This window comes from Loxodonta africana, chromosome 18, assembly GCF_030014295.1.
Source record: "Loxodonta africana isolate mLoxAfr1 chromosome 18, mLoxAfr1.hap2, whole genome shotgun sequence".
NCBI classification, from domain to species: Eukaryota; Metazoa; Chordata; class Mammalia; order Proboscidea; family Elephantidae; genus Loxodonta; species Loxodonta africana.
Window position 1 is genome coordinate 32,096,120 of NC_087359.1, and position 71,393 is coordinate 32,167,512.

General features: G+C 41.3%; 2 protein-coding genes across 3 annotated transcripts; one reads left to right on the plus strand and one right to left on the minus strand.

Moving 5' to 3' along the window:
• The first annotated feature begins 1,369 nt into the window (after positions 1–1,369).
• On the plus strand, positions 1,370–18,644 carry CCDC43 (coiled-coil domain containing 43). Of its 2 annotated transcripts, XM_003414289.4 has the most exons (5): positions 1,371–1,603; positions 7,355–7,442; positions 8,621–8,756; positions 9,982–10,040; positions 11,159–18,644. In XM_003414289.4, the coding sequence occupies exons 1-5, from the start codon at positions 1,400–1,402 to the stop codon at positions 11,344–11,346; spliced, it is 675 nt and encodes a 224-aa protein (XP_003414337.1). In that variant the 5' UTR covers positions 1,371–1,399; the 3' UTR covers positions 11,347–18,644. The 2 variants fall into 2 exon arrangements, with proteins under 2 accessions (XP_010592819.1, XP_003414337.1); XM_010594517.3 differs by lacking the exon at positions 9,982–10,040 and having other exon boundaries at positions 1,370–1,603.
• Positions 15,366–27,501, minus strand: MEIOC (meiosis specific with coiled-coil domain). Its single transcript, XM_010594516.3, has 7 exons — positions 27,353–27,501; positions 25,462–25,619; positions 23,498–23,602; positions 20,572–22,438; positions 19,491–19,625; positions 16,264–16,444; positions 15,366–15,595 (listed from the first exon to the last, which is right to left on the minus strand). Exons 1-7 carry the CDS (start codon positions 27,395–27,397, stop codon positions 15,366–15,368), a joined length of 2,721 nt encoding a protein of 906 aa, XP_010592818.2. The 5' UTR covers positions 27,398–27,501.
• Between the last annotated feature and the right edge of the window lie 43,892 nt (positions 27,502–71,393).

Genomic DNA, 71,393 nt, shown 5'->3' on the forward strand with positions numbered 1-71,393 from the left:
GCAGAATGTTTTCTTAATAGATATTATTATGCCAACTGACCTAGATGTCCCCTGAAACCATGGTCCCCAAACCCTCACCTCTGTTATGCTGGTCTTTGGAGCATTCAGTTTATTCAGGAAACTTCTTTGCTTTTCTCTTACCATACTTTTATTCAATCTGTATGCTGAGCAAATAATTCGAGAAGCTGGACTTTAGGAAGCCAAAGCCCCTCAACGAGGTGAGTTGACACAGTGGCTGCAACAATGGGCTCAAACATAGCAATGACTGTGAGGATGGCACTATGAGTCGGAACTGACTCAACAGCACCTAACAGCAACAACAGCAGCAGCGATGACATGCTGTAGGTACTCAACAATATTTGGTGAAGGAGTCAAGCCAGGGACCTCTGCAGTTCCCCCAAACCAAGCAAACTTCTTGGGTAACTCATTTCACCATAGAGCCAAGTGTTTTCAGTCAAGTGAGGCTCTGGGGGGGATTACCACGTCTAGCTGTGTGACTGTTTCAATTTCCTTCTCTTTAAAATGTAGACAATAAAAGCATCCCCTCACAAGGTTGTTGGGAAGATTATGTGAAATAATGCAAAAAAAGCTCTCAGCAAGGCCTGGCAGGGGGTAAAGAAGGCTCTTCAAAGATATTCCTGTGTAAGCGTTGAACCAATGAGTGAGTTAAAGAAATGACTTCGGGTTGTCTGCTCATTTATTGAGCGCCTAATGGGTTTTTTTTAATATGTCCCAGGTACTTCGTTAAGTACAGCATGAGAAGTGGAGAGAGGCGACTGCGCAGCACAAGGGAGTGTTCTCAACCCAGATTGCAGGGAAATCAAGCAAGGCTTTCTAGAGCTGAGTTTTGATGGGCAAGGGGCTTAGAAAGGAGAAACCTGTAGTATTAAAGGCGACGGTGGGTATTCCGGGTAGAGTCCACAGGATTCTGCTTGAAAGCTTATGAGCAAAGCCCTCTGGGTTCCTGAAATCAGAGTGACTTAGTAAGCCACGAGTGCGCACAGACTAAGGTGGTCAGAAGCGCTGGAAACGAAGTTGCTTACGTTCCAGTCCTGTTATCAGCCGCATGCCTTCGGCAAAGTTACTGAACTTTTCAGAACTTCCCCGAGTGTAAAAAGAATCTGTTAAGAATGCTCACCTGTCTAGGTGCCTGTGAGATCACGTAACCGAACTACGGGAAGACTCGCTTAAATACAGTACGAAATGCTCAAGCTGGTCTCTATGGGTCACCAGGGCTTCCCGCTCGGCTCGCAGGGGCTGGTGTGGGTGTGGGGGAGCAGTGGGGGAGGAGGAAGGGGAGAGTGGCGGTTTCTCTCTGGGCATGCGCAGTGGCCCAGCCGCGCGGCCCGTCAGGCACTGCGGTAGGCGCCCCCGGGGCTGCCAGGACCCTGACCCCAAGATGGCGGCGCCCGGCGAAGTGGCTGCGGCAGCGTCCGCAGAAGGCGATGGTGGGGGTTGCGCCTTCGGGATTTGGCTGGACGGACGGTTGGAGGCGCTGGGAGTAGACCGAGTTGTGTACAGCGCCTACATCCTGGGTGTCCTGCAGGAGGAAGAGGAAGAAGAGAAGCTGGATGCCCTGCAGGGAATCCTCTCTGCTTTCCTGGTGAGAAGCCCGGACACGTTTCTTCAGCCTCAGGCCGGTCCCTGAGGACTCTTGTCGGGACTTCGCAAACCTTTCCCCCTACGCAGGGTCCTATGGGGTTGGTGGTCTCATCTGGGAGAGAAATACTCTTGATTTCTGGGCAGCAGGGCAAGAGAGTTGCTCCCCAACCAGGTGCATAGAGAGGAAGGGCTTTTCCTTATTCTCGGGGACGGGACCCTTTCCGGATGCCTGTGGGTGAGCGGGCTGAGTGTTCTTCCGAAGGTGTTGAAATGTTTAAATGGGAGTTTTTAATCGTAAACGTCTAAAGACCGATTTTTTCCCCATCCGTTGTTCAGAGGGGGTAATGAAGTGCTCCGGGGCCTCTGGGATGTCTGTGCCCTTTAAGAGCCAGTGCCCAGGGCTGTCTGTCCCATGACAAAAGCCTGCAGGAAGTACCCACTCGGTTCCCGTTTTGGAGGTAGGAATCCAAAAAAAGTAGGCTGGTGGTAGAGGTATTTTCATGCCTACGCTGTACTGAAGCAGATGTTGTGCTTGGTTCTTGGCCGTATTTACAGTACGTGTTTAGAATGCACTAATTTATTGGTGAGGAACCCTGGTGGCGGAATGGTTAAGCGCTCGCTGCTTAACCCACTAGCCACCGCGCAGGAGAAAGATGTGGCTCTTTGCTTCCGAGAAGATTTACAGCCTTGGAAATCCTGGGGGGCAGTTCTCTGTTCTATGGGATCACTATGAGTCGGAATCAACTCTAAGGCAATAGGTGGTTAATCGTATGTGGGGAAGGAGGTGGGGTGGAGGATGAGAGAAATGAAACCTTTCAAAAGGGAGTTAAACTTGGTACTTAAGTAGCCTGTTAGAAGCAGAATTAAGAATTCAGAAATGAGCACTTTTAAACCGTGTTTTAGTCCTAAGCCACAAAAGATGTCTACTTTTCCTACCTGACCCTTTTTACTGCCTTGGTCCCTATTTCCCCCATCACCAACACACACATTATTAGATTAGTCATAGGTAACAGGTGCTGCCTGTGGCTGTACCAGAAATTATTTCCTTTTGAACACAACAAACTCAAAAATAAATTGACTCACACCATCACTAAATGGATGTAGAAGGCTGAGTTGGCTTTGCATTCCCGGTTTATGGGAGTTCTGGAAAGCAGACTATGACTGTGAGGGCCACTTGCCCATCTAAGACATTATCCTCTGGCATCTATCACAATGAACAGGTTTGAAAATGGGTTAATTTGTTATCCTCAAAACCAGTTTTCAGAGTAATGGTTAAAAGCTATGGCTGCTAACCAAATGATTGGCAGTTCAAATCACCAGAAGCTACTTGAAAATCCTGTGGGGCAGTTCTGCTCTGTCCTTTAGGGTCGCTGTGAGTTGGAATTCACTCGACGGCAGTGGGTTTGGTTTGGGTTTTTATGAAAGAGAATCAAAAGGTATTATGAACATATATGTCGATGTAAATATACATACTTTTTTGTTTTTCTTTAAAAGAACATAGAGGAGAGAGTGGTAGAAGGCAGAAAGTATTTTGCTGACCTTTATTTTGTACAGATCTTGTGGAGGAGGGTAGAAGTGCAGTTCATTGATTGGGCATACACTTGAAATATAACACTGTACAGCTGTTCCAGGTCCTCCTGGCAAGGGCTTCTTTGACTCCCAGAGCCTGCACTGGTGAGATTGGGCTATAAATGGGAAAGCTGTAACACAGCTTGTGGTGCAAAGTTCAGTGGAAACACAATACAGCCGAAGTAAGTTTTCTTGGACCCTGACATAGGTCGTAGGGGGAAAAAGTAGGAGGCAACAATTTAGGTTAGTTTTTACTTCTACCTGGGAAGTTTGTAAAGAGTCTGTGAAGAGAAAGTTGAAATAACTTGAGTTTGTTAGTGGTACCAGCTCCTTGATCAGTTGTTTTAATGGTGTCATTATTTGGAGCTGTATGTCTGTATGCCTCCAAAGATAGGCATGAGTTTGCTTTAGATTCTTCCAGGCTCTTGGTAGAAGAGGCAAAGTTATCTAGAAGGGATCTATGGTTCTTTATATCTACCACTTGTTTGCATAAACTACAGAAGACAAAATGCTTTTTAATGGTGGCTACCCCCCTTACCCTGCCTGATTGAAACACCATATTTAATTTTCTCATAGTTTTCCCAGTCTTTTCCATGTAGAAACTGACTATGGGAAGAATTGGCCAGCAGTTATACGGTGAGGCAGGGGTTCTGTCCATGGAACAACTGAGAAGCATTTTTACAGAGCAATAAGGGCAAATGAATGAATAATTTATATGTTAAACACATAGTTCAAAGTGCTGGTCTCTGTCAGTTAGTCTGGCTGCATATAGTGCCAGGAGCCCTTGCCTGTCTACCAGATCCCTTTCTAGAGAAAAGAAAAGGCATAGCCAGATCAGTCACCAGATTGGGCTAGGATACAATGTTAGAAACAGACGTTTATCAGCAACAATTTTAAGGTAAGATTCAAAAACAGTGTTATAGTTGGGAGCAAATAACAGTAAATAAAGGCTTTCTATCACCCGTCTCTTCAGTCCCTCCATTAGTACTTGCATTAATTGAGTCATTCATTCATCATATTTTTATTGAGAGCTTATGTATGCTAAGCACTGTCCTAAGTGCTCTGGGTACATGAGAGAACAAAATAAACTAAAAAAAAAACCCAAAAAAACCATAAGCAGTAAATTATATGGTAGTATGTTAGAACGTGGTAAGTGCTATGAAGAAAGAGCACTGTAAGGGGATCAGAAGTGGAGTAGAGGGGTGGATTGCAATTTTAAGTAGGGTGGTCAAGGTATTATGTTTTATGGCAGCTGTTTATATACTAGACTACTAAATTATAAGTGCCATGAAGCCAGGCACTATTTCTCATTCTTGGTGTCTCATTCATCTTAGTGCTTTGAGCATAGCAGGCATCTTCTGAATGAATGAATGAATACATGAACTAATTGGTTCAGACAAGGAGACTGGAAGAATAAACCACCTTTTCCAAGAGCTATCTTTCTCTTTTGCCTCTCCACTCCTTTTCCCGTGCTGTTTTCTTTCTGTCTTCGTTTGCTTTTTTTCCCTCCCTGAGGGCTCCAAGAACTACTGGAACTCTGGACCAAAGAAGTTCTGCATATCTGGCACATGTGCTAGAAGGATGCAGAATAGAGGATGGAATCCTCTGCTGGGGACAAATAAGGATATCCATAATAGGTCTGTGTTCTGACTGCTTACTTTCCTTTGGAGAGATGGTATAGTATAATGATTAAGAGTGTGGGCTTCAAGCCTGACTGCTTAATCCACTTATTCTTGTGTGACCTTGGGGACATTTCTTAATCTCCATGCATTGGTTTCCTCCTCTAAATTGAGACTACTAATAGTACTTCGTGGAACTATTTTAAAAATTGAGATTTCTCATGTAAAGTATTCAGAATAGTGCCTAGAATATGGTAAACCCAAACTAAGGCTGTGGAGTCGATTCCGAGTAAGCACTTAGTAAATGTGAACTCTGCCACTTTGCCCTGAGGGGTGGCATGTGACTGTGGTGAAGGCAGCTGTAATGAAGACACGAGGAAAAACTCGTTATTTGTTGAATGCCTTTTTTTTTACCAAGTAGCATAGGCACTTTATACAGATTTTCATGTAATCCTCACTAAAATTCTCGGAAGATGTGAAAGTTAAAAAACTTGTTCATAGGTCTGGGATTTGAACTTAGTATGTCTGACACCAAAGCCAACATCTTTTTTGTTATGCCGAGGAAGATTGGTTGACATGTAAAATATGTATGCTTATGTAAAATGGACAGAGGAATGGTTGGCTAGGAGACCATCTCCTCATTTATCTCCTCTTTATGTGTCAATAAGCAGCATGAAAGTTGATCTTGGAGAATGTTCTGAGTTGAACGTATCATCCAGTGAAGGTTGCACAGAGGAGAGTTTTGACTCAAGCAACAGGTTTTTGCTCCAAAATGAGGAGGACTACCCTGAGCTGGTGGGAATCCCTTCCCCTGGAGTTGGCAAGATGGAATGGGTGCTCTTGATCTGGCAGGTGTAGATTCTGGAGCACGTGCAGAATTACTTCTGTTTCCATAGCTTCAGAAGAAAAATGCACGTTCTATTTTATGGCTCTCCAAGCCCTTCTCATGATTTCTTCCCAGCTCTGTACCCTCTGCTTAGGCTTTTTCAGGTTGCTGTTATTTTTATTTTTGATCATTTTATTGTTGTCTAGGTGAAAGTTTACAGAGAAAATTAGTTTCCTGCTCAACAATTTATACACAGCTTGTTTTGTGACATTGGTTGCAATTCCCTGAATGTGTCAGCACTCTCCCCTCTTCCTCCCTGGGTTCCCCGTGTCCATTCACCCAGCTTTCCTGCTGCTGCCATCCTTCTGAACTTTGCTTTTGGGCAAATGCTGTCTTTTAGGTCTGTATAGTTAATTGTTTGAGGTATACATTCCTCACTGGTGTTATTGTTCATTTTACAGGTCTGCCTATTGTATGGCTATAATGGGAACTCTGGGAGTGATTTCAGTTCCAAGTTTGAAGGCTGTCGCCACAGTCTCAGGGGTTCTACTAGTCTGTATCAGACCAGTAAATCTGGTCTTATTTATGAGTTTGAATTTTGTTCTACATTTCTCTCCCACTCTGTCCATGACTTACTACTGTGGTCCCAGTCAGTGGTAGCTGGGCACCATCTAGTTCTTCTGGTCTCAGGCTAATGTGGTCCATTAGTCCTTTGGACTAATTGTTTCCTTGAGGCTTTGGTTTTTTTCACTCTTCTTCGCTCTGGGCAGGAAGAGACCAGTTGTTGTATCTTACATGGCCGCTAGCAAGCTTTTGAAGCCCCAGTCACTACTCACCGAGGTAGGATGTAGGACACTGTAACTGTATGGATTATGATATGACAGTTGACCTAGATATCCCCCAAGACTATGGTTCCTAACCTTGAAGCCCAATATTTCAGTCCCAGGAGGTGTATGGTTATATTAAAAAAAAAATTTTTTTTTTTTTTTTTTTTTTACAGCTAAGAAGTTTTCACGACTATGTCCCCTGTGTGCACTACTGCATACATGGGGTACATTTGCAGCGTGTACATATGTATATGTATACGTGGGTATACTTCCATACACCCTCCCACCCGTTCAGCTTACATATCTATCTATGTATCTACTTGTACATTATTACTTTTGCAGGATTGATGTGTATTAGTATTTACCATTGTTGCCTTTTACTCTTATTTACCTTTCAGTGTCTTCCTTTACCTTGATTATGTTGTGTTGACTTCCCCCATGTTGTGTATTATCTCTCTTTTCACCAAAGTTAAAAGTACGTGTCTATTACTTAGTGGTCCCCCCATCCCTGGTAACCATCAAAGGATGTTTCTGTCTGTGTGGAAACCTTTTCTTAACTTTTTATAATAGTGGTCTCATACAATAATTGTCCTTCTGTGATTGACTTACTTCACTCAGTTTAATATTCTCCAGGTTCATCCATGTTGTAAGATGTTTTGCAGATTCGTCATTGTTCTTTACCGTTATATGTACCACAGTTTGCTTATCTATTCATCCATTGATGGGCACTGAGGCTGTTAACATCTTTTTGCTATTTTGAACAATGCCGCAATGAACATGGGTGTGCGTGCATGTGTCTGTTCGTGTCTCGGCCCTTATTTCCCTAGGATACATACCTAGAAGTGGGATTGAGGTTGCTATTATTTTTGAGGGCACTCAGAGAAAATTAATTGGTTTACTTTCCCAATTAGGAAGAAGACTCCCTACTTAACATATGCCGGGAGATTGTGGAACGATGGTCGGAAACTCAGAACGTTGTCACCAAGGTGAAAAAAGAAGGTAGAGTTGGAGTTTCTATGTCTAACCTTCAGTGCCTTTTCTAACAGCTTTTACTATACAGCTGTTAGGGAAAGAGTTTTTAGTTTTGCCCTTTATATAGTCACTTCCTAAGATAATTTAAACTGGCAGCAGGTCACTTTAACACTTTACTGAACATTGGTTTCCTCGTCTACTTTTATGTTTTTCCAGTTCAAAACGAGCAGTTATCTTCATTGTGGTTTTTACTTTTTTTTCATTTCTTTTCCACTACTTCTTTTACATTTACATTGCAGGTGTAGAATTAAATGAATTTTTCCTACCTCCCACTTTTTCCATGCTCATATGTCATAGCGTAGGTTATGGTTGGGCTTTTGCCTTATTCAGCTAAAGCCTTCACTCTTTAAAAAGGAAGCAAAATGGGCTAATATATTTCGCTATTAGGATGTCAAATTAGCTGTAGGACATTTAAATCCTAAAAACCAAACTTGAATAGAATCTATTCTAAATTGTCTGCATTGTTGATTCTTAGCCTTGGCTGTACATTAGAGTCACTTGACAGACGTTAAAAAAAATACCTGTGCCTGGGCCATGCCATGGACCAATTTTATACCAACATCTTGAGTTGGGGCCAGGCATTCAGATTTCTTTAAAAGCTCCCCAGATGATTCTAATATGCAGCCAGGTTTAAGAACCGCTACTCTACACCACTGCCTCCTTTCACTGAGAATGGAGAACTTAGTGGTTGATTTTTATTTTAAATCTAAGAATTTCACTTGGCATAATTATAAACATGAAAGGAACCAGCTTACGTTGGTTCTATATTCCTTCTTAGGTTTCTGGGATGAGAGGGGAGAAGGTTGCATCTTTGGAGGTTTAATTTTTTATGGTTCTAATGCAGTCCTTTTAAAGTTTTTTTTTTTTTTTTAAAGCAGCAGACTTATTTTTATTTTAATGGGAACTTATGTAACTGTAATATATAAAACATAAAAGCTGGGCTGCTCTGATTGACGATGGTTACAAGGTTTAACGCCTGGCCTGCGTGACCTTTCCTTTCCTTTCTCATTGGCCCCTAAGGCACCTCCTTTGAGCCTCAGATGCCAGTGCCTTTAGGGCCAGCACTGCCTGGGTGGACTGGTGGTCCAGTGAGCTTAATTTCTCTCTCATACAACCTGCGGTCCCTCCCTTCCACTGCCTCCCAGATGAAGTACAGGCCATTGCCACCCTAATTGAGAAGCAGGCACAGATCGTGGTGAAGCCCAGGATGGTGTCAGAAGAGGAGAAGCAGAGAAAAGCTGCCCTCCTGGCCCAGTATGCTGATGTCACAGATGAAGAGGAATATCCTTTCTGGAGTCTCAGCACCATTCCCTGAGGCTCAAGGCAGAAGTGTTTGTTGGCCTGCAGTGAGCTTTGGGAGGCTGTCAGTTCCCCTCTGTGGCTTAATTTTTTTTACCTCTAAATGGCGTGATATGGCCCTTTATGGGTGTGAGGAATGATGTTGGAATAGTTGACCCTGGACTTGTTTTCAGTATAAACTCAGTATATTCCTCAGAATTTTTAGTGTAAAGCAAATGATACCTTAATAATGGACCTTTTATATCTTGCTTTCAGAAAACAAGATACAGCTGTGATTTCCTTGTATAATACCTTTCTATGCAGTTCAATGTCACATGTATAATCCATGTTTTATTCTTTTCCAGTAGATAAGGAAAGTGAGGCACAAAGAAATGAGTGGGAGATCAGAGGCATTCAAAGAACTAGTGGCAAAACCAGGACTAGAATCTGGATACTTCTGAAGGATTCCCTAAATTTGGAGCAGTTTCATTTGAGTTTTTTTATGTTCTAGTGACCACATAATTAAAAGTGAGGCCGAATCCCCAAGCAACTCCAGAATTAATTTGGAATTTGAGTACAGGGACTATGTAAAATGCATTGTTGGCAGGGGCCAGTTTGGCTCCCTGTGAACTTGCAGTTTAGGAAATGCTTAGCTTACTGAGTCTACTTGAGTGGAGTATGTGACACTTCTTTCCTAGTTCTTCCTCATGACTTTTCTTGCAGAGTTGGCAGAGCTATGGTTCCCGTTACAAAACCTCATTCCTTTGTCTAGAAGATAACTTCAAAGTGGTTTGCGTGGATGGCTTATTAAAAAACAGATGCTGGTCCCCACCACCAGAGAGTCTGATTCCGTAGGTTTGGGATGGGGCCAGAGAATCTGCATTTCTGATGAGTCCCCAGGTGGTTCTGGGAACCATACATTGAGAACTACTGTTTTAGAGGTATCTTGCCATCCCCCAACTTCCAGATAATGTGGCAGTCCACCAAGATCAGCTTAAGCTTCTTTTCAGCTTCTAAGAGATAGGATCTTATAATAAGGATCTTTGAACAGTGTTCACTAAGTTGAGACTTTTAAAGATGAATCTCCTGGGTTTAGCACCATATCCCTGACTGTCTTCCTTCCATTCAACGTGCCTTTCCTACCCACCAATCTCCTGAATGTTTTCTAATGTTGGGTTGGGTTATGCCAACCCTTATCTTCCATCCTACTTGCCTTAACGTCACTCACGGAAGCAGATGAGAAGGATGATTCAGGTGCCACCACAATGAACATTGGTTCTGACAAATGTATCCTTCTCTGTGTCCACCCCCATGTTTTCTTCATAGAATCCTTGAAGGTCAGTTTTTATTTTGCCATTGGGAGTCAGCATTGGGAGCCCCATTCCTAAGACAAACTAATAGTCAATTTAGCAAGAACTTTCCCCAAAGAACACGTTAACATGTACTGTGAGGGGATTAGCTTGAAGGAAGGATCTCTAAGGGAAAATAAGAATTTATACTCCCTGTGTATGGTTGCCCAGCACTGTGTAAGGATTAAAACAGTATTGAAGTCTTGGTCTTTGTCCACAGAGACCTTATAATTTGCTGGAAAGAGAACACAAACTGAAATTTTTAACAGACTAAACAATATGTACATATTGAAATATGTGCTGACAAGGTCTCTACCAACAGAGTCACTTATTAGAAGCTTACTAAAGGAGGTGAATTTAAAGATCCACCACCCACTTAAAGATGAGGAGTATGGTGGATTACCAGAGAAAGGGGTTATTTCAGGGAGACTTATTTATTTAAAAGAACTAAAGCAGAAAAAAGTCATGTTTTTAGAGATGAGCTTGATTACTGTAGATTGTTTTTGGAATCATAAGAAATGAGAGATAAAGTTTTTGACTTGGTGTTTTCTGACTATGGTTAAACTTATTATTTCACAACTGTTATTATAAATTGAGTTCATGGCTATTAGAACATGGTTTTCACTCAAACTTTAGTGGTCTAGCGAAAAAAAGTTTAGTAGGGTTAAACAACTTAAGTCTTTGCAAGCACTTTAATATTGCCAAGCACATAAAAGTTTTGCCAGTTATACTTCATACTCGTTAAAACTTGCCTAGCTGCTCCAACAATACTCTGCCATTGAATGATGTAGTTATTCTAGAATGAAATTTTATTTTGATAAAATATTTTAAAGTTCAGGTTTAGATAAATCTGAATGAGATTTTTATTCTGAGGGATATTTTTTAAACTTTTATAATGATAGCTTTAGGATTTTGCATCAGACCAAAGATAAATATGACTTTTTAAGACTTGGAGTAGGTAGAGCACATTCAGGACTCAGCATGTGGAGCAAGGACAGCCAGAAGGAAAAAAGCAGCAGTCGTGACCTGTACCATAATCCCTTAACTCACCTGTAGCTCTGTTCCGAAACACCAATGTGGAAGATGTCCTCAATGCCCGAAAACTGGAGCGAGACTCGCTTCGGGATGAGTCCCAAAGGAAGAAGGAACAAGACAGGTTGCAGAGGGAGAGGGACAAACTAGCCAAGCAGGAGCGCAAGGAAAAGGAAAAGAAAAGGACACAGAAAGGGGAGCGAAAGCGATAACCTTGGCCTACTCTTCTCCTTTCTCCCGTGAACTTGATCAAAGGGAGAACTGATTGTACACATGTGTATTTAAGAGAAATGAGAGAACACTGCAAAGTGGTTTCCCAAGGCATTTCCTCTTTTGTTTACATGGCCAAATGGAAAATCACAAACACTTCTAATTACAAAATGTGCCATGTCTCTGTGGTATGAGTAATCAGATTATTGTAGTTGATGTCTTTACCAAAGATATGGACTGGGAGCAAGGTCTGTCTTTTAATACTGAAATCCTGTGCTCCTTTTGGTCACTTTAGTCTTCCCTTACCGTAGATAAACAGCAGGATTCAGAAAGCTAACACTTTTAGTTTTCAGCCTGAAGGAGTAGAAACATCACCATTCCTTCCCCAAGGTGAAATGTAAGAGTGCAAATTGTTTCTAATGTATTTATTCCATAAATATGTTGTTTCATGGTTGAAATAGAAAGCTAATGAGGAGCTCTACCTGGATCCAGATTTTGTTACATGGCAGCAAACTAGGAAAATGGGAGAAGTTATTTGGGGGGTGTTCTAGATTCGAAGTTTTTTTTTAAAGTTACAGCCTATGGGTAGAAAAGAAGTATCTTTTTAGTAGAGATAGGTATTTTTCCTCATCTAGGCTGTGACTTTAAGAAGGACATGTCCTTATCGGTACAAGAATATCATCGTTAGCTAGATTTCCTAAATCATGAATCCTCTTGAATGCTGATAGAGATCTGAATCTAATTTGCCCCAAAAGGTATAAAGACTGATAATTCCTTGTTTAGAGAAACTGGAGAAATCGCCCTTTTAAGGAAGAAACACTGGAAATCTCTGCTAACACAGATACTTAATAGTGTACATAGTAGGTGCTCAACAGATTTATCTAATGAATGAATGGAAAATTGCTTGGGAGAGTAAAAAGTGAGCCGGAGCTCTCCATTTCTACTTTTGTCATAAGCCACATTCAGTTGTAAATAAGGCTTTCTCTGACTTCCAGGCAGCAGACTGTCAAGAAGCTTGAATTGTGGAGACAGACAGTAGATATTTTATACCAGGGGTTGGCAAATTATTGCCTGCAGATCAAATTTGGCCTGGCCTGTTTTTGTATGGTGCAAGCAAATGATGTATGTTTTTAAAGAGTTGTTAAAAAAGAGTATGTGACAGAAACCATATGTGGCCCACAAAGCCTCACATATTTACTATCTGGCTCTTACAGAAAAAGTTTGCCAAGTTCTGTTTTGTACCATTGACTATGAGGTTAACAAAAAACTTTACCATTGTGCAGAAGGTAAAAAGATGCATGGTTAAGGAAAGGAGATGTCTTATCTCTTCATACACTCCTATAGCTGTGACATTGCAAAAATAAAAAAAATTTTAAAAACCCATCTTTTTTAAAAAAATAAACTTTATTAAATCACTATCTACTGATTTATATGATTCCTTCTAGCTACCCATGGAAATGAACTCTGTGTGGATATTCATTTAGGAATGTGTTGAGTTATTATTCAAACTAGTGTTGACTTAAAAAAAAAAAAAAAGGATCAGTTCACTAGGTTTTGAGGAAGGATATCCACTTAACTAAGGATATCCTTCTAAAATGTTCAGTATTGCAAAGGGCAAATTTTAAACAACTTTACATTTTATGGAAGGAGCCCTGGTGGCACAGTGGTTAAGTGCTCAGCTGCTAACTAAAAGTTTGGCAGTTTGAACCTACCAGCTACTCCCCAGGAAAAAGATGTGGCAGTCTGCTTCCGTAAAGATTAGAGACTTGGAAACCCTATGAGCAGTTCTACTCTGTCCTATAGTGTCACTGTGAGTGACAGTCGACTTGATGGCAATGGGTTTGGTTTTATTTTCTGTGGTAAAGTAGACATTTTAGACCAAATTTGGGATTTCAGTTGTAACATTAATTCTCAACCCTCTAAAACTTTATAGTAGCATGCTATTCAAGTGGGAGGAACAGTGATACAATAAGTCAAGGTAATTTTCAATGTCCTTTATATAAATTGCTTTTTCCATGTTCTTAAAAAAATAAGTATGCCAAATTCTTTTGGATTAGAAATGGTGGGAGCATCAGTTTTATCAGCTTCATCATAAATCATGTGTGATAGATTAGAAGGTATGTCAAAAATAAGGAGAACCAACTAATTTAAGAATTATCTACTAGGTAATATGTTATTTAGATTTATAACATTTTAAAGAATTTTTTGTAAGTGTGTGGTTTTTGTTAATGGACTGGTGTTTCATTTCTGACCATTATCATGTAAAGACTTCCTCAGAATTTTTATTTTGGTATCCCTGGATAAAAACAGAACAAAAATTTCATCTTTGAAGGAGGTCAGTTTAGATCCAAGGATACCTGAATTGCATTGGTTTCAGTCTACAAATATTACTTAGGTGCTAATAATGAAATTTAAAACTTAGCATCAGTTCTTAACAATTAAGTGAAATTTGATTTGTTTTCTCATGAGTTACTCTTAAGGTTAGGAACTAATACAAACGTAAAAAATGATACTAAGTATTTTCAACAAAGTAATTTATTTTTTCACCTGACAGAGTAAATTCAGTACAATATTTGTTTTTATAACATCTAACATGTCTTATCTCAAACTTAACCACTTTCTGTGCAGTGACTGGTGGGGCGATCTGTTTTATTTGACTACCCTCAATGTAATTCATTTGGGTAGTTCTAAGGCATATCAGTGATCAAAATGTTTTTCCCTACAGTTACTCCTGCATTCTCAATCAGTTTCTTCCGCACATCATCTAAAGAAAATTTATGTGGTGTGATTACACTCTTTTTTTTTTTTTTTTTTAATACCAGGATTTCTAAAACTAGGAAATACACCAACATTTAAAACATCAGTGTTTCTAGTCAAGGATAGTTCAATTTCATCAGTACATTATATTATAGTTCAACTCATGCTAGAAATGTTAAAACCCAAGATCTTCTGAGTCACATAATACCAACATTTCATGTTAATGAATAAATTATTCAGGTTCCATACAAAGATATGAAGTGATGAGAAACAGAAAATGCCAAGCTTTCAAGAGCTCTTAAAAAAAATACAGAAGCAAACTAATGAACACAACTACACAAAATATACACTAACGAATTGCAAACTTAAACAAGTTAAAGATTAACCTTAAAAAATACATTTTAGAACTTCCTGATACCCTCATAAAAGGCTGCAAACTAAGGGTATTAAAACAATAGTCATTATTTTAAATACTGTGCGTCGAGCCTAAAAGATCCAGATAAAGGAAATGTTTTGATTCAATTTAAATATTTTAAAACTGGAAATATTTAATAATTGATAGTATAATTTTAAGGAATACACACAAATGATTTGAACAGGTTTTATATTCAGTAACTTGCATGGTTTTTATACTGGCACTTTTATCACTAATTTCGGAGAATCCGATGCATTTTCCTCCATATGTTTAGGCACTAAGATTTCAAATTTATAAATACGGTAGTATTTTAAATATTAAATTTTTACATGAATATTGGGCTTATCCTTGTCTTCCTTTGTTTCCTAGGTATTATCCAGTTTCATGAGGAAAACACTTTTATATCACAATCAAAACTTGTCTTGGTTACTAGACTGTAGCCATAATTGGGTTACAGTCACTTAGATTCATTATTTGGAATTATACTTACTAAGGCAGACCTAAATGAAACTTCTCTCCCAGAAGAATTTCACATATGCATTTACCTACACTGCAGAATGGGTTTAAGCAATATATTAGCTGTTAGGAAATATTTAATTTACTTAAACTTGTTATCTTTGACTACTCAGAACTTGTAGTCAGTTTTACCTTTGAGTTCACTTTAAACTATATCTGATTCATTCCAAATAGAAGATTTTTAAATAGAAGTCAGACTTCATTAAGGTATTAACTTTAAATCTGAAAGAAAATTAATATACTGAAATTTTCAAGTTTGACAAGTTCATTAAAATTAGCATGTCTTGATACATTTACTTATCAGCTTTTATTCTTCTTTCTGCTGACATTTCCTTAATGTTTGTTTGCTTCACCTCTCTGGTTCATTGGGTTGCTATTATTTATGCTTTCATGGATTTTATCTTCACAACTTACTATATCTTGTAAAGCCTTTTCCACATCTGCTTGGCCAGCTGTACTGGCTGTTTTTGGCAAGGTCATCTGCAGTGCACACCATAAGGTAGTGCGTGCTTTCCGAGTAGCCACACACATCTCTTTAATTGCTGAAGCAAGAGCAAAAACATCTGTAAAAGAAATGTTCAAGGTCAGTTCATATTAGATACCATTTAAAAATCTCTTAACTTTAAAAAATTTAAAAAATATTTTTAATTTTATTGTGGTACAATATATATAACAAAGCATTTGCCATTTTAATCTTTTTAAGTTTACAATTCAGTGACGTTAATTGCATTCACCATGTTGTGCAACCATCACCAGTATCCACTCCCAGATATTTTTCATCACCCTCAACAGAAGGTGAATACAGCCCCTGGGAAACACTAATAAACTTTTGTCTGTATGCATTTGCCTGTTCTAGACATTTCATATAAATGAGATCATACAATATTTGTCCTTTTGTGTCTGACTTATTTCAATCAGAATAATGTCTTCAGGAATCCCTTTAATTCTTACAAAGCCCTGTGCTGTTGCTACTAAAGGATCAAACATTATTTCTGTAAAAGATGGCTATTGATTAAGCTAGTCAATATACTTAAAAGTTTGGTACTTTATCTCTTACTTGTATGACAATGACTTTGCTTTGAATAGAAACAAACTTTGTCTTCAGTTAAGTAGATAAAATTAGGTAAGTGTAAATTTTAGAAATCTTTTAACTTTGGTTAGAATCTGATTTTACTAACACTGAAATTATTTCACTGCCTTAGCAAAAAAGAATGTGCGTTAATATATGTACCTCTGTCATCTTGGCATCTAGGAACTCCTTGCCTTTGCCGATTTGAAGCATTTACAATTTCATCCTTTCTACGTGACTGTACAATGTGAATGGACTCCAAGTGTCTATCAAGAGCAGTAGAGATATTGGCATGAAGGGGAGAGCTTCGAAGACGTTCCATTTTGCCTAGTAAAGTCACAACCTGAGGGAAATATTTTAAATTATGGTAAGGCATGTAAGGACACTGCCATGCCATTAACATAGGTAACAACAAATCTTCAATGAAGCAGAATAGAGATAAGAACAATAATACTCATTTAATAACTATTTGAATGCTCACTGTGTCTTGGACACTATGCAGGGGGAAACACAGATGGAAAGTCAGTCTTTTATATATGTATAGATTAATTCTAGAAGCTTTCAGGTTGTTGATCATTGAGAATAAGCACCAGTGAAAAAGTAAAACATTCAAACACTTCTCTGTCTTTAACAGAAAGTGCAAATGTAATATCCAGTATTACTTTTGGCAAATAAGAGAACAGCCTGCAAATAGAACATTATTAGGAGGTATTGTAATCTAAAGGAAAAAAATTGAGCTTAAAGGGACAAGCCCTAGATTAAGTAATCCTGACCTCAGCCAGTCCTTAATCTTTCTGGGTCTCCAGTGTTCACCTTTTGGAAATCAGAAATATTCAGATAATAATACTGACTAATGGAGGATTTAAGGAATCTGTAATCCAGAAAATATTGATATATATTTACATTGGAATCATACAAAATAAACCCCATAGTTGTTAAAATTGCTAAGGAAAATTAGGAAGTCTCTCAGCCCTCTGGGGTTAAGCTTAAAAAAAAAAAAAAAAGACACTGGATATATTTGATCAGGAATCAGGAGGTGGATTATGTTTCATAGTTGAATAAGTTTGACTTGTTTCAAATTCCCAACTTGGAAGGTGTATAAAAAGAACTTTTCAAATAATTAAGATGTTTAACATGAAATATATACAATAATTGCTTTTAGAAGGTAAATGATTTAACGGTTCACATTAGAATCCGGTGTTCAGTGACTGGAGAGAGCAGTAAAATACTCAATTAAGAAGCTAAAGGCACCTGAATGAATGTCTCTCTAACCTTACACTCAAATCACGTTTCTTTGGAATAAGTCTATACCAGTTCGGCCTATGGAGAAAACAAAAGTATACAGGTATTATTTTCTTCCCCACTGTATACCAAATCCTTGAGGGAAACAAAACAACAAAAGAAGAATGCTACACGCAGAAAACTACAGTGAACTACTAATTAGTATATATTTTTAAAATAAGACAGAATCACTTTGCATAAATGATAAGTATAAAGGAATTTGCACAAGTGGTTTTAATAAACTTTTAAAAGATTTTTTTGCAGAATTCTACAAAACTAAGCAAACTAGAAAATAGTACACCCAAAAATATTTTTACCCTTTGTGTGTTTCTAAAATAACGTCATTAAGTATAAATGAAAACGCGGGTGGTGTAGTGGTTAAGAGCTACTGCTGTTAACCAAAAGGCTGGCAGTTCAAATCCACCGTGTGCTCCTTCGAAACCCTATGAGGCAGTTCTATTCTGTCCTATAGGGTCGCTGTGAGTCGGAATCGACTTGGTGGCAGTGGGTTTTTTAAGTATAAATAAAATTATAACAGCTATAAATAACTATAACCTAAATTAATGCAAAGGATAAGTGTAGCTGAAAAAAGTATATTAATATCTACAGTTTTTGAACCTTTTATTTATTGCTAGAAATGTATTATTACTGAGATAAAGGAATTTTAACTTGAAACAATTTTAAGAAAAATGAAAAAGATGTTTATTAACATAACATCTGGCTGTAACCTATGTCAGTATTTGAATGTAAGATACCCATTGCTGTCGAGTCAGTTCTGACTCACAGCGACCCTACAGGACAGAGTAGAACTACCCCATAAGGTTTCCAAGGCTGTAATCGCAGACTGCCACATTTTTCTGCTGTGGAGGGGCTGGTGGGTTTGAACCTCTCACATTTAGGTTAGCAGCCAAGCACTTAAGCATTGCACCACCAGGGCTCCTTGTATTTGAATATATCATAGATAAATTCCATTTATAGATTTACAGAATTGATGGAATTACAATTGAAAAGATGAAAGCTAGGTAAAATTGATCTTTTTCCATTGAAGTAGTACATATCTATATTTTAAAGATAGCATGGTACAAGTAAGAAACTGATGTTCAGTAGAATAAACTATATTATTTTGATTTTTCTTATGCCTAAAATGGCTTTTATTCAATCTTAGAAATAACCTGTTTGGGTGCATGCTTTTCTCCAGGTATCTTTACCAAATTTTATTCGGAAAAAAGTGTAAAAGTTTAAAAAAAAAAAAAAGTATACCCTAGTCTATTAAAGTTACTTTGAAAGTTCTAAAACTAAAAAGGAGATAATAGAAATAATAATTTGTTAAATTACTAAATGAGTTATCAGGATTCTTCACATTTAATCTGAAGCAATATACAGTAAAACCTACAAAAGCTGGAACCTGTGTAAGGCGGAAACCTGTCAGAGAAGGAAAACTCAAATATTTTTCACTAACACAGCACAATAAAAAAGTGGTAAGACTGCACCCTTCAAAGGTGGAAAACTTGTAAGACCAGGAAAAACAAGAAGTCTGGCTCTGACAGGTTTAACTGTACTACTTTTCCAAAACAAAGCTATTTTGTAAAATTATGCACATCTACATAATCCAGTTTACCACTATTTAATACATTGCTGGATAAACTTAATGCTTGTCGAATGATTAAAGGGTGCAGGCTTAAGAAAATGAAAAATGGTAATACCCTGTTCATTTACCATCTTGCATAACTCAAATCCAGTTTGCTTATCAAGCCAGAAAACAAATGTTTGTGACTAAGAAACGGAGCTTTCCCTAAAGTAGTATTTAAAGTGATCTTTGCTTTAAAAAAAATTATTTTGAGGGTTAGCTCCATTGCCATTTTCGGTGTGAAAGGAACCATTTAAATTACTAAAGCTACTTTTCAAATGATTGAGGCTATTTTCCCTTTTCTAAGTATGTTTTTAAGTATGTATTAACTATAATCCCAGGACCAAACATGGAGAAGACTGTTTCAAAGAATTACATATAAATGTGATTTTAAAATCCTATAGAACTATAACTTGCTGAAATGTTTAAAAATTTTATCAAACAACTTAAAAATCCACTATTGGATGTTTTTACAGCTTACTCTGGCTTGTTCTCGAAGTTCATCCACAATTAAGCGATCAACTCTAGATGGATTGGAGGTCAGCCTTGGAATTGGAGTATTATTAGTACTGGATACTTTTTTTCCTGGGTAATTCTTGGCAAGGGCCAATTCAGTCTGTGAAAAATTTATATAATTTTTAAATGATGACTTTTCTAAATATGCTTCAACGGTGAATAATATTTCTCATTGGCTTAAGAAATAAGATGAAAAATACCACTTAAAAATTTGCTTCGGTGTCAATAAGGCAACAAATATAAACCACAGTACCATAGTGTTTTTCTGTCATACTTCATACATATACCTGAACACCTGAACACTCTAATAATTTAATACTAAAAAATTCAAAGATACATTTTTAACCTATTAAGAAAAAAAGTCTACTTCATAGGCAAAATAAACGTTACAAAAAATGAGAAATAAAAAAGTTTTTAAGAAACCTCAAATTTTTAGACCAGACTTAATGGTCTGAGACTAGAAGGACCCCGGAGGTCATGGTCCCCAGACCTTCTGTTAGCTCAAGACAGGAACCATTCCCAAAGCCAACTCCAACTCTTCAGACAGGGATTGGACTGGACTATAGGACAGAAATGATAATGGTGAGGAGCGAGTTTCTTGGATCAAGTAGACACATGAGACTATGTGGGCAGCTCCTGTCTGGAGGGGAGATAGGGCAGAAGGGGGACAGAAGCTGGCTAAATGGACACAAAAATAGAGGGTTGAGAGGAGTGTGCTGTCTCATTAGGGGGAGAGCAGCTAGGAGTATATAGTAAGGTGTATATAGATGTTTGTACGAAAGACTGACTTGATTTGTAAACTTTCACTTAAACACAGTAAAAATTTTAAAAAATAAATAAACCTCAAATTACCCTGAAAAAAAGAAACCTCAAGCTTTTTAGTCTTTAAGTCACCTAGTTAATATCTTAGTCATGAACTTAACAAATACTGCATATTATAGAAGAATTCAGCTTAGAGATGAGGCAAATACTCAAACTACTAACGTAAATATAATGAAAATAGAGGGAACATACTAATTATTCCTAAATGAATAGCTTTGTGTTACCTTCTTTCTCTCCTTTTCTAATGCTCTCCACTGTTCATAGCACTCTTCTAGACGAATATGAAGTTCACTGGCTGGTCCACTACGGGTTTTAATTGGTCTTTGAAATCCAAAAGTTGGCACAAAACCAGAAAAGGAATTATCACCATACATCATATCATTAAAATAAGGGTATAAATGGCTTAAGTCATCATAAGAAAACAAATCATAGGAATCCAACAGTGGAACAACAGAATGGCCAAATGGGTGGGTAGATCTTAGGGGAAACCCATTTGAACCAAGTTGTTGAAAACTCTGATTATGCCTTAAATCTCCCATCATAAAATTATTAGAAAAGCATGACGCCTGTGTGCGATTCACACGGCTATTAATACTGTTGTCTCCACTTCCCTGTCTGTGGCTATTAAAAAGACCCTGTGACTCCAACAGATCTTGATATGTATTTTGAGATAAGCCATCTAAATGCTTTGGACCTTCCTCAGGATCATAATGTCCACTCTGGGGCTTAGCTTGAAAATTATGTTTGTTCACATTTTCAATGATCCCATATTGCTGAGTTGAATAATTATCACAAAATCCATTTGACTGCTTTATTTTTTTATCGGTAACTGATTCAAAAAGATTTTCTTCTCCAGTCTTTGTCAGTCCTTCCAGGTGATTGACAGATTGAATTCTTTCTGCACCACTGTAACTGAAATCAAAACTAGAAAATGCTGAAGGGTTTTCTTGGCAATACTTTTGAAATAAATTGTTATTTGGGGGTAAATTTGTGGATGATAGTTGGGGAAAATCTGAATGGTTAGAACCTTTTGAAGCAGCACTTAAATGACTGTTTAATTTCATCAAGTTACCTGGATTTCGATAAGGAATAGGAATGTTATTTTTTGTTTGAACACTCATCCACGTTGGTCTGTTTAAGTTGATACCTCCTGAAGATGTTGCTGCATTTGACAACAAATTCACTGATTTAAAATAGTCAGAATTTGGGGGATCAGGTTTAGCAAACTGCTGCTTTTCTGTGACATTAGCAAAATCATTATTAGCTGAGCAAGTTGTATGAGGTTTCAGTCCATATTCTGATTTTAAGCCAAAATCAGCAGTGAATGCTGCTTCCTTTGCAAACTGCTTTTCTGTCAGATGTGGTGTAGTTTTGGGAAATGTGAAATTCTGTTGGTCAGGTATTGTCTCCTCCATCTTCTTCTGATTTGCTGATTTAACTTGAAATAACTTTGTGTAGGTATCTGCTTCTACAGTTGGTGTTTCTGGTGTGCCATTGGCTAATTTTTTACTGTCTTGGACACTAAAATTTGAACATTTGTTAAGCTTAGCCTTGTTAGGATGAGTATATTCTGGGTATCTACAATAATCTGCATTTTCATTGTATCTATTAAATTGGGAAAGAAACATTTCTGCCCTTTTTTGCTGTAATGGTGCTTCAAGACCTTTAGCACATGTTTTTTCTCTCCCGTAAGGGTAAGTATCAACTCCTGATTCTTTCATGATGTCAGACAGACCAGTTTGTGGTGTAAAACAGTTTTTGATAAATGGATATTCTTGGAATGTTTTAGCTGCATCGATTGTCTGAATATTGTAACAGTTAGAATGATCACTTCGTGAGGGGTACATCCATTGTTCTTCAAGGTCTAAACCAGTGAATCCATGATAAAGTTCATCTATTTTTTGTTGTGGTGTGAGATTACTATTATGCAGGTATTGTTTTTCCACTGCTGACACAGATTCACCACTATAAAAAGCTTGCTGAGAGATGGCTGTATCTATTGGCCTTTTGGCTTCTGTTAAGAGGTCATGGTGATCTGCAAATCTGCTTGTGTTCATCGGCCAAACTGACTTTAAATTGGAGGAGCAGGTCCTAGAACAGGTAAATATAATCAATTACAACTTAAGTTTTAAAGACTTTATTTCCTCAGTAGAGAAGACAGGAAAGGCTTTCAAAAACATGTATCTTGCCCCACCTCATCATTCTTTAATCCTTTCCCATTTTGTCTTGTATGTTACCATTACCTCCAAATAATTCTCTATCACTTGAGATGTGTTATATGCTATACAAATATGTATTTTAACCCTAATATGCCTTCATTGTATTTTCCCACGAGGCATTAACTTAATGCTGGTGACCACATGGTCTTAGATGAATTGTTTATCTATAGTAAGCAGAGAACAAAATAAGTTTTTTCGTTGATTCGGTTCTTATATAAAAGAGTGAGTCAACCACAGTTTTTTAATGAAAAAGATGTGTTCTGCTTAGACTATTTTGAAATTAAAATATTTTAATTGGTTACATGTGTATTACATACTTCTCCCTGTTTATGAAATAGGGTATTTGGGTAGTATGGCTTCCACACCCAAATAAAACAATTAAAGCATATTTAAAAATTTTTGCCATATGCATAAAATCCATATGTGTTTCTGCATCGCAGTAATGATAGTTTTATTCTTTGGGATCTATGTATAAAACCTCCTTGGAATTTACACTCTTTAAGCCAAACTTTAGCTCATGAACTCAAGGGAAATAGCTCTGAATTATGCAAGAATAGTTTTCCAAATGAAAACTTTACATTTAAGATGTCTACTGCCAGATGATCCTCTATTAAGTAAAAATAAGAGTTAATAAACAATAGAAACAGAACACAGATTGGTGGTTGTGAGGAGCTGGGGAAGGGAGGAACGGGAATAACTGCTTAATGGGTATGAGGTTTCCTTTTGGGGTTATAAAAGTGTTTTGAAACCAGATGGAGGTGATGGCTGCACAACACTTTAATGTACTAAATGCCACTGAATTGTTCACTTTAAAATGGTTAATTTTATGTTATGTGAATTTCACTTCAATTTTTAAAAAGTTAATAAACAGGGTAATGTAGTATATGTGAATCTAAAAGCTTCCTATATACTGTATAGTTTATATACTAACCCCTCAGCAAAATATGGCTGTGACTTATCTTGTTCTTCTAAAATGTTAGACACAAGTCCATATAAGTCTGTTTCACTGCCATAGTCATTTCTTTCAGTTTGAATCCTAAAAATAAATGAATACCAACTGTAAATTATTTTATTCATACTGAAATACAATATGGTGATTTCTGTTTCCAGATTCATTCTACCATATTTGAACTGAATCTACACCATTATTTGAAATAAAGAGGGGATATGAACTCAGTATTTTCCACATTGGCATGGTGTATTATCCTACATGAATACTTCTCCTTCATTTCAAATCATATTCTAGTTCACAATGTATGCCTACCTCTTATTTCTCCACAAGTGCTATTCATTTTAGGTCACCAAGATCTAAATCTCTGACTTATGATGTTGCAGACATGCTTGGTACCATGGCTGCTCCTGAAAGCCTGTCTGGTTCTATTATACATTATTCCATCAACACCTGCTCAGTTTCTTCACTTGTGATTTGAAAACCATATGAACCTGCTGTTCTATTTTTGTGACTCTTTACACTAAATACTAGACAAAAAAGTGAAATATTACATGGTCATGTAGGTACCATAGCAATACTGCAGTTCCTTAAATATAACAAATTTGGGGGCCCAACCCTAAATTCTTGCCAAAGTAGTGACTGGAGTTCCATGAACCTGGTAGCCTACCTAGTGACTAATACCATGTACATAATACAAAATGTAAAAACCACAAGGAGATGAAAAATTAATTGGTACCTTTTTACTTCCTATAGTTTTTGAGTACTTTCTATCTAGAAGTAATATTTTGTTTTAAATTGTAACTTCTTGCTTTTTCATATCTTATTTTCCAACATTTCACAGTGTTAGGACATTTTAAAAATAATACCTTATGTTTATATAACACTCAAATATTTAATTGCTCTTTATAACACAGGAAGGCAGGCATTAGTAATCATTCAGTTATTGTCTGTTGAATGAATGATCATTTGACATATGAAGAAATTTGTATTTTGCAAGGGTACATCACTTGCCAAACTTGACTATACACTTGCTGACCAAATCATCTACCTACAAGTCTAATACTTTTTACACTACATGGTGTTATTTCATAAAGATTTAATATAAAAGTTTTAAGAAATAATTTGTTAGTATATACCTAAAAAAACTCAATGTAATATACACTAAACTGTTGATAGTTGTTATCTGGGGGTTATATAATTATATAGTAATACATACTCTTTCTAATAAGATCATTATCTTAGATAATTTACCAGGATTTTAAGAAAATTTAACATTTTTTTAAATTAGTAAGATTCAACAAATAACTCTATTCCCTGGTTAAACTAAAGACATATCAGCCTATATCAACTTGTCCCTTATATATCATTAAAATAAAAGTAGATGTCACTCCCTTAGGCTTCTCCTTGCAGTAGACTCCCAAATCCTGTGCTTCCTTTTTTGTAACCCTCCCTATACTTGCCTGGCATGTCATCATCAGCATCAGCATCAGCATCAGCATCATTACTGTAAGATCTATGAAGGCAGGGTAATGTTTACTGGGTTAACTCTAATATCCCCAGTAGGAGGGCATCTGACACAGAGTTGAGGTTTGTTGCCTGTTTGTTGTGTACTTATGAAGGAAAAAGTATTGAAAACTTGGAATTGGATGAAAAAAATAGATCTAGATACTGTAACATTTATATTAGTTATCATTAGAAAGAGGAACTTCTTAAGATGTGTTCATTAAGGGTTTCCTCTAATAAAAAAAAAAGTAAGAAACGAAAAATTATACACAAATAGCTGCCAAGTTTAGGCTTTCCTAAAAGTTTGATACAGGTAAAATTATAATGCCACCACAGTAAAACACTAATACAGGGAACAAAATGCTAACGCTCCTCAGTTCCTATGTAATGAAACTTTAGAACACCTAATTTAGCTTCAAAAATCTAATTTATTAATTTACCTGTTCTTGACATTGATCTGAGAATTAGAAGGTTGTTTAATATCATCTCCATAAGTAGACCATGGTGCATAGAAAAGTGAAGAATCTACAGAATTTGAATATTCTGTTGATGAAGAAAGTGGAGTGTAGGTCTGCCTTAGGTCTACATTGTCTTCACTCTGAAATTTTATAAGAAATAGTTGCATATCAGACACATCAAAACTTCATTTATTACAGAATATTAGCAAAATAAGAGGAAATAATACAGGAGTTAAGGGTTAGGAGACTTACATTCAGATCTAGACTTAGCTACTTTAGCTTACTCTATACTAGGGGTTGACAAACTTTTTCTGTAAAGAGCCAAATAGTAAATATTTTAGGCTATGCAGGTCATTAAAGTCTCCTCAATTCTGCTGTTTTAGCATCAGTGCATCATAGACATAAATGGGAATGGTTATGTTCCAATAAAACTTTATTTACAAAAGCAGACATCAGGAAGATTTAGTCCCTGGACCATGCCGTTGTTTGCTGACTCCTGGTATAAAATGCCTACAATGATTGCAGTTTTAATTTTTTGAGATGAGCATTATGAAGACACTAACAGTGTTATTTTAATAAATCACAAAGTAAACTCAGTCTTAACACCCCCAGTCTACAGGAGAAACAAAGTTAATGTGTATTTATATAGCATTTTGCATTTTTCAAAGAAATTCCACATACATTATTGCAGTCAATCTTGTGACATAGGCATTATCTCTATTTTAAAAACAAGGAAACTGAGGCCACAAGTTACTGAGACATTATGTGACAAAACTAAAACCAAATCTCAGAGCCTTCCTACTCCTAGGCTAGGACTTTTCTTCCATATCTTTAAGTTTCAGCCTAGTTTTTATCTCCAAGAGATATTGTAAAAATGAGATATATAAAATGTCATTATATCTCCAGAAATTTTAGGTATAAGGAGAAGAATATAAGCATAATTTGTTTGTTGTGTGTTAATGCTTCTATAATGAATTTTGAGTAAACAAGATAAGTTTGACTTAAGATTTTAATAAATTATGTAAATATTTCAAAAAGGGATGGAGGTGCAGTGAAAATTAAAAAATACTTTAGAGAGCAGAATGAATTTAACAAACAACAAAAGAACAGATCAAACTAATTTAGAATTTGTTTATTCTAGAAATTCCTTCCTTAAAGAATCATGAAATCAACTGAAATTAAATCTAAGTAAGTTATAGTACAGATGTAACACTATAGAGAGCATTAGAACACTGGTCTTTGGAATGAAAAGACTTGGGTTCCAGTTGAGCTGTGCCACTTGGGGCACAAAATCAAGCTCTCTGAGCCTCAAGTTTCTCAGTCTGTACCGTGGGCATAATATCTTACAAAATAAAATTATTTTATGATATTGTTATAACTCAAAGTGTAATATCAACATTGATGGCATTGACAGGGGTAAATAATTCAAATGAAAATGATTTAAATTATCCTAAGCCTAATATAATATGATTAATAAAACTATTTTAGGTAAGGTAAATCATAGCATGCCAAGATACTGTTAAAACCAGAGAATAAGAGAGTAAAATATTTCACCATTAAATGATCAAAAGTATTTTTATACTGACTTGCAATAAATGCTTGAAGGAAAAAATATTTTATGGTCTTAATAAATATGGGTTTTTATTACATTCGTGGCCTCGTGTTATTTATGCTGAGAACAAGATGGAAACAGGAGTCAATGACAAATCTTATTCCTTAAATTATTTTCAAAACAAAGTAGGTATTCTGCAAACTCTGTATCTAAAATTCTGGCACTGGCTTTCTGGTCCAAAACACCTAAGCGAATCGGCTTGAGTAGATGAATCTGATTTAGAATAAATGCTCTAACGAAGGGCTGAGTTTATCAATGGACCTGCGATTTGTAGCAATCATAGAAGGAAGTGGAGCCAGTCAGCATCACGCTGTTGAACACGTCAGTTAATCTACTGCTGGTGTCGGCGCTGAGGTTCCAGCAGCGATTCGCACCTCCACGGAACGCCACTTTAGGCTGCACAGAAAGGACAGGGAATGGAGAAAGTCATCAGCACTGGAAAGCCACGGCTGCAACCGCCAGACTTGCACTCGACTGTTCGAGCCCTCGATTCTCAATCCTCTCAGAGGGCGCTAACGTGGGGCCCCGCGCTGCTGTCCCCGGATTCCTCGTCTCCGGGCCATCTGCGGGCCGACCCTGAGGCGCCGCGCCCTTCAGCCCGGACAGGCCCCGCCGCCGGCCGTCGCCTGAGCACCGTCGCGGCCCAACGTGGGAGGGGCGGCGGCTGCCGGGGCGTCGCGGCGACCGCAGCCCCGGCCGGCCCGTCCTGTCACCGGCGCCTCAATGGCCCTCCTGGGCCGGACGTGTCGACGCGGCCCCCGCCCGCCCCGGCGACGCGGCCCGGGCGCCCCGTCGGGGCTCCTCAAGGACGACCCGCCCTCTCCCGCCGGCCCCGGCCTTCTCACAGAGCCACGTCTAGGGGCGCGCCCGTCCCTCAGGCTCTCCTCATGGTCGCCGTCCTCCAAACCTGGCCGCTACCGGGGCCCTGACCATTCCCACCCGTTACCTCAAGTCCCTCCCTCAGGCCTGAGGCGGTGACGGTGCGGCCAGGGCGTCTCCGCCTCTCACCTCCATGAGCCCCCAGCCCCTTCGGGGATAGGTACAGCTTCTGGGGTACGAAGTTGAGGGGGGGCGTCGAGGCCCGGCTCCCTCAGCCCGCACCCCACCGCTGCTGCCGCCGCCGCCGCCGCCCCGGGCGCTGCCTGGAGCCGGTCTGTAGGTGGGGGGGGCCGGAGCGGGAAGGAGGGGCGAGGAGAGAGGCCGTTACATTGCCTACCCGGGGGCTTGCGACCCGGCACGCGACCCTGCACAGGACCTCTTCGCCCCGCCCCGCCGCGCCCCACCCCCTTCTGTGAGGCCCGGCCCTCGCTTCGCACCTCCTCATTGGCCCGCTGCCCAGCCAATGGGCAAGTGCCTCTAGGCCTGTTACAACACTCCCCCCCACTCCTCGGGTCAGAGACAAGGCCAAGAAGGGGCGGTTAGCGGACCTCGCTCTCCTGCAGCTTCTGAGCTTTTCCCGCTCAAAGTAACCATGCTAGGGATTGGCCCAGACTGGCGAGCACCAGCCTAGTGATTGGCTGATAGGGCGCCGCAGGGGAGGGGCGTGAAAGGAGGGGAAGGAACTCCCGCCCACCCAGTGAGAGCAGTGATGAAAGTGGTTGGAAGATTTGAGAAGTCGTTTAGCAACTGGCTCATCGTCCTAAACCTGTCCTCCGCTCACCCTTGCCAACATCTCATTTTTACCCCTTGTCCCCCTCTACTCCCAGAATCCTTTGGAGCTGCCCAGGGAATAATAGAGTGTGCGCCCATTTATGGAGGGTGAGGAGTCACTTGTAGGGTAGGGTGTTGTGGAGAGACTCTCTTCTGAGGCAGAACCACCGTTTCTTCTAGGCCCCAGCCTTCAGTGGGGGTGAAAGCATTTGGTGTTAATGTAACCCTTGAATAAATTTCACTCTGACCTTTACTTACGAAAAAGAAGCCATTTCTGGCACTAGACAAGCCATTTACGTCAGCAGTCCCATTTGGGGGTGTGACTGTCTTAGAAAAATGCAAATTTTTGTCCCCAGACAATACTAAAAAAAAAAAACTGTGTTTAAATATTGAGGATAATGAGGATTTTTAAGGTGTTAAAAGATTGAGAAACTGAAAGGCAGGTAAGTGGAAGGTGTGCTTTTAACTTGGGCACAACTTGATATAGGGTTGAAGGATAAGTTTTATTGACCCGTATTGTCCTGACAGTTATTTCAGATATCTACTCGTGTATGATTTAAGAAAACTAACCTTTTAATGTGGCTATACCAATCCCAATTACATTTCTCTACCTTGCCCTTAAAGTTGAGCATGTGGCGCTCATTGCCTGATTGCATTGAGAACCAACTCTCTTGTATTCTTATGGTTAGTTACGGAAACGATAATTATAGGAAAAATTAACACTGCATTGAACCCAAGTCACTACATAAAGTAGCAAGGGGAATATTTTGCTCATGGAGTAGAGCAATTATTTAACATGGAGTTCTTCCTTTCAGTTACATTTCTTTTTTGGAAGGTCTCACATTTTGAACATGTGTGTATACTCTGAAACAGATGGGGTCGCCGTGAGTCAGAATCCACTCCAAAGCAACTTGTTTGTTGAGGGTGGAGTGGGGTTGGTTTTACGGTCTTACACAAAGACATTTAGGAGCCCTGGTGGCGCAAGTGCAATTGGAACCTGCCCAGCTGCTCTGCAGGAGAAAGACCTGGCAATTGGCTCCGGTAAACATTACAGCCTAGAAAACCCTATGGGGCAGTTCTACTACCTCACATGGGGTTGCTATGAGTCCAGATAGCCTCTGTGGCACCTAACAAAAACAACAGCACAAAGATATTTACAAACTTAAGATTAAAGTGAGGAGTTAGAAATACTCAAGTAATTGTTTTGTATCTTCTCTGCCTTCCTCTGAATTTAAAGTTTGGGAGGAAATGATGACTTTCTTTCTCCACTTATTAAATGTTTCCATATAGAAGCAACAATGAAAGACTTTTTATATAATACTATTAACTGCATTTCAGTAACCATCTTGATCCAATTCAGAACGATGGTGCCCTCAAGTAACAAACTCATTTTTTTTTCACATGCTATTTTGGGGATATGTAAGTGAATCTAAATTTATAATTAGATTTTTTTCGTTTTTAAGATATTTAAAAACGTTCTTCGATAGAACTGAGAAGAATTTAAACCTATCGCATCCTGAAAATTTAGTGCAGAATGCAGACTTTCTCCTCCAAACATATTTAAAGGTGAACTTCTCTTTTTTTGCAACTCTAGATAACAATGTACAATGTGGTACTCTTCAGATACATTTATAAGGGCCATTTTATACTTTTACAGATACTTAAACACTTCCTTTTGTAGCAAAATTAAATTATCGGTTTCATTAAGAAAAAAAATGTCAGCCTGCTCTGTGGAAATGTTTGGAGTCATAAAACAAATGGGATTTTATTATTCTCTTAAGTAAAACTTCGTGTTCAAATAAAGCACTTATTTTTGAAAATTCATGTGTATGTAGAGGCTCTGAGAGCTCTGAATTAATCCTCCATATAATTCTAAGTCCATATGTAATTAAATCACTGCAGGATCATTATATATGTTTTCAACGGTATTAAATAATTGTTTTTCCAGTTTTCTAATGGACCAATGACTTAAATGGGCTGCAAACATGCTATGGTTCAAACCATGCAGTTCTTCATAGGCTTCTCTGACATAAAGGACTACACTAGCGTTCTGTAATTATACCTTCCAAAACTAACTTGGTTACCAGATATGGTTTCTAAACCTGTAATCGTTTGTTGGAAACATTACAAAATGCTCCTTATTAGAGCTATTTGAAACTATGCCCTCTTTGGCTACTCAAATTAGTGTTTTTCTGGCTCTCTAGGATAATTTTTATAGTTTTTGTAGGAAGTAAACTGTGTCCTGCTTTTCCCTTCTGTTGGGACTGGGTTCCAGGTCACTCTTAATTTGCTCCAGGAAGACTGTCTTATTAGAACATGGGTACACTCATTTATTTACATATTGTCTATGGCTGCTTTTGCACTACAACATCAGAATTGAGTAGTTGCAACAGGCAAGGCCCCTGTGGCCTGGAAGTCTAAAATATTTACTCTCTGGACCTTAACAGAAAAAGTTTGCTGACCACTGTTCTAGACTGTCAGCTTCCACATATTCCCTGAGAGGGAACCCAGCTTTTAATTTGCTCCTGCTCTTTGTTCCCAGGTTTTACTTAGCTTTTAGACTCAGCTCCTTGACCCACTGCTGCCCAAAGCTTGGTGGTATTTTTGGGTTACAAGATTTGACCATAATTTAAGCTACAAAGAGGTAAGCCAAAAATGTTCCTGTCTTCCTAGAACTGCACAAGGAACCAATAGGCCCTACAGAAGAGAACAGAGCTTCTTTCTCCAAAAAAAGGTAGGGGCTGCCTCCTCAGATGACAAGAGAATCTAGGATTAGTTGACATTTACACCAGAGGTAAGCCTATGGTTTAGTGTGCCCTTTTTTTTTTTTTTTTCCACACCTCAGCAACATCTCTTGAATTAAAATTTTTCTCTGAGTGCAGTTTATGCCTGCCCTCAGCCAGTTTAGTTGGCTTCTGCAGTACCTCATCCTGCCAGATATATTGTGGAAATTGCTGTGCTGGATTTTTCCACTCCAGTGAAGCAGACGTCTGGACCCCTTTGTGAGCCTCTTGATCCTTGTTCCCTGCCACCCGCACCACTGTGCAAACAAAGCCTTGTTGGCTTAATGAATCTTTATGTTCTCATTTTATAGGATCCCCAAAGAAGAGAAGTATGGCTGTGGTTTCCCGAATGTTAATCGGATAACAGTTATTCTTGGCGATGTTGCTCTTCCTGGCTTTCCCTCCTTAACCTGCTCCTTCCACCCCTAATATCATTCCTTAATAGATTGACACAGTCTGGAATGTTCTTTCTCTTTCTAACACACACAAACACACACACGCGCACACACACACATCCTTCGTTCCTTTTTTCTTGCTCTGCTGATTAGTTTAACTTTCTAATATTAGCTAGTTTGTAACAAACTCACTGGACATTGTGATGATGTGAATATTTATGAGAGCTATTGTTTCCCATTTCATCCTCACTTCACTTCACTGTCAAAGGTAGGGAGGGGTCTTGCATCTCTGCTCATTTAAGAACGCTCTCCTTTAGACAGTTGTCTTTAGATTCTATAGTTTTGTTTAATTTGGGCCCTAAAACTGGAGATGGGAAGAGGAATGAACTATCATATAGGTAAACCCTAAACAAACCTGGCTTTTTCTATCTAGCTCATCCTAAATATTGGGCACCAAGTGGAAAATCTATCAGCGGTTTCTGTTGGAAAATAAACTGGGGATCAGGTAGCCTGGTATTTTATTCCAGGGCTTTGAACTGGTTTGTTCCGGTTCAAACCCCTGCTGAGAATTTGCATTTCCACCCCAGATACACTGACTCAGAACCTACAGTTTAACAAGATACTCAGGTGATTCTTATGTATAATGAATTTTGAGAACCACTACTCTACTGGTGGAAACCCTAGTGGTGTAGTGGTTAAGAATTTAGCTGCTAACCAAAAGGTTGGCAGTTGGAATCCACCAGGTGCTCCTTGGAAACCCTATGAGACAGTTCTACTCTGTCCTATAGGGTCGCTACAAGTTGGAATCATGGTTGGTTTGCTCTACTAGTGGTTCTTGGAATTGGTCTCTAACCAGGAGCATTAGCATCACCTGGGAACCTGATAGAAATGCAAATTCTCAGCAGGAGCTCCAACCAGAAGGAACCAATTCAAAGCCCTTTTGTATTCCAGCTCTTGTCCTAAGGATCTCCAAATCACTTGCCTTCACCTTCTCTGAGTCTCACTTTTCTCATTTGATTAGTCAGTCTTAAGGGTCCTTCCAACTTTAAATTGTTCTGATTCCACACCCCATCTATAACCTAGAGATAATTATCTCTATCCTCATCATTTAGGGATTGAGTAATGTTAATGAAGTGCCAGAAATAACTTGTTGAATTCCTTAGAACACAGACAGGTACACTGAACTCTCACTTATTTAGAATGAGCAAGAAATAAAGCATTCCAATTTATTCCACATAGTGACTAAATGAAAGTTATGATATACCATATATGCATTAGCAAATATTTAGATAATTAGAACAGAATAAAATATGCAACAGTAGAATGATGATAACCAAAACATAAACTTTTTTCTTTATTTTATTTATTTTGTTGTTACTGAGAATATACACAGCTCTAGAATTTTTCTTGTGGACACTGGGATTTTCTATACATAGCATCATGTCATCTCTGAATAGAGATGATTTTTCTTTTTCTTTTCCAATCTGGATACCTTTTGTTTATTTTTCTAGTCTTATTACTCTGGCTAGGACTTCTAGTACAATACTGAGTAGAAGTGGTGAGAGTGGGCACCCTTGTCTTGTTCCTGATTTCAAGGGGAAAGTTCTCAATCTTTCTCCATTAAGTATAATGTTGGTTGTTAACTTTTCATGTATGCCCTGAATCATATTGAGGAATTTTCCTTCTATTCCAATCTTCTTTAGGGTTTTCATCAAGAAGGAGTGTTGGATTTTATCAAATGCTTTTTATGCATTCATAGAGATGATCATGTGGTTCTTTTTCTTTGTTCGATTGATGTGATATATTATGTTGACTGATTTTCTAATATTGAACCATCCCTGCATTCCTGGAATAAATCCCACTTGGTCATGGTGTCTGATTTTTTTAATATGCTGTTGGATTCAGTTCGCTAGTAGTTCGATGAGGATGTTTGCATCTATTTTCCTAAGAGATATTGGACAGTAGTTTTCTTTTTTTGTGGTGTCTATGTCTGGTTTGGGTATCAGGGTTATGTTTGTTTCATAGAATGAATTAGGGAGTATTCCTTCTTTCTCTATCTTTTGGAAGAGTTTAAACAGTGTTTGTGTTAATTCCTCTCTAAATGTTTGGTAGAATTCCCCAGTGAAGTCATCTGATCCTGGATTTTTTTTGTTGGGAGATTTTTGATCACTGCTTCAATCTCTACTTGTTCTGGGTCTGTCAAGACTTTCTATTTCCTCTTGAGTCAGTTTGGGTAGGTTGTGTGTTTCTAAGAATTTGTCCATCTCATCCAGGTTATCCAGTTTATTGCCATAACACTTGCTCATAATAATATTCTGTCATAATTCTCTTTATTTCTATTGGGTCAGTTGTAATGTTGCCTCTTTAATTTTTATTTGGTTATTTGCATCTTTCTCTTCTTTGTCAGTCTAGCTAAAGTTTTGCCAATTGTTTTGATCTTTTCAAAGAACCAACTTCTGGTTTTATTGATTCTCTCTATTGTTTTTCTGTTTTTTATTTTATTTATTTCTCCTCTGATCTTTGTTGTTTCCTTTCTTTTGATAGGTTTAGGCTTGGTTTACTCTTCTCTTTCTAGTTCCTGGAGTTGTCAAGTTAAGTTTTTTAACTTGAGATCTTTCTTCTTTTTTTATGTAGGCATTTATTGTTGTAAGTTTCCCTCTGAGTACTGCCTATGCTGCATCCCATAAGTTTTGATATGTTGTGCTTTCATTTTCATTTGGTATTGTACAGACAAAACCTCAAGATAAGGAGATATTGGATGGGACTCACCCATGTGTGATGTGATTTTGTCTGGTCATCTGTGTGGTTATTGCACTGTTCTATTTTGGAGAAAGAATGACTCCACTCGACTAGCCCTTGTGGGAAGCTGTATTCTGTATTAGTTAGGGTTCCTAAATGATCTTCAAAGGGAGTTAAGGCACTGTGATGATTTGGTTTGCAGTTACCCCATTGGGTATTAAGATCAAACCACACCTACAGAGTTCAACTGTTTCTGTTTACCTTGTACTCCCAGCCTCACCCCTGCTTCTGCCATCCTGATTATTTCTTTTTGTTGTTTGATCTTTCTTTTTGGCTTAAGGAAAATGACAAACATTTTGAGGGGCATGACTTTGAAGTATTCTTTGACCAGTGTACTCTTCTGAGGAGTTTTCCATGCTGGGAGCAGTTACTAAAAAACAAAAAACAAAAAAAAAAACTTTCACCTAACACTTCTTTCTTAAATTGTTTTTTTTCTTATTTTACAAAGATAATACAGCTTGTTGTAGAAAAGTTAAACAATATAGAATGGGTTAAAGAAAAAAGTCCCCTAGAAATACCACCATACTGTCAAAGAACAATCTTCCATCTCTCCTTCCATAACAGAAAGCACACTCCATGCTCATTTTCCTCCTACACCACAAATAAAGACACTGGGGCATAATCTAACATGGAAGTGGTAAATGTCTCCATGAGATGATGCTCCAAGATTATTTTTCTTTTCTATCCTGACAATTGTGAAATTACAGTTCATAATTTATGTAAATTATATCATGTACTATCATGTTCATGTACATCTGTATGTGTTTTATTACACTTAGTATGACTATAAAATGGTTTTGTATACACACACACACACATATATATATATCTGTTGCCATCAAGTCGATTCTGACTCATATCAACCCTGTATATAGGATAGAGCAGAACTACCCCACAGGGAGCAGACTGCCACATCTTTCTCCCGTGGAGCACCCGGTGGGTTCAAACCACTGACCTTTTGGTGAATGCTTTAACCACTGGGCCACCAGGGATCCATATTCCTTTTAAATAACTTTGAGATATTCCCTTTGTGAAAGTTCTATAATTTATAATAAATCCACAAATTTAGTTGCTTTGTTTAATTGTAAAAGTAATGTGTTTGCTGTAAAACATTTTTAAATAATTTTTATTGTGCTTTAAGTGAAAGTTTACAAATCAACTCAGTTTCTCATATATAAACTTATATGCACTTTACTACATACTTCCATTTATTCTCCCCCTGATGAGTCAGCCCCCTCCCTCTTTCCAGTCTCTCCTTTCGTGACCATTTTGCCAATTTCTAACCCCCTCTACCCTCCCATCTCCCCTCCAGGCAGGAGATGCCAACATAGTTGCAAGTGTCCACCTGATGCAAGTAGCTCACTCCTCATCAGCATCTTTCTCCAACCCACTGTCCAGTCCAATCCATGTCTGATCAGTTGGCTTCAGGAATGGTTCCTGCCTTGGGTCAACAGAAGGTTTGGGGACCATGACCACCGGGGTCCTTCTAGTCTCTGTCAGACCGTTAAGTCTGGTCTTTTTATGAGAATTTGGGGTCTGCATTTTTATCCCACTGCTCTCCTGCTCCCTCAGGGGTTCTCTGTTGTGTTCCCTGTCAGGGCAGTCATCGATTGTGGCTAGGCGCCATCTAGTTCTTCTGGTCTCAGGGTGATGTAGTCTCTAGTTCATGTAGCTCTTTCTGTCTCTTGGGCTTATAATTACTTCGTGAGCTTGGTGTTCTTCATTCCCCCTTGATCCAGGTGAGTTGAGACTCATTGATGCATCTTAGATGGCTGCTTGCTAGCGTTTAAGACCCCAGATGCCACACTTCAAAGTGGGATGCAGAATGTTTTCTTAATAGATTTTATTTTGCCAATTGACTTAGATGTCCCCTGAAGCCATAGTTCCTAAACCCCTGCCCCTGCTTTGCTGACCTTCGAAGCATTCAGTTTATTCAGGAAACTTCTTTGCTTTTGGTTTAGTCCAGTTGTGCTGACCTCCCCTGTATTTGAGTGTGCTCCTTCCCTTCACCTAAAGTAGTTCTTATCTACTATCTAACCAGTAAATAACCCTCTCCCACCCTCCCTCCCTCTCCCGTCTCGTAACCACAAAAAAAAATATGTTCTTCTTAGTTTAAACTATTTCTCAAGATCTTATAATAGTGGTCTTATACAATATTTGTCCTTTTGCAACTGACTAATTTCACTCGCATAATGCCTTCCAGGTTCTTCCATGTTATGAAATGTTTCACAGATTCATCACTGTTCTTTATCGATGCATAGTATTCCATTGTGTGAATATACCATAATTTATTTATTCATTCGTCCACTGATGGACGCCTTGGTTGCTTCCATCTTTTTGTTATTGTAAACAGTGCTGCAATAAACATGGGTGTGCATATATCTTGTAAAACATTTTTAAACAGTATAAAAATGTACAAAGTAAAAGGTAAGTCCCACCCCCATTTCCTCTACCCCCTTCCAAAAGTATGTACTGTTAACAATATAGGTTCCTCATGAGCACAGATAAGTGTTCTGGAATTTCCATTCTTTTCAATGTTATCCATAATTTGTTATGATCCACACAGTCGAATGCCTTTGCATAGTCAGTAAAACACAGGTAAACATATTTCAGGTATTATCTGCTTTCAGCCAGGATCCAACTGACATCAGCAGTGATATCTCTCATTCCATGTCCTCTTCGGAATCCAGCTTGTATTTCTGGCAGTTCCCTGTCCATGTACTGCTGCAACTGTTTTTGAGTTACCTTCGGCTAAATTTTACTTGTGTGTGACATTGATGATATTGTTTGATAATTTCCTCATTCTGTTGGATCACCTTTCTTTGGAACAGGCACAAATACGAATCTCTTATTTAGCATATACAAATTCCCATATATACTTGAGCCTACTTACGGACTCCACTCTGTTCCCTTGATCTATTGTCTATTCCTGTGCCAATAACACGTTGTTTTAATTTTTGCAGTTTTAAAATATTTTCTAATATCTCGTAGGGCCACTCCTTTAAAAATATTATTTTTTTAAATTCCATAATTTTTAAAATTGAAGTGAACTTTACCTAACATAAAACTAACCACTTCAAAGCTAACAATTCTGTGGCATTTAGTGCATTCACAAATATTCCAAAACGTTTTCATCACCCCAAAAAAGAAACCCTATAGCCATAAACTCTCCACAAATTTTTAACACAAAAATGTTGTGCTTTCATTACAACGTGCCAGGTTTCAGGTCCACTGAATATTAACAAAGCTTAACATTTAAAATCCTAGTTGAGAATCATAGAGAAGTCTTTCCTGATTAAGGCCATCCCCTAGCAGACCTCTGCATCTACCTGCAGGCCTCTATATCCCCCAGTAGCCCAACACTCAGCTTGGATTCTGTGCATCTGCTGCTAAGTTGATTTGTGATTTTCCTCAAGCATCTGCCACTTGTGTTAATGTCTCTTCAACAACCTTGTAAACCTGCTCCTTCTTTTCTTTACCCTCACAGCATCTGGCACTGTCTTTATACTCATTGTATTCTCATTAAAATTATTATTGATTGATATAAAAACTTTCATGTTGGACTCAGCAGGTTGTCAAGAAACTGCCTAGAACATGATTTAAATGGGAATTGAGATTGAGAGGAAATTCAACATACAATATTTTACTTCCAGATAATATGATAATACTAGCTGTCTATGAAAATGTCTTATCACATACACTATCATATTTAATTTTCACAGCAATCTTCTGGGGTGGGAGTTTACCGATGATAATCATGGAAGTGAAGTAACTTGCCCAAGGTCCCTCCGCTTAATTGTCAGAGCCAAGTTTTGAACGCAGGTTTGCCTTACTACACAGCACTTTCTACCATGTTGTATTGTCTCCAACGAGCCCTGGTGGCGCACTGGTTAAGCACTTGGCTGCCAACTGAACCCAACAGTTGCTCTGCAGGAGAAAGATGTGGCAGTCTGCTTCCATAAAGATTTACAGCCTTGGAAACCCTATGGGGCAGTTCTACTCTGTCTTATAGGGTCACTATGAGTTGGAATTGACTTGACAGCAACAGGTTTGGTATTGTCTCCATATTTTCTCCCTGTCAAGGGCTTCCTATCATGTTATCCCAGATTTGTGTTTTAAATTTCATTGTTATAGCCAGGTTTGCTTAGAAGGAGCCTTTAAGCCCTCCTGCTGAGGTTTGTGATTGGAATAGTCAAGAAGCACCAACAAGTAGGAATCATTGCTCCTTTCACACATGACCTACTACTCCACGCCCTGGCCAAGGTATCAAGAATCAAGTTCATTCCTTGTTTTATGATGCTTGTTTTATGTTCTTCTTAGTTCTGGATGGAGTTCCATGCTGGCTGGCCCAAGTGTTGTAAGTGTAACCTTGGCTGGAGCTGGAACTGGAATATGGTGTTGAAGTCAGGCTCAATCTCCACTCCAAAGACAGGTGACATCATTTTCCCGAGGAGGAGAATCCCAGTGAGTGCTTGGGAGTTCCATGTCTTCCCAATCTGCCCACACATGGCTTCTCCCTATTTCCTGTCTTCTGGAAAATGTGTGAAGCTCAGGGATGTCAGAGAGCACTATTTGGAGAAATTAAGTGTCAGTGAATCGGAAACATATGGTTTGGCTTTCCCTCAGAAGAGACTTATATTTTAAAATGGAAAGGAAAATTTATGGGACAAAGCCCAGATGGCCTTTTCAGTATGAAAGCAGGGCTGGAATGTTTTAGCAATCCTAATCAGTTGGGCATACCCAGCCCAGGCTGCCCCTCACAGCTGCAGAAAGACAGGCCACCTCTGGGGTGGTATGGTCCTATATCTGTGTTCACAAAGGACAGAGGCCCTGGATATGGAATTGGAAGGTGTGGGTCCATGATACAGCTCTGCCACTGAGTGGCTCTTACGACCTTTGTGACTGGACAAGACACTTGGCCCTTGTAAATTTCCTCATCTGTTAAAAAAAAAAAAGGAGAGGGGCTACATAATGATAGAATCTTTCCTTCCTGCTTGTAAGGTTGTTGTGATATCATGGTTACAGTTTATTGTAAACTGTTAAGCTAGTAACATTATTTAGGTACATAATAAAGACTTTGGAGGGGTCGTAGTGATGATGATGACCCAATTATGTCAAATGGACTGACAATATATAAAATGACTATAAGAATTTTTTTGTGTGCTTTAAGTGAAAGTTTACAAATCAAGTTAGTCTCTCATACAAAAATTTATATACACCTTGATATATACTCCTAATTGCCCTCCCCCTAATGAGATAGCACACTCCTTCCCTCCATTCTTTCTTTTCATGTCCATTCGGCCAGCTTCTGACTCCCTCTGCCCTCTCATCTCTCCTCCAGACAGGAGATGCCAACATAGTCTCATGTGTCTATTTGATCCAACAAGCTCATTCTTCTCCAGTATCTTTTTCTATCCCATTGTCCAGTCCAATCTCTGTCTGAAGAGTTGGGTTTGGGAATGGATCCTGTCCTGTGCTAACAGAAGGTCTGGGGACCATGACCTCCACGGGGTCCTTCCAGTCTCAGTCAGACCATTAAGTCAGGCCTTTTTACGTGAACTTGGGGTCTAGATCCCACTGCTCTTCTGCTCTCTCAGGGGTTCTCCGTTGTGTTCCCTGTCAGGGCAGTCATCAGTTGTAGCCAGGCACCATCTAATTCTTCTGGTCTCAGGCTGATGTAGTCTCTGGTTTATGTGGCCCTTTCTGTCTCTTGGGCTTATAATTACCTTTTGTCTTTGGTGTTCTTCATTCTCCTTTGCTCCAGGTGGGCTGAGACCAACTGATGCATCTTAGATGTCTGCTTGTTAGCATTTAAGACCCCAGACGCCACTCTCCCAAGAAGAATTTTTTTTTTCAAGCTAAAAACTAACATCAGTAGCTGTTTTTATTCCATAGTCCTTTATCAACCCAGCCTCCTAGCTCATACATAGTCATTCAGGCAATAAAATCACATTTAGAAGACCTCTATGCTGGTACCCAGTCCTTAGTGTTATGTATGAGTGACTGTTCTTTGGGGTAGGGGTGGGGTGTGGAGCACTGGGGGATAGCGATGGGCTAAAAGACCTTAGTGTTGTAAGGAGCCTTCTTTGTTGTTGTTGTGTGCTGTCGAGGTGATTTTGACTCATAGCTATACCATGTGACAGAGTGGAACTGCCCCATAGGGTTTTCTAGGCTGTAATCTTTAGTGGCGCAGTGGTGTAGCACTGGGCTGCTAAACAAAAAGGTTAGCAGTTCAAACCCACCAGCAGTTTCATGGGAGAAAGATGTGGTGGTCTGCTTCCTTAAAGATTACAGCCTTGGAAAACCTATGGGGTAGTTCTACTCTGTCCTATAAGGTCACTATGAGTCGGAATCGACTTGATGGCAACGAGTTTAATCTTTATGAGAGGAAGTCTCCTAGTCTCAACTCACAGTGACCGTACAGGACAGAGTAGAACAGGCGCATAGGGTTTCCAAGGCTGTAATCTTTACAGAAGCAGATTGCTATATCTTTCTCCCACTGAATGGCTAGTGGGCTCCAACACTGACCTTTAGGTTAATGGCTGAGGGCTTAACCACTACACCACCAGGGTTCCTCAGAAGGAGCCCTAGGAACCATTAAGTCCAGTTTCCTCATTTTCCAGATTAGAAAACCAAGGTCTAGAGAGACAAGGTAATTTGCCCGAGGCTGTAGTTATTGGCTGAATTAAAGCTCAAACCCAGCTTTTGGTCCAGTAACCACTCTACCATATTCCTTTTTACAAACTTGTTAAGAGTTTTCCAAACTGTGAGATGCAATCCATTAGTGAGTTGTGAAACTGATGAGTGAGATATAACCAGCATTTTAAGAAAGTAGAACAAAATGGAATAGAAAAGATCACTGTCTTACTGGTAGGAAGGGTAAGTATTGTCTTGAGAAACTTTAATTTTATTTATATAAAATATATGTAACCTGGGTCATAGGTAAAATGTATTTCTTACTATGGGTTATGGTTTTAAAAAGTCTAAAAACTACTATGCTAAAAGAGCATATACTCTGCCCTCAGCTTCTTATATTCTATTGTTACCATTGAGTTGGCTCCAATTTATGGCGACCCCATGTACAACAGATCAGGCCTGGCCCTGTGCCATCTTCACAATTATTGGTATGCTTGAGTCCAAAAATATATATATATATATTTTTAGTCCATTGTTGCAGCCACTGTGTATTTTGCGTACATTCCCACCTACAGGGCTCATCTTCCAGTACTATATAGTACAATATTTTGTTGTAATCCACACGATTTTCACTGGCTAAATTTCAGTAGATCACCAGGCCTTTCTTCCTAGTCTGTTGTAGTCTGGAAGGTCTGCTGAAACCTGTCTACCATGGGTGACCTTGCTAGTATTTGAAATACCAGTAACAGCTTCCACATTACAGCAACACACTAGCCAACACAATAAGACAAATTGACAAATGAGTGGTAGTCTTATACTCTAGTGAGTCATTAAAAGAATAAACGTATATGAACTAATTGAAGAACTCTTTGAAAAAGTTATAGAATAGGTCAGTTTGTACCAGTTTTTCTTCTGTTCTCAGGGGATACAGGGATAGTTAGTTGCTGACTGGTAAGTTGGGGAAGACTTGGCTCTCCCAAATCCTTATCAGCTTCCTTTAAAACCCCCAGATATCCTCCTTGGGCTGAGGCATTTCTCAGATCTCAAGCCTTTAATAACAGGGAGTATGTCCTTTCAAACTGGTCATGTAGAGCATTGTGTAATGAGCCCATGAGCTGGACAATTCCAGATATTGTCTCTTCCCCATCCTTCCTCTCTGCCTCCTCTCTCTAGGAGATATGCAGGCTGATTCCATTCCCAAAGGAATGACCAAATAACCTTTGGGCTCAGACCACACTGGGAGAAATATTAGAAATACGTTCTTCATGGTTATTTCTGTTAGCCCAGAAAACATCCCTGGCCCAGCAAAAGATATCATGACATTAAAAAAACCATTGTCAATTCTGTTATGAAAACATTCTGCATCCCACTTTGAAATGTGGCATCCGGGGTCTTAAATGCTAACAAGCGGCCATCTAAGATGCATCAATTGGTCTCAACCCACCTGGATCAAAGGAGAATGAAGAACACCAAGGTCACACGATAACTATGAGCCCAAGAGACAGAAAGGGCCACATGAATCAGAGACTTACATCATCCTGAGACCAGAAGAACTAGATGGTGCCTGGCCACAACCGATGACTGCCCTGACAGGGAGCACAACAGAGAACCCCTGAGGGAGCAGGAGATCAGTGGGATGCAGACCCCAAATTCTCATAAAAAGACCAGACTTAATGATCTGACTGAGACTAGAGGAATCCTGGTGGTCATGGTCCCCAAACCTTCTTTTGGCCCAGGACAGGAACCATTTCCGAAGACAACTCATCAGACATGGAAGGGACTGGACAATGGGTTGGAGAGAGATGCTGACGAAGAGTGAGCTACTTGTATCAGGTGGACACTTGAGACTGTGTTGGCATCTCCTGTCTGGAGGGGAGATAGGAGGGTAGAGAATGTTAGAAACTGGCAAAATTGTCACGAAAGGATAGACTGGAAGGAGGGAGCAGGCTGACTCATTAGGGGGAGAGTAAGTGGGAGTATGGAGTAAGGTGTACATAAGCTTATATGTGACAGACTGACTTGATTTGTAAACTTCCACTTAAAGCACAATAAAAATTATTAATAAAAAAAAAAAAACATTGTCAAGTTATAAGGAGCCCATATCATGAGAAAAGGACTGGTGCTAATAGGGAAATTGAGAGCCCTTGACTTATAAAGCTTTCGGCCCCATTCTTTCTGTTCATATATGTTATTTGGACATCTTAGCTTGAGTCCTTGACCCTTGCCATTCAGTTCTCTGCCTGGTCCCTTGCCTGTTGCTTTCCAGTTTTCCAGCCTGGATTCCTGCTCCTGACACTTGATTTTCCAGGCTGTGCCTTGACTGTGTACCCATACTACATTACCTGCGTTCTCCTTTCTGCCTTAGTGGGTCCATGCATTTGACCTATTGCTTGCATAACCCGCAGTTCATACCTGCTCCTTCCATCCTTCACTTTCTTCTCAGGATCTGACTTTTTGAACTCTTGACCTTCTCAGTTACCTTCCCTGCCTGCCCTTGATTCTGACTTCTTCTATCACAACTGTTTTGTTATTACTCAGTTTCTGGAGTGACTCCTCTCCACCACAGCCTCATCTTACATTCCTGATGCATAGCTCCAAAGTGACAAGCTAAGAGGGTGGAGTAACCATTTGTCATTTGGTATCCTTACTGGGCTGTGGCTACAGGACACTGCCCTTTTCTCATGCCCTATAGCCCCTCTGCAATAGCAAATCATCAACAAGAAGAGTTTCAGACCAGTTGTCTCAAGTGCAACAAAACTCCTCAATCTTCCCAACTCCCATGGACCCAGATGCTGGGCACGGAAGGAAAATGGAACCTGAATGCTTTTTCTCCCTAGCCATCCACAATGGCACCAAAAGGAGCAAAGGTATAACAAACCATTTTGTACGTTTAGAATAATTAATTAAACTGCCCCCCCCGCCGACACTTTCCTGCTTTGCAGAACTAGAATGTTTTAATTTCAGGATATCCATGATTGGCAACAGTTAGAAGGTTTTGATAATCTGAGATGTAAGGACAAAGATCTGAACTGGAGAGATGGCAGTGAACGTTAAATGAGATATTTTAGTGAAAAAGAGCAACATGACTTGCAGAAAAAATGGACATAGGGAATGGAGAGAAGGATCAGTCAATGCCAGTGCAATTGTTGGAGGTCATCAAGATATCTCCAGTTGGATGGCTTCCTGGGCACCTGCAACCTATTAGTCTAAAACTTAACTCATCAGTTTTTACCTCCAAACTAGTTCTCCCTATTTAATTCAGTGCTTCTCTCACTCCCTGCAATGCTGGAAGCACTCACTCATCTATGCCAAGAAATTTGGAAGACAGTTTCCTAGCCAACTGACTGGAAGAGATCCATATTTGTGCCCATTCCAAAGAAAGGTGATCCAACAGAATGCGGAAATTATTGGACAATATCATTAACATCACATGAAAGTAAAATTTTGCTGAGGATAATTCAAAAGCAGTTGTAGCAGCACATTGACAGGGAACTGCCAGAAATTTAAGCCAGATAGATTCAGAAGACGATGTAGAACGAGAGAAACATTCATTGCTGATATCAGATGGATCTTGGCTGAAAACAGAGAATACCAGAAAGATGTTTACCGGTATTTTATTGACTATGCAAAGGCATTAGACTGTGTGTATCATAACAAATTATGGATGACATTGCAAAGAATGGTAATTCTAGAACACTTAACTATGCTCATGCAGAACCTGTGCATAGACCAAGAGGCAGCTGTTTGAACAGAACAAGGGAATACTGCAGTTTAAAATCAGGAAAGGTGTGCGTCAGGGTTGTATCCTTTCAATTTATTTATTCAATCTGTATGCTGAGCAAGTAATCTGAGAAGCCAGACTATATGAAGAAGAATGCAGCATCAGGATTGGAGGAAGACTCATTAACAACCTGGGATATGCAGATGACACAGTCTTGCTTGCTGAAAGCAAAGAGGACTTGAAGCACTTACTGATGAAGATCAAAGACTATAGCCTTCAGTATGGATTATACCTCAACATAAAGGACACAAAAATCCTCACAACTGGGCCAATAAGGAACATTATGATAAGTGGCAAAAATATTGAAGTTGTCAAGGATTTCATTTCACTTGGATCCACAATGAACACCCATGGAAGCTGTGGTGAAGAAATCAAATGATGTATTGTATTGGGCAAATCTGCTGCAAAAGACCTCTTTAAAGTATTTGTTAAAAAGCAAAGATGTCGGACAATGGGTTGGAGAGGGATGCTGGTGAGGAGTGAGCTTCTTGGATCAGGTGGACACTTGAGACTATGTTGGCATCTCCTCCCTGGAGGGGAGATGAGAGGGTAGAGGGGGTTAGAAGCTGGTGAAATGAACAGGAAAAGAGAGAGTGGAGAGAGGGAGCAGGCTGCCTCGTTAGGGGGAGAGCAATTGGGAATATGTAGCAAGGTGTATATAAGTTTTTGTGTGAGAGACTGACTTGATTTGTAAACTTACACTTAAAGCACAATAAAAATTAAAAAAAAAAAAAAAAGCAAAGATGTCACTTTGAGGACTAAGGTGCTCCTGACCCAAGCCATGGTATTTTCAGTCACCTCATATGCATGTTGTTATGGATTGGATTGTATCCCCAAAAATGTATGTCAACTTGGCTAGGCTATAATTCACCATATAGAATGGTTGTCCACCATTTTGTGATCTGATGTAATTATTCTATGTGTTGTAAATCCTACTCTCTATGATGTTAATGTGGCAGGATTAGGTTTTATCTTGAGTCAATTTCTTTTGAGATATAAAAGAGAGACCTCATACCACACACACACAAAAAAAAAACAAGAACCGGGAGGAAGTGCATCCTTTGGACCTTGGGTCCCTGTGCTGAGAAACTCCTAGACTAGGGGAAGATGGATGACAAGGACCTTGCTCTAGAACCAAGAGAGACAGAAAGCATTTCCCTGAAGCTGGCACCCTGAATCCGGACTTCTAGCTTCCTAGACTGTGAGAGAATAAATTTTTGTTTGTTAAAGATATCCACTTGTGGTATTTCTATTATAGCAGCACTAGATAACTAAGACACATGTGAAAGCTGGGCAATGAATAAGGAAGAGCAAAGAATTTATGCCTTTGAGTTATGGTGTTGGTGAAGAGTATTGAATATACCATGTGTGATTGTTAAGATTGTGTGTCAGCTTGGCTGGGCTATGTTTCTCAGTGGTTTGACAGTTAGGATGTAGTCTGGCAGCCATATGATGATGTGATCACTGCCATGATGAGATTTGACACAATGAGATCACCTCCGTGATGGGATCTGCTGTGAGTAGTCAATCAGTTGAAAGGCAGTTTCCTTGGGGGTATGGCCTACATCCAATATAGGTGACTCTTGGCAAGGCTTGTGAGCTTTCCCTCGCTGTGGATCCTACAGCAGACTCCTGTTCATCTGACCTCCGGTTCTTGGGACTTGAGTTAGCAGCTTATCTGCTGTCTTGCCTGCCAATCTTGGGATTTGCTGGTTTTCACAGGCTATAAGCAAGAGCCCTTCTGTCTGACCTGCCAATCTTGGGTTTGCCAGCCCCTGTGGCTATATGAATCAGGAGAAGCCTCCAGGCTGAACCACAGACTTGGGCCATTCTAGCTGTTACAACCATGTGAACCATTTCCTTGATATAAATCTCTCTATATAGATATTTATACTGGTTTTCCCTCTCTAGAGGACCCAGCCAGACACTGTGGACTGCCAGAAGAACGAACAAATTTGTCTTGGGAGAAGTACAGCCAGAATGTTCCTTAGAAGCAAGGATTGTGAGACTTTATCTTCTATACATTAGACATGTTACCAGGAGGGACCAGTCCCTGGAGAAGGACATCATGCTTAGTAAAGTAGAGGGTCGGTGAAAAAGAGGAAGACCCTCAATGAGATGGATTCACAAAGTGGCTGCAACAGTGAGCTCAAACATAGCAAAGATTGTGAGGATGGTGCAGGACCAGGCAGTGTTTTGTTCTGTTGTACAAGGGTTGCTGTGACAAAATGGCACCTAACAACAACAATCAGCCTCTGGGCCACCCATATTTGATATCTTGAATGGTCTTCAACTCCAGCCATACAATCATCTCATAAGTCATGAAATGATTTTTCTTCATAGTATCTCTTAAAATCCACACCATCATTTTATTCTCAGTGCTCCCACACTAGTTTTAGAGTCTCAGAGCTTCTAGGAAGGACTCTTGCCTTAGTTATAACTTTGTTCTTCCCTGCTTCAACCCATGTCACATACAGCTGCCCATAATCTTTCCAAAACACCACTTTTAAAATGCTACCTCACTGCAAAATATGTTCCCATGACATCTGTTGTATGGGAAATTGTGCTGCAATGGTAGCCTTCAAGTTCATGGCCAGGTGAACTACGCCTGAGATTGCAGAACCTCAAAGACTAGGTTAAAATGTTTGAATCACCTAATTTATTAAAACAATTTAAAACATAATGGCAAGAAAGGAGGGAAAACGGATATGGCTACTAAGCCATCTTAGGATATGATGCAAGAGGGGTAGAAGAATCACACTCCCTGAATCTGGGGTATGCAATGTTCATGTAGTCTGTATTTCTCTCTACTGCAACCACCCCACTGATGATGTGGTTACAAGAACTGGAGTTGAGGTTCCAGCAAGGGGGCCCGCAGACAGAAGGTATCCTGGGCCAATGTCATACACTTGTTTTTTTTCAGAGAAACACAGGGACAAGATTGCCTAGCCATAGCCATAGCTTGCTAATTAGGCTGCTGAGCAGCCACAAGGTTATTTGTATATATCTTCAGCAAGAGACACATGAGGCTGGAATAGGTGTCATCAAAGGGTCAAATTAAGACCTCATGAATACCGAGTACTCATGTATACTTAATGTATCCTGATTATTAGTGCCTCTTGTATATTTAGTGCCTAATATGTCTTGTACACGTTTAGTGTACCCTGAATAATTTAGTACATTTTGTGTATTTAGTACATCATGACTATTTAGTACCCAGGTACTAGTACTCATGAGTATTAGGCATCTCTTGGTCCTTCCTAACTATGTTTACCACATGTAAATTCTACTTGCTAACTACTTAACACATTCTATGACTTCTGCCTATACCTAACAAATATTTTTCTTACTGGCTACTTATGTATAGTTAAAACATCTTAAAATGTTTCACTTATGTTTTACAAACTACAAACTTTTATAACAAAATTGAATATTCTCAAAATAACTTTATATTACATCCTTCTCTTTGCCCATATTGCCCTAAACTACACTCCTAATCTAACCCGTGATGCCCCAAATTTGCTCTTCCTTCCATCTTTCCCATCTCAGAAATGGTGTTTCCAGACCTCGTCAACCTTGACAACTCCCTCTTCTCAGCCCCCCTCATGTCCAATTAGTCATCAAGTACTCATACTTCTACCTTTAAAATATACGTCCCTGTACTTCTCCCGTCTCCATTGCTACCCTAGTCCAAGCCATCATCGGCCTTCTCAGGATGACTACGATTTACTTCCACCCCCACTCTTTTTTTTTTTTTTAAATAATTTTTATTGTGCTTTAAGTGAAAGTTTACAAATCAACTCAGTCTCTCACACAAAAACCCATATACACCTTGCTACACACTCCCAATTACTCTCCCCCTAATAAGACAGCCCGCTCTCTCCCTCCACTCTCTCTTTTCGTGTCCATTTCACCAGTTACTAACCCCCTCCACCCTCTCATCTCCCCTCCAGGCAGGAGATGCCAACATAGTCTCAAGTGTCCACCTGATCCAAGAAGCTCACTCCTCACCAGCATCCCTCTCCAACCCATTGTCCAGTCCAATCCATGTCTGAAGAGTTGGCTTAGGGAATGGTTCCTGTCCTGGGCCAACAGAAGGTCTGGGGGCCATGACCACGGGGGTCCTTCCAGTCTCAGTCAGACCATTCAGTCTGGTCTTATGAGAATTTGGGGTCTGCATCCCACTGTTCTCCTGCTCCCTCAGGGGTTCTCTGTTGTGTTCCCTGTCAGAGCAGTCATCGGTTGTAGCCGGGTACCATCTAGTTCTTCTGGTCTCAGGATGATGTGGTCTCTGGTTCATGTGGCCCTTTCTGTCTTTTGGGCTCGTAATCACCTTGTGTCCTTGGTGTTCTTCATTCTCCTTCGATCCAGTCCACCTCCACTCTTGACCACTCTCAATCCTACTCCACACAATAGTCCAGAATGATCTTCCTCAGACACAAATTGGATTATGTCACTCCCCTGCTTAAAATCCATCAAGGGTTTCCCACTGCACTTATGATCAAATGCAAATTTCTTAGCATGATGTACTGCAGTCTACATGATCAGCCTGTGCTAGTTTGCAGCCTCATCTCACACCTTTCTCGCCTCACGATGCTCCGTGGCATGATCTTCTTTAGTTTCTTCCCTTGGACCTTTGTACATTCTATTTCTTTCACCTAGGATGCTCCCCTTGCTCAGTACTCTCTCTTTCCCATCTCCCTTCCCCACAACACACCAGTCCTACTCATTCTTTGGCTTAAGTGTGACTTCTTTTGAACATCCTTTTTCTGACTCCCCAATCTACTTAAGTCCTATGCTAGTCCCTCTCATAGCACCCTCTCTTCATTTCCTTAATAATATTTATTTGTATGTGGTTTTGTTTAAAATCTGTCCAGTCCAGTCGTAAAGCTCCATTAGGGAGGGGTCATGTCTTAGCACATAATAAACACTCAATAAATATTAGCTGAATGAATATGGGATAAACCCAGGTTTCCTTAGCCTGGCATTAGAAAACTTTAGTCCCTTTATGTGGATTGCGCTCAGAGACCTGGGTTTCGATTTTGATTCTTCCGTTTATTAACAGTGATCTTTAGTGAGTTATTTAACCTCTTTGATTCTCAAATTTTCACATTTATAAGGTGGGGATAAAGATAAGTATCTCACAAGTTTCTCTGAGCGTCCAGTAGGATTAGATCCAGGGAAGTCCCTAGCATGGTGCCTGGTGCAGAGCAGGCACTCAAATATTTGCTCCTGCTTGCTGCCTCTTGGGAATGCCACAGGAGTTCCTCATCCTGCACACTTCCTCTGCTCTTCTCCCCTGAGCTGCTTGCTCCTCATTCTTCTCAGCTTCACTAGGTCCCTCAAGGTATAGATCACATGTCTTCAGAGAATTCCTTTTAGCAGCCTAGCCTTTGGTGGGGGCTCACTGCACAAATTGTTTAAGCTGCTCATTTCCAGCCCCTGGGATATACTACAGTGGCTGGCTGGATTTTGGTGGGTTTTTTTCATTTTTTATACACTTGCCCTGTTTCACCAACCAGACTCCAAGCCCTCTGGCAACAGGATTCCCATCTCAGACTTCTTGTATACCTAAGAGCACCTGGCTCAGTGCCCTATGGAGAGTTGTGCAATTTAAATTCAGCCAGCATTTGTGATACAAGACACTGCATGGCTTCCACATTCATTATCACCTAACTTCATTTTTCATGACAACCCTTTCAAATAAGTATTGTTATCCCTGTTATGAAAATGAAGGCTTGAAAGGCTTAGTGATTTGCCTAACACACAAAGTTAATGAATAGCAGTCTTTTAACTCTGTTTGTCTTATAGCCTAGCGTATAGTAAGCCCACTAAAACCCACCGTTGTCGAGCTGATTCTGACTTATAGTGACCCAACAGGGTTTCTGAAGCTGTAAATCTGTACAGAAGCAGACTGCCACGACTTTCTCCCATAGCGTATAGTTGGTGCTCAGAAAATACTTGTTAGAGCTCTTTCCACTACGCCATCTTGCCTTCAGGAGTCCTAAGTGGCACAAAGGGTTATGTGCTCAACTACTAACTGAAAGGTTGAGGATTTGAACCCACTCAGAGGCACCTCAGAAGAAAGGCTTGGTGATTGGCTTCTGAAAGGTCACAGCCTTGCAAACTCTATGGGGTGCAGTTCTACTCTTCAGCGCATAAAGTTGCCATGAGTCTGAATCAACTCCATGGCAACTGGTATGTTGCTTTCCTCAGGAAATACTCAGAGTGAAGATGATAATCATCACCATGTTCTCAGTTCATACCCTCAAGAGCTTTGCCAAAAATCCCCTGTTCTTGATCCTTTTCCCTAAAATTCTCCCAGGATCCTGTACCCCTAATTCCCATGCAGTTTTCTCTTAGTGCCGCATCTCTTTACTGAGTTCTCACAGATCCTGACATACCCCTTGCTCTCCCTGCAAACTCCATCCTTCTTCATATCCTTCTCCCACTAAAGCTTCTCTTCCTCACCCTCACCCCTGCCTGTCTCCCATCTAGCCTTGTTTTTTTTCCAGGTTGCAATGATTAAAAAATACAACTTTACCTGAGAGTGCCTTCTAAACCAGAGTGCTTATGTCCAGAAGGTGTCTAGGGTTCTTTGGAGGAAGAATTATTGCTATTCATTATTAGGTGGCCTGGGCAAGTCACATTCCCAGTCTGACCTTCAATTTCTTCACCTGTAAAAAAAAAAAAAAAAAAAAATTTTTTTTTTTTTTAAATGCTACTACTTGCTAACACTTATTAGGCACCTACATATAAGCATTGGAAATCCTGGTGGTGTAGTGGTTAAGTGCTATGACTGCTAACTAAAAGATCGGTTGTACAAATGCACCAGGCACTCCTTGGAAACTCTATGAGGCAGTTCTACTCTGCCCTCTAGGGTCTCTATGAGTCAGAATTGACTGCACAGCAACGGGTTTTGTTTTGTTTTTTAATATAAGCATTGCATATGTTACAAGAAATAATAATAAACATATGCTTACATAACACTTAATGTGTACCAGACACTGGACCAAATGCTTTACATATATTCATTTAAGCCTCACAATAACCCTATGATGATATTATTAACCGTATTTCACAGGTGAAAAAAGGAGTTCCCCAAATGAAGCAATTTACCTTAGATTGCCCAGCTAGTGTGTGGGGGAACTGGGTTCAAACTCTGGCAATTCTGAATCCAGGGTCCAAGTCCTAACCACTGCTCTGTACTATCTCTTATTAACTCATAAAATGAGGCAGTGGGCCTAGTTAAAAATGAACCCTTAGCATTTTTATAGCACTTTTCCAATTCCAAAGTATTGTTCACATTCTGTATTCTATTTGATCTTTACAGCAACCCTATGGGTAGGCATTAGTAGCCCATTTTATGGAACAAGAATTGAGACTTATCAAGAGGGTCGTGTGTCCAAGGGTACACAGCTGGCCAGGGCAAAGCCAGGACTCAAATCCAGGGCTGCCCCTTTCCACTCCTGCTCTAATTCAGAGGCCACGCAGTAACCCTATCTGCAGTTATTTCTAAGTCTCCTCCAGCTACAGCACCATACACTACCATTCTTTTCTCTCTTTAAACAGGCTCTAGTGTTCCCTCCGGAAACCCTGGTGGCGTAGTGGATAAGTGCTACGGATGCTAACCAAGAGGTCGGCAGTTCAAATCCGCCAGGTGCTCCTTGGAAACTCTATCGTGCAGTTCTTCTCTGTCCTATGGGGTCGCTATGAGTCGGAATGGACTCGCCGGCAGTGGGTTTGGTTTTTTGGTTGAGCGTTCTCTCATAGAATCCCCTGTCCCATCACCCTCCACACCCACTTTGCACTGCTCACAATCAGCAGCAGGGGGTGCTGTAGACCAATGAATAGAGGTGAGGCTGCCTCAGGAACGGCTGCTGGAGGAAAGAGCATAGGCTCACCTGATTTTGTTTTCCGTTTAATTTGTTTATATTGAAAGATCATTTTGGTAAGTACTACCGTACAGACTATAAAATTAAAAAGGGACAAATGAGTACATAGTGTACCTGCTCTCCAGCTACGCAGTTCCCTTTCTTGGGAGCAAACCCGGTTAAGTTTTCTAGTGTTTAATTTTAGAGATATTCTGTGCTTATATAAACAAGTATATATATATATATATATATATGTATTTTTTCCCACACAAATATAGCATACAAACATGCACATGCCCACATAGATTTTTTTATTCCTCACGCACAGTACCATACTCTACATACTATTGATTTTTCTTGTAGATCAAGCCATATCCTATCCATAATATTTAGGTAATATTTATTGACTTGATAAACCACAATTAGTTTTACCAACCCCCTACTGTTTTCCATCTCATGCAGTTACCAGCAAAGCTGCGATGAATATGCTTGTACCTAGGTCACTTTGCAAATGTACGTATCTGCAGGATAAACTCCCAGAAGTGAAATTGCTTGCAAGTTCCATGGATTTATAATGTTGATCAATATTGTTAAATCACTTTCCATAGAAAGCGACCCGTTTGCAGCTGCATCACTGCGGCATGCAAGGGTCCATTTCCTTACACCCTCACCAACATGATATGTTATCAAGCTTGCTGATGTTTGCCCATCCCATAGGTAAAAGATGGTTTCTCATTGCTGTTTTAATTGGATTTCTCTTATAATGAGCGCTCTTTGACCTCTGAGAGTCGTTTGAGCAATCCGTAAATAATTAACAGGTGCCTTTTGTGTGCCAGGCACTGTGTTCAAGCATCCTCCTCTGGCTGGCCCTGGTCCAACTTTCACTGTCTTTCTGCCTGTCCTGTTCTATCCTGACTTGTCATATCCTCCAAAAAGCCATTTTCATTGCTTGGCCACCATCACCAGGTCAGCAGGATGACCTCGCTTGATCTCTTCTTTAGAGGGTTAGGGGTGAGGAGAATGGTTTCTGCCTTTCCTCTGCAGGAATTAGGCTAATTCCTGTAACCCAGTTAAGCAAAGCTTAGAGGTGGGGGACATGTATCTGGAGGTCAGAATTAGCGCCGAGCCTTTGGCCTTCCCTGACCCACCCAGTCCAGTGAGTCAGTCGATGATGTTTCAGGTTTCTCATCCTCACCCCCTGGGGTGTCGAGAAGGTAGGCAAGAGCAGGTACGTACACACTTGTCTGTGCTCAGAGAATGGTGTTTGCTTCTTGACTAGCTGGTTTAAATTTCCCCAGATTAGATACCAGCTAAACACAAAACAAGTTTATGAGCAGTACTGATTTAAAGTAGGGAAGACATTAGGATCAATATTCTCTTCTTTGTGGGAAAACTCTGAACCGTTTCTCAAATTCCCCCTTCTTTCTGGTCCCAGGACACTTTGCGCATACCGGGACAAGAGTCCTGACCCCACCGCATGGTAACTCATTTACTGCCTTTACTGTAAAAGTCTGGGACTCTCCTTTAGGCCCACATCTATGTTCACCTTTATATCTGGATCAACACATGGGGATTTTGAATGAATATCTTCCTTCCTTCCAGTTCCCACAGAAGCCATCCCTATGTAGACCAGCATCATTCTCTAGTAGCATAACTAATGGGACCTCCTGTGCATCCTACACATGGCTGCTAGAGTTTTATTCCCAAAGCACACTTCCAATCCAGTCACTGTGGAGGTTCCCTTTGCCTACTAAACGAAGTACAAATTCTTTAGCTTGGTATTTCAGGGCCTCCATGATATGGCTGTGGTCTATCTGTCCAAGTCTTTTTTCCCGCTACTTCCTGCTCCGATCAAATGGAACTACTCAGTGTTTCTCAAGCTTGCTTGCGTTCCCACCCATGTGCCTTTGCTAGTGCAAACAGCCTCCCCTCCCTCCTACCTGTTCTATTTCTCACTTTGAGTATGAAAAATGGGCAGAATTTGGGACCTGTTTTTTTTTTTTTTGCCATGTCTACTGCAGCTACCCCTTCAAACATTTATCTAAGAGGGAACTTCTTTTAACTCAGAGCCCCTCTTTAAATAGTCAGGAGATAATGTCAGCCCTGAACCCCCTTGCAGAGAACAGTGGGAACCTGTGCCTGGAACTTGGGAGAAAACTGTTCTATTTGCCCTTTTTCTGAAGGAAGGCACTGTGGTTATGTGTCAGATTTACTGGGAGGAGGAGCATTTGTTCATTTTCAGTTCTTGGAATGATGCAGCCAGGAAAAGGAAAAATGGAAAGCCATTTCTCTCCTTCCCCTGCAGAGCTGTCTCCCCTCCTTGAGCAGATGGGCATAGACACTACTCTCTTAAAGTTTTGTCTGAATTACTGGGTGGTGATGTGTACACTGGCAAGGCTGGAGAAAGACAACCCGGTCCTTCTCCAGTACTTTCTTCTACTGCCTTCCATAGAGGAAAGAGTGTTATCTTTGAGTTACATTACCTGAGTTTTTGCTATTACTCCACCATTCAATAGCCAGATAACATTGACCATGTTCCTTAATCTCTCTCAGCTTAAAAATAGAAATAGCCATACTTTCTCTACCATCCAAGGAGCCCTGGTGGCACAGTAGTTAAGTGCTCGGCTGTTAACCAGGTTGGTGGTTCGAACCAACCAGCCACACTGTGGGAAAAAGATGTAGCAGTCTGCTTCCGTAAAGATTTACAGCCTTGGAAACCCTCTGAAGCAGTTCTGCTCTGTCCCATAGGGTCGCTATGAGTTAAAAACGACTCAATGGCAACAAGTTTGGTTTTTTGGTTTGGTTTCTACCATCTACTTGGGCTGTTCTGAGCATCAAAGGAGAAAATGTACATAAGAGTGTTTTGAAAATGGTATTTTAAAAATGTTATTTATATCCTGCATTATTGTAGAATGGATTTACAGAGGCTTAAAACTCTGGTGGCGCAGTGGTTAAGTGCTACTGCTGTTAACCAAAAGGTCAGCAGTTCGAATCCACCAGGCGCTCCTTGGAAACTCTGTTGGGCAGTTCTACTCTGTCCTATAGGGTCACTATGAGTTGGAATCGACTCGACGGCAACAGGTTTGGTTTCTTTGTTTAAAAGATATACAAAATGTAAGATAACCTAAATTTAAACCTAAAGCCAGGAATGAGGTTAAATGCATCCCGTTTGGACCTATTCGTTTGCTATGGGTGGTTCTCAAGGTTGTTGGTAAATGGTTAAGTATTTTCTGAGTCAGTGAAGGGGTAATTAAAAAATGTGGTGTTTCATTGTGTCCACCATGGAGAATGAAGTCTCACAGCAGGGCTGGAAGATTCTTTGTAGGCCTCAGATCTGCATGGCAGGAACTGGTCCCAAGCTCAGCCTCCATATAGATGCCACTTTATTAGTCCAAACCCAGATATGCTTGAACCTGGAGACAGCCAGGTCCTTCTAACCATCTCCCCCTTCCCTCTGCAGCCAGCAGTACCTCTCTCTTTGGACAGACTTGCTTGCCTCTTTCACTCAAACATTTTTTTTAACCCAGTTTTATTGATAATTTACATATCAAAGTCTTTAGTATATATATATGTATAGGGACTGGGGTTGATATATATGTATAAAAACATTGCTGTTGAGTCGATTCCGACTCATAGTGAACCTATAGGACAGAGTAGAACTGTGGCATAACATTTCCAAGCAGCACCTGGGTGGATTCGAACTGCCAGCTTTTTGGTTAGTACCATAGCTCTTAACCACTATGCCACCAGGGTTTCCTTTAGTATATAGGCACTCTTAACTTTTTGTACTGAACCCCACACCAATTTGACCTTCTTTGCCACACAGACCTCTTTGGTTCCTTTTCCTGTACTTGTTCCCTAACCTTATTCTTAACTTCCTAAGATTTCTGAACTCAAATTCTGGAAAAGTTGCCCAATATTTCCATGATTTTCCACCTCTGATCCATCTCTTTGGCTCGGCTCTCCCATTAGATGGACTGACTCCTGAAAATAATAACTGGAGCTGCGGAAAGTAGGGAGTGTACAGAAAAGCCGTCAGTGTGATCTTATATTTTGTAAGATTGAGAAACACCCAATGAGAATCCAGGCCACAAGAAGCTGTGGGCACAGCCAGCCCAGGGAGCTGTAGCACTTGACAGATAACATTGTTAGCCTGTGACTCACTCCTAGCTGCAGCCTGGAAAGCCAAATCCCTCAGCTGGCCTTCAAAGGAGGGCCGCTCGAACTGGAACTGTGGGTGGACCCTCTGAGCAACCCTCTGAGGCCAGGTTGGCCAACCAAGTTAAACTGAAAAACTAAACCCATTGCTGTCGAGTTGATTCCAACTCATAGTAACCGTATAGGACAGAGTAGAACTGCCCCATAAGGTTTCCAAATTTGTAATCTTTATGCAGAACCGCTGATGGGGTTCAAACCACAGACGTTTTAGTTAGCAGATGAGCACTTAATCACTGTGCCAACAGATCAACCAAGTTGGGATCTCTTAGTTTCTGAGCTGGACTGTTTTGTGCCCCTTTACTCCACATTAAAAATTCCAAATGTTATAGAAAGCCATGCATTTGGGGAGCCTGAAGGGAGGACAAAATTTGTCCTGTTTGGCCTTTCCAAGAGGAAGGGGGAGCAAACTGAGCTGGTGACCCTGCTCAGAGAACCACTATCTGGGGCTATGCTGACCTGCTGCGGGTACCCAAGTAAAAAGTAGAAGCCCTAAAAAAAAAAAATTAGAAGCCCTAGAGTTAGTAAAAATCAAGCAGGCTTCTGGTTATGATTTTCTTCTCCCATTCAAGACTTCCTAGACACACATACCTCCTTCTTCTCCTTCCCCTGTTCCCCTACTCCCTCAAATTTCTTCCCATAATTGCATTGTTTCCTATAAACCTTATCAGCCCATCAGGTCTTCCACATTAAAAGGAAGTGAGGGGGAAAAATCTTCCTTTTCCATCTTGCTATATTGGCTTTGGATTTTGAGTGCTCATTGAAGACCAAATCTCAAACAAGACTGGCCCATCTCCAAAGGTCCAAGAGGGGCTGCTGAATTATTTCCCTCACCAATTCTAGCTTGTCACACAGACTTGCTCTCTTTGCATTCTTGGGCCAAGACTTGGCTGGAATGTTAGAGGGTGACCCAGAGCTACCTGTTTGATGGAAGAGACAGAGTTTGGATTTGGGAGCTCCCAATTTGGTGGAGAAGCTTAGATTAAAACAACAGAAGACTATTTTACATAGTAATATCTTCACAATTGCAAATCCTAAAAAGCACTGAAGCTATAGAGAATGATTGGCATTGTGGCAAGGCTTTCTAGAAGCAAGTTTTGAACCATTCCAAATCACAGAAAGGTCCTACAGTCCTTCAAAAGCTCATTCCTTAAAGCCCTTGTTGGAATCACCACATGTATGTTGTTGTTAGGTGCCATCAAGTCGATTTAGACTCACAGCAACCCTATGTACAACAGAATGAAATACTGCCTGGTCCTGTGCCATCCTCACAGTCCTTGTTATGTTTGAACCCATTGTTGCAGCCACTGTGTCAGTCCATCTTGTTGAGGGTCTTCCTGTTTTTTGCTGACCCTCTACCAAGCATGATGCTCTTCTCCAGGGATTGTTCCCTCCTGATAACATGTCCAAAGGAAGTGAGATGAAGTCTCACCATCCTCCCTTTGAAGGAGCATCCTGGCTGTACTTCTTCTGGCAGTCCATGGTATATTCCCTATTCTTCACTTACACCATAACTCACAGGCACCAATTCTTCTTTGGTCTTCCTTATTTGTTGCCCAGATTTCACATGCATTTGAGGTGATTGAAAATACCTTGGCTTGAGTCAGAACACTATAGTCCTCAAGGTGACATCTTTGCTTTTTAACACTTAAAAGAGGTCTTTTGCAGCAGATTTGCCTAATGTATATGGTGACAATTTCTAACATTCACCTAAACAAAGCCAGGTACATAAAGTGTCCATTGTTCAAGGAAATTAATACCGGGCTGAATTAGGGGAAGCTGCTTCCTGGGGTAGGTGCCTTTAAGAACAGGAAAAGCTCCCAAATCCAGTGGGGTTTTCTACTATCTTGAGCTGCTACCACTGTCTTCAGATGGCATGAGGACATTGGGAGTGGGAGTGAGGATGGGTAGGCTGTGTGGCCAAGTGAGAAAGCTGCCAGAATGGTGAAACCTGCTCCATTGAATAGGGCAGAGGGATAAAGGTGTAGATCCAGTTCCTTAAAACTATTTTCTCTCCTGTGGAATTAGCCAAGTGCATCTGCAGAAGCAGGACAGCGTCGTATTTTTGGGGAGATGTCCTACTTACACAGTTTGGGACACCATACCATAGCCAGTAATAACATTGATACGGTGGTTTCCCAGCTACACAAGCATTTGGACCAACTCACTTGTTATTCACAACAACCCTGTAAGGCACATTGCTGTTATTACCTAAATTTTCTAAGTGAGGTTCTTAGAGGTGAAACCACTGGCAGCTGGCTCACTTCAGATTTGGGACCCAAGCCCACGTCTAAGTCTGATGGTTGCTCCACAATGATGCATTGACTCCCCATGAGGTTGGTGTCTAGGGTCATTACCAATTTCCAGGTTCCCAGTATATATGCCCCCATCCTTGACTCAAGCAACTGCCCTATTCAGTGTTTTGGGAAAAGTTGGAAAGGCTAGAGGCTGAGAGGTCTCTGGCCCCTTTCCCAGGCTCATCAGGCTGTTCTTAGCCTTGAGTTTTACTCCCATCAGCACCCACACCCTCCTAGCCCCCGCTGACTTGGAGGAAGAGAGAGGGAGGCAAGGCCAGAAGGCTTTTATTTTCCAAGGATACAGAAATGGCTGAAATCCCGGCATCTCCCCCAGAAGACAGAGGCAGCTCTGGATTTCCTGTTGCTCCCAACAAGGGCCAGATAATTGGAGACAGATTTTTGGGCTTGGGGTGGGAGGTGAAGCTTGAAGTACAGTCATCGGGCCTCCTGTGAGTCCGTGTGTGTATGTGTGTGTGTGTGTGTGTGTGTGTTTCAAAAGATTGGTGTTTGCAGGCTGCTTTGTTGGGGTTTCTTGTTAGTACAGATTGTGTCTGACTGTGTGTGTGTGTGTGTGTGTGTAGATGCTTGTGTCTGAGATTGTGTGTGTGTACATCTAAGTGTGTATATGTGTGTTTGTGTGGCACCCCTGTGTTGTGCTCCTTTGTTAGCATATAGGACTCTGTGTGTGTATGTGTAAGAAAGTGTGTGAGCACGTGTTCAGGCCTCCATCGGGGTTCCTTTGTTTTGTTTTTCCTTTGTAAACTTTAGTCCAGTCTGTGGAGACCTCACTAGCTCTTTTAGGATCTTATTACTCAAGACTTGGTGATTGAATGTAAAACAATAATTAAGATTAAAAAAAAAAGCAGGAAGTCAGATGACCTTTAGAGAGAGGACGTGAGGGATAGAAAACAGGCAGGGTACAGTCCAAGAGGATAGTGAACAGGGACCTTCTTACCAGGTAGTCTCTTTTAGGGGGACCAGATAAAACCCCAATCCCCCAAACTCTCTAATGGGCAAAGGCACCACACACTTGAAGGGAGGTTCAGCTTTTGGGGAGGGGGGCTCCTATTGCCTTCCTGCCTGACTTTCCTCCTTGGAGGGAGAATCCAGCCCTTTTTTCTGAGCCTCTCAGTGCCCAGTCACAAATGTAGGTTCTTTTTGCTACAAATGAGATACAGACCAGTTGGGAAGTAGCCTGAAGTAATAACAATTATAGCTAGCTATCGTGTACCTGCTTCGCTAGAACCCATGCCAGGCACTTTACATACATTTTGTATGACTTGTGTGAGTGTGTAAAATCACATTATGATCTGAGTATTACCTTTTTTTTTTTTTTTTTGCAGAGAAAAACTGAGGCTTATGACAGAGCAAGGACTTTAACCCATCAGGATTCTCCTAATTAATTATTCAACGATTTATTCATTCATTCGACAGCCATGTATTGAGTACCTCTCTACATCAGACACTATATTGGATACCGTGGGACACAGTATCCAATTCCTCTAGAGAGGAATCATTGATGCATCTAGGGTTGACCCTTCTCTGACTCCTTAGATGGGGCTGACCATCCCCAGGCCAGGGGACAGGAGGCTATTATGGGTCAAAAACTTTTCAGACTGCAGTAGGATTTCTTTCCAGAATTAGTTGTTCTTGTGAAGAAATTTGAAATAAGGACTTGATGGGAGGAGAGGACATGATGGAGGTAAAGAGTGGCAGATATGCACCCTGGGGGCTTAAGCGTGGAGAGGGGCAGGACATAGCAGGGGCCTGAGCCCACCCACCCACTTCATAGCTCAGCATTCACTGGATTGACATGGTGTCATTAGATAGTTCAGGCCCTCTGGCAGGAGGAAGGAGGGAAGCAGGGGAGGTGCATATACCCTTGCCTCTCCAGACTGGGCACTGGGCTCCTAGGTCCCTTCGAGCTCCCAGGTTGTCTGGTTGGGGGTGGGGCGGAAGGCAGAGTCCCTGCTTGCTCCTGGCGGCCTGACTCAATTCCCCAATGCAGCCTCGCAGCCACCAGCATTCTCTGGACTAAATCGCTTCCAGTTTGTTTAGTCAAAACCCTTGGCCCCAACATCAAAGCCCCTTTGGAGTTTCTGGGGGTTGTTGTTCTTACATGGTGTTTACTTCAGAGATGGTTCTATTGTCACCGGCTGTGCAGGGTGGGGCTGCTGGGGCCCTTGGGTGTCAGAGACACCAGGTTGGCCTGAGGTGAGGGGAAGGTGACAAGACAGTTTCCATGGCAACTACCCCCAGGACACTATCACCTCCATGCCTACCTCTACCTGGCGCATAAAAAAGAAATACCAATCCCATTGCCTTCAAACCGATTCTGACTTGTAAGAACCCTATAAGACAGAGTGCAACTGCCCCGTAGGGTTTCTAAGGCTATAAATCTTTATAGAAGCAGACTGCCACAGCCTTCTCCCATGGTGCGGCTGGTGAGTTTGAAGTGCCGACCTTTCATTTAGCAGCCAAGTTCTTAACCACTGCACCACCAGGGCTCCTTGAACCTGGGGCATAGGCTTATAAAAAGGGGGGAATGCCTTCTCTCCAACCTAGAACCCCACAAAGGAGCCTCTGTTCCCCTTGAATCTGTGCCATACATTTAAGTCTGGGCACTCAGGGCCAGAGCTCTGCTTTTCCCCCTCATACCAGCCCTCATCGTAGAACCCATGGACTCACCCAGAACCAGCAGCTCCCCATCCTTCACCTCACCACCTTAGCACCTCTGTACTTGGGCCTGATCCCCAGATCCTTTCACACCTTTCATACCTCCACATACCTTCTTCAGAAGAGCCATCCCCCCTTTTCCTTTAACCTGATTGGCTGAATGTGTACTCAACCATTTGAACTTACAACTGGCTCCATCCTGCTTCAGAATCTGTACCTTTCTTACTTCTGAGTTCCTGCAGATTCTAGCAGGTCCCTTCCTCCCTGCGATTTGTTCTCCAGCACCTAGCACAGGGTGTGCACCCAGAGAAGAGGAGATGCTTTGTCCAGGTTGGGGGACAGAAGAACTGCTTTATGGGGGATGATGCAGAGCTGGAGGCCTGGGTGGAGGTAAAGCCCCTAAGAGTCTCTCCAGGAAAATACTTGCACTGGATGAGGAGGAATGTAACTCTAGGCTTCAGCCATTTGCTGGAGCAGGAACAGAGGAAAGACACAGAGGAGGGGAGAAAAGAGAAAAAGGGGTGGAGATGTACAAGAGGGCCAGGTCTTTGGTAACCAGTTGTTGAACACAAAAGGCTGCACCAATATCTACAGGGACACAACCCTCTCCAGGCTAACTACCCTCTTTCCTACAGTGTTCCTAGGAGCCAGAAGGGTCACCAACCCCCAACCCCAGGCTTTATACCCTCTGGTTCTCCACCACCTCATCTGCCCCTGTTTTTTTTTTTTTTTTCCTCCCTCTTATAATCTTCCTAGATTATGGCCTTCCTGCCTTCTTAACCTCCCATCTGCTCTCTCAGTGTTCCCAGACAAAGGGAATTTTTAGAGTGCTGGTGGCCACCTTAAACTTCACCACTGGATAATACTTTACAGTTGCTTGTCAAAAATGGGAGCCCAGCTGGGAGAGGTGAGGTAATTAGGAGTGAAATTAGCTATGGTCCCAGCCATGGAACAGTGAGAGAAGCTCTAAGTCCCAATCTCTTACACTTTTCCACACACTTGAAAGTTAAGAACTGGCTCTTTACGGGGGATTCCAGCCTAGGAACCTGGCTGGATGTAGGTGAGCTCCCTGCTCTGTGGACTTTCCAACAGCAAGCCTAAAAAAAAAAGCCTAACTCCCCAAAAATGAGGGGGCTCAGGGTGACTGGACAGTGGCTCCCCATTCTCAAACCAATGTCTTCAATGCCCAAGGGAGCTGATCTCCTCATTAAGGGGCATGCAGTTTTGAACCACCCCATCTCAGGGTGGCCTCTTGTCTCAGTCATACAACAGGTGCCTCCCTTCTACCCCAGCCCCTCATTCCGGGCCCACCCCACCTTAGCAGACTGCTCATTAGTTAGTAATGTTAATGTGGCTTCAGCTGGTGATTAAAACCATTGGTTGGGCTGAAGGTTAGTGATCAACATCCCTGAAATAGTTGCTAATTCCTTGGAAATATGTTTTTAATAATCATAGGGGAGGAGGTCAAGGTGGGTGGTCCTGGGGGTAGGATCCAGTCATCTCCTGCTCTCCCTGTCCTTGGTTCCCATGGTTTCTCCTGGGCAGGCATTCTGGGGTGTGTTGGGACCGGGGAGCCACTTGGGAAGATTGGCAGCTCCGCAGCAGACCAAGGTGGTGCCTAGTGCACAGCTGCCTCTGCTAGCAGGGTGGGGACAGTGCTATGCCAAGGGTGTGGCTGGTCTGGCTAAGTGAAGTGCCAGAGTCAAGAGGCATAGCCACGTGGAAGGATTAATTTCTAAGCCCTGTATTGCTCACCCTTATGCCAAATGCCCAGGAATGAACCACGGGTTCCCAGGATCCCCTTACCAAAGCAAACTTGTTCCAGGCTTCCTCTGTATCTCCTAATTACAAGAGCCTCAAGTCGAGAGGGGTCCATTTCCACTTCCTTAGATTTCTAGGACCTCCCAATCATTCCATCCAATTGTTTATGTAATGCCTTTAATAATATACGATTATAATTGTTACATTAATAATATAAAGGTATGTAATAAATAAAAAACTATATATTAGTATATTATGTATAATAATTTATTATGGTTAACATTTTATCAGCTTCCTACTTTGCCTTTATATATAATACCTCTTATGTTCACAACACCCTGCCAAGCAGGCCTTTTTATCCCTGTTTTATATATAAGAAGTCTGAGACTCGGAGAGGTTAACTTGCTCATGGTAATATAGCTAATAAAGGGTAGGGCCAGTATCAAACCTAGGACCCTAGCAAACTTCCAACCCATTCTTTTCCAAGCCCAACACTGTAGGGAACATGAAGAATAAAATTATTCATAGTCCATGCTATCAAAGGAAACCCTGGTAGTGTAGTGGTTAAGTGCTACGGCTGCTAACCAAAGGGTCAGCAGTTCGAATCCACAGGCGCTCCTTGCACTCAGTGGGGCAGTTCTACTCCGTCCTATAGGGTCGCTATGAGTCGGAATCGACTCAACGGCACTGGGTTTGGTTTTGGTTTGGTATGCTATCAAAACACTAACAATCCAGCTCCCGGAATAGGGTACATACACATTAAAAGTTCAATAACATCGCAAAACGGCATTTGGAGGGCTGTCCAGGGAGTCCAGGGAGTGGTACTGGCAGTAAGTGTCACAGGTTTGGAGGAGGGAGAGGCAATCGAGGGCAGGAGGGAAACTTAAAGTATGGGTACGAATTGGTAGTAGTGGGAAGAGCAGGACCAAAGATATATAGGTGGGAATTCAATGGCCGTTGATAGATCAGACTAGTCTGCTCCACCCTAATAACTTTTGTCCCCCCATATGCCATCCCTGTGAGCAAGCCCATCCCTAACATTTGCAGGGCTAGGGGCAAGAGTACAAATGGAAGCCCACATACAAAATTTGCAGATATTGAGAAGTTATAAATGAAGGAAACTGTTAAATAAAATATGTCCTATTCTCTTACCTTTGCAAATATCCCTTTCATAGGACCTGGAAGGCCAGGTTCAATTTTAGAATTCTTGGGTTCCTTGTTTTGCACAAGAATGTGGTGGTGTTGCCCCCATCCTCTAGCCTACCCATCCTCTCTTCCCACCAACAGTTCTTTTCTACTCTGCTCATGTGATGACATCTCACCAGCCCACGTGTGCAAGCTTCATTCACCCTCATAGACAGCCGTGCCTTGGCCATCCTCTGCCCTTAGGGTATGCACACTTGCGATGTAGCCCACTCTTAGGGGGAAGAGGCTCTGCTAACTTTGGAAATGGGCTGGGGTCACTTGGGTTGGGAATTTCTAAGGATCGAGGCAGGGCCAGGATAGGGTGAGTTGAATGAGACCCCTGAGTACAAAATTTAAGGGGTACTACAAACTCAGGAGTGAAGATGAATAATATTTTTAAAAATAAAAATTAATATAAAAAATCCATAACAGAAAATTTCAAATTTTTAAATAAAGATAGGATCAATATTTCTGATTTTCCCTTTTATCTCAGGTTCTACTATGGCTCTACATGGTGCTGGGCTAGGACCCCAGAGCATGCATGGTCTAGAAGGGAGAGTGGAGGGGGTGGTGTAGGCTGTGGGTGGGCACATCTCACAGCCTCCTTGTTCTATGGGGTGGGGAGCAACTGGAAGCTCTCAGAGCATGCTCCAGATCAGGGGCCCCTCTTGCCTAAAGCCCAGGGATGGCACCAACTGTGAGCTCCATCAGGGCTTCCAGCATGTAGTAGAGTGACTGGCATATAGTAAACCCATTGCTGTCAAGTTGATTCCGACTCATAGTGATTCTATAGGACAGAGTAGAACTGCCCCACAGAGTTTCCCTCTTTCTTCCATGGAGTGGCTGATGGGTTCTAACCACAGTCCTTTCAGTTAGCAGCTGAGTGCTTAACCACCAGGGCTCCTGTGACATATAGTAGGTCCTCAGTAAGTATTTCTTGAATAAATAAATGAATAACACTAACTTTTCCAAAATCATCATCATTACAAGAGTTACTAGGTCAGTACTTTCAGCACTTTAACTGGGTCATTACCTTGACTGGGTCAGGGCATGAGTCGGAGAGCAGAGGCAGGGAGCTCATTTAACTGGCCAAGACTTCCAAGAGACTCAGTTAGAATGCTGAAACAGTGTTTGGGCAGAGGGAGCCAAGGCTGTGGTTGAAGAGAGTATGAGCTCAAGGTGGTGCCATGTAGAAGCCAGGGGTCTCAGAAACTCTACCCAGAGAAGAGTTTGGAAGACAGAGGAAGGGGGAGGGGACCCAGGATTATGGGGTGGGGTAGGGGTGGAGCAAGAGGGAAGAGCTGGCTCAGGGAGGGCAGAGGGGCGGGCCAGGGAGTGAGCAGGAGTTGGATGCAGAGCAAGAATTATGGTGCCTAGAAGGAAGTAGGAAGAGAAAGAGCCCTGGTGGTCCAGTGGTTAAGCACTCGGCTAACTGAAATGTCAGTAGCTCGACCCCACCAGCTGCTCCGTGGGAGAAAGATGTGGCAGTCTGCTTCCATAAAGATTACAGCTTTGGAAACCTTATCGGGCAGTTCTACTCTGCCTATAGGGTCACTATGAGTTGGAATCAACTTAATAGTAGTGGTATTTGGGGCAGGAAGAGCACAGGGCTGTGGAAGGAGAGACGGGCGTGTATGTGTTTCTGCACATGCAAACAGAGGCCTGGAGAAGGGGAATCAAAGGCTCAGAGCAGGGATCCCAGGAGCCTGGAATAAGTCAGCTCCTTGAGAAAGGTTCTCTGCAGCCCCCTCCCAATTGCAACTCCAGCAGACTCAACTCGGGTTACACGTGGTGTTTCCTATTTCAGACCCTAAACCCTTGCCAGTTGCCCAGCCTCCACCCACCCCTCCCTCCCTCTTGCCCCCACCTTCCCCAGGGAGGGACAAACATACTTGATATATGAAGTGTTTGCACCTAGACGCTTGGGAATCCCACAAAGGCTTCAGTGTGTAGCAGCCCCTTCCCTCCCCCTCCCCACACCCAGCCCTTTACTTTCCTCCTTCCGTCTGGGAGTCTGGGAATGCCTCTTTTTCCCGGGGGTGTCTGTGGGGAGGGTGGACATGACAGTGTGTGGAGCGGTTCCTTGTCTTCTCCAGCCCTGCCCCCCGTGATGGGTAGGCAGCTTGTAGGAGTGTTGGGGTCCAGGATGGTGATTACTGGCTTCTGTGGCTCCCACACAAAAGCTAGGCTCCAGAAGTTGAAGTGTCTCTGTGTATGGGGGGGGGAGGTTCTACATTTGCGTCTTTGCCCACCCTCACTCCTTGCTGCCATAGCCTCCTCCCCACCAGTCAGGGAAAGTGTTGCACACTCCTGTTTTTCTCCATACAGGAACCTAAAGAAAAAGAAAACTGAATTTTCAAATGCTCCCAATGCAACAGACATCGTGCTAGGCCATTTAAAAAAAATCATCTCAGATCCTTCCCATAAAGCTTTTGAGGTAGGTATTTTTATAGCTGAAGACACCTCGAGGCAAGTGAAGCTGGGGGGTGGTATGGCACAGGGTTCCAAACCACGGACTTGGGTGGCAGCAGACCTAGGACAAAATCGCAGCTGTTGGCTTCATTAGCTCTGGAAATGGGGCAAGTTTCTTTACCCTCAAAACCTCAGTTTCCCCATCTGTAAAGGAAGGGTATAAAGCTCCTCCCAGGGGTGTTAGAAGCCATTAAATAGGATATTGTACGTGAAATCCCTGTCAAGTAGTATGTGGCAGGTGCTGAGATTATTACTGTTACCTCAGTCCTGTAACCGGTAGCAGTAGAAGAGTCTCTGAATTTTCCACCCCCGCCCCCCCACCACACACACACAAGGCCCATCTCAAAGGGTGGAACTCTGGGCCCAGTGGCTTGGACCCCAGAGAGTTAAGCTCAGCAGAGGCAATGTGTGTACAGGGGAGGATGCCATTCCGATTCCCCGGAATCCTCTGTGGAAGTACAGATGATGCATTTTACTCCAAAAGAGCCTGGGTCAGGGGGCCCTGAGGACAGAGACATCCCACCTCCCACCCACAGGCAGTTGGGGAGGACCCACTTAACCGCAGTGGGTGGTCTCTCTGGCCTGTTTCTTCTTCTGACTCAGGGAGAAGCTGCAGCTGGCCCTGGGTCATATCAGCCACTCACACTGCCACACATGCCACATGTGTCCATCATAATAATTCTTCTTGCCACAACGGTACAATGAAGAGTGGATACAGGCGCACGTGGGCGTTTAGAATAATACCGATATGTGGATGAATGAGGCTATGTGCCAAGTATGCAAACACAGGCACCACTTTGGATGTATGTGCGTTACACCTTATTCTGCATGTGAGGGGGTACATGTGTGTATACACATGTACGGTACACAATACCCAGACTCACCCTAGAGTCCCTGGGGCATGTGTGTACCATGTGCTAGGATATCTGCATGTGTCCACGTGTGTGACTGCATGTCACACAAACTCCCTGGAGCTGGGGCTCTGCAGGAAGGGTCAGACGGCAGTCTGAGACACTTTTCATGTGTCAGGAAAATCAAGCTCCCCTTTCAGGAAGCCTTCCCAAGGAAAATAAACTAGCCAAGCTCCTGGGGTAGAGGGGAAGAAGCTCGGGGGGGAGGGGAGAGAGAGAGCGTGGCTGAGGGTGGTGGAGTGGGAGCAGGAGGTCACAAAGCAAGGCAATCAAACAGAACTCCTTCCGCCCATCCCAATCAACCCCAACCTGATCTCTGGAGAGTCTCTGGCCTTGAATCTTGTCCTATTTTGCCTCTTAAGATCCTTTTGTCTCCTCCCCACCTCTCCTTTCTCTCCTCCCTTTCTTTTCTTTTTAATTATTTTTTATTTTTGTACATTAGATGGTTTACAGAAGAAACTAGCTTCTCATTAAAATATTAGCACACATATTGTTTCGTGACATTGGTTGCCAGCACTGTGACATGTCAACACTCTCCCCTTCTGGACCTTGGGTTCCCTATTACCAGCTTTCCTGTCCCCTCCTGTCTTCTCGTCCTTGCCCCTGGGCTGGTGTGCCCATTTAGTCTCGATTTTGTTTTATGGGTGTCTCTCTCCCTCATTTCTTCTTCCCTTCTCTTTAATCTGTCTTTCTCCCTCCATTTTTCTCTTTCCTCCCCACTCCCACTTCTTTGGACCTGCGGGCTGGCCTGCCTGCCTGCCAATCCTCTCTGTCTTCTCTCTCACCTCTGAGAAGCTGAAGCCATGGTCTACCCATGAGAACAGGTGCCCAGGAAAGCCTGATAAGCAGAGGTACAGGTTGTTTTTAACTTTTGCCTTTCAGAGCCAGACTGGCCACAAGCCCCCATCTGTTGCCTTCAACTATGGAGATCTCTTATTCATTGACTGAATCATTTATCATGTTTATTAAGCAGCTGGTTTGTGCCAGGCACTGTGGTAGGTTCTAGAGCCAATGGTGGGCAATGAGTTAGGAGAAAACGGTTAGTTCCACTGCCTGGAACTTCCAGGCTGATAGGGGAGTCAGAAACTAATTCAAAGGCCCACACATAAATGTGAATTAAAACAACATTAAGGGCTGCAGACAGAGGTATATGTATTGTAAAGACCTGGTAAGAGTTAACCAGGCCAAGGAGTGGAGGGGGTATATATGAACTGTTTGCAGACAGAACAGCATATGCAAAGACCCTGAGGCTGAAGGAGCAAGGTCCATTTGTGTAACTGAAAGAAGGCTTGTGTGGTTAGAACCAGGGCTTTGAACCTGTTCAAACAGATTCAGTCATGGCTGACAGAAGGGAAACTGAAACAATCCTGAATTTTTTTAATTTGAGTGATCCAGAACCATAACCAGAATGTGAAAAATTACAGGTTGAAGCCCTGGAACGGGAGACTCAGAAGAGGCATAGTGAGCCCTTTCAGGAGCCTGATGAGTGAGACTGAATTATTGCTAGGACTGAAGAGAGTGACACATATTCAAAGTGGTGCAGTCGTCTGCCATCTTTGAGCAGGGCGCTGCTGTTTCCAACTCTGCACAAAATCCTACAGGCGAGAGATTTGGTTGCTATGCAATGCATATGCTGCCCTTGTTTTCTAAAAGGGAGATTAAGTTTCTAGCAGGGCTTCAGGCCGTGATTTCTGCCATTCCAGTTATGGTTTTGGTTCACCTAAATTTTAAAAATTCTGGTCTGTTCTGGTGTCACTTCCTCAGCCTTGATTGAACTGGGAAAAAGTGGTTCGAAGCCCTGATTAGAACAAAGGGCAAAGAGGAGAAGGAGCTAGATGAGTCTGAAGCACTAGCCAGGACCAGGCCATGCAGGCTCTTGTAAAGGATCATGGTCTTATGCTTAATAGCAATAGGAGCCCATGGAAGGTCTTTGTCCATGTTGTCCAAGCTATTTGTGGTGGAGGGAGCTACCTTGGTAAGAGGTTGTTGTTGGCACCTTCACCAAATATGGTGTGCTTGGAGGCCTACCAGTAGGAAAAACAGAGTCTCTGGGGAAAAGCCCCTACCTCCTGCATGAAATCTTGGTCCCACTTTACTGGTCACCCCACCTCTTTGTGCCAAAAATGAAGATAATAAAATTGTCCACTCCAGCCATAGGGTGAGAGCTAGAACAAAGCAACTGAGTGAGTGATTTACCCAAGATCACACAGGGACGTTACTGGCAAAGCTGGGACCAGAGCCCAGAATTTCAGACTCTCTCTGCGATGTTCTTTCCATATTCCAGGCTTCCTTGAGAATCAAGTGAGACACATTTATTAAATCATTCAGTAAACTCTTTAATACTCAGGCATTACAAGGCCTTACTTTGTATATTAGTGGATGTTGGGCCATATGTGTATTTACGTGCTCTTGTATACCTATATGTGCTTGCCCCTAGGTGTTCAAATCAGAGAGGATAAGAGGGATACTGTAGGAAGGTATACTATACGTTTGTGGGGTGGCCACAAGGAGGTTTTCAGGGAATGACTAGGAAGATAATCACAGCATAGGGAAGTGGGCAAAAAACATGACAGGTGCCATTCTAGGTGATGCTATTATCAACCCCATTTTACAGATGAGAAAACTGAGACACAGAGATATTAGGGAACTTGTCTAAAGTCAAATACTGGCAAATGTGGAGCAGGGGTAAAATCCTTCAGGGTGGATCCGGGGCCTACTCTCAACCTCACCAGGGTACTGCCTCTTAGTCATTGTACAGTCTCCATTGACTGAAAAAATTCATCTTGACAAAAAGCCAATATCTTTTGTGTGATATATTTTATAATTTTTTTTAATTAGGAAAATATAAATTCATTAAGACTTCTTAA

Bases quoted from the DNA above. Each gene is read 5' to 3' on its own strand.
- CCDC43 (XM_003414289.4), top strand. From the start codon at position 1,400: ATGGCGGCGCCCGGCGAAGTGGCTGCGGCAGCGTCCGCAGAAGGCGAT. The intron at 7,443-8,620 runs GTAGAGTTGGAG...ACTGCCTCCCAG, and splicing joins CACCAAGGTGAAAAAAGAAG to ATGAAGTACAGGCCATTGCC. The intron at 8,757-9,981 runs ATATCCTTTCTG...AACGTCACTCAC, and splicing joins GATGTCACAGATGAAGAGGA to GGAAGCAGATGAGAAGGATG.
- MEIOC (XM_010594516.3), bottom strand. From the start codon at position 27,397: ATGCTGACTGGCTCCACTTCCTTCTATGATTGCTACAAATCGCAG. The intron at 25,620-27,352 runs GTCCATTGATAA...ATAAAATTTCAG, and splicing joins ATGATTGCTACAAATCGCAG to AGTGAAGACAATGTAGACCT. The intron at 23,603-25,461 runs GTAAATTAATAA...ATTTATTTTTAG, and splicing joins CAGATCAATGTCAAGAACAG to GATTCAAACTGAAAGAAATG.